Here is a 60,948-nt window from a genome sequence, read left to right on the forward strand (position 1 = left end):
AGCTTTCCCTGAAAACAGAAAAATAATGATTAACAAGAGTTAATTCTTCTATTTTATGAGCAAGAAAAAACATTCTAAAGAATTTTATTGAACAAATCTAGCGGTCTATTATATATACTATTTTCAAATATTCTGTCATTTAGTTTGTTGTTAAGTTAAACAAAGTTTTTTGCTAAATTAAAATGATAAGGGCAAAATAGACAAGACATAGGCCGTGTTCACACTAAACGCTGTGTACAGTAAACATGTTTACATTTGGTTTAATGTATTGTACACTAGTTTCACATTAAATTTGTTCACATCTATACACCTTGTTTAGCTACCTGTACATAAGATTTGTTCACACTTGTAAACTATATATATTTCATTTAAATGTTCATTACGTAGTACCGAATTCAAATTTTCGAACAACTTTTCTAGCAGTTACGGAACGACCATTTGACTTAAAAAAAGGGAGATGGATTTTTCCACAATTTGATTAAAAAAATTGGGTCATACAGATGATTAGAATGAACAAATATTCTGAATCCAAAGTTTTCCCCATACATGCCATACATTATAGTGTTGAATTGGTACCATCGAAACAAAAATTAAATATAATCTTTCGCACGAGAAAAAATTCTGACTCACACACCCCTTTTTTTGTTTAAAGTGGTTGCTGCTTTAAGAAAGTCATTTTAGATTATTTGCAGTAATTTAAAGATGTCTGGATTACGCCTTAAAAACGTAGGCTCTATCAGCCTTCTTACAGACGAAGAAAAAGACTTGCGATGTTAAGGATCACTACATAACTATCTTTTCTGTTTGTTTCAAATGGTATTTTTTCTCCAAGGAGTATTTAAAAAAGAGGGGGTAATGTTTTTTTTTTAATTTCTATTTGTATTTTAATGGATCTGAGATACTTGACAAACAATACAATCAACCTCACCTTTTTCAGTAATGTATTTATGAGTTAATTGTTGTTTGAGTAAAGACCAATGGCAAATACTTCTGCCAGTGTGTACGTCAAGTCGATTTAGGAAGACTTTGTCAAATGAATTATATGTTCGACAATGATGATGGACTAGTCTTGATAAGGGGTTAATAATGCTACGTTGAGTGTTGTTATAACAAATAATATATCAAGTTTAGACAAATACTTCTGTAAAAAACTTTATTAATAAGTGTTATAAGTATCAATTTTATATAAAAATCGTTTCTTTTTTAAATAAACATGGGAAAGTTAAAGTTCTTAATGCCTAGTTTTGTGTACACTTAACCTACACAAGGCCTACATCGACTATCGACTGCATGTAGACAAAAAATGATTTAAACTACATGCAAACATTAAGTTTTATCGAAGGGAACGTAATTATGTTTAGTTTATGACTTACAATGTATGTGTGAGTTACACTAACACAACACCGAGTTTAGGTCAATGTGAACATGGCCATAAGGCTTAAATATAAATAAATACAATAATAATATAAAATTATATATTTTGTCTAGCATTTTTTTATTTTGTTGTCATAAACTCAAGTTTATACATTGTATCTAACATGTCTATTGTTATCATTTTCAAGATTTGGACAGTTACTCAGTCTTCACGTTGAACTGCTAAATCTACAGGCCCGCAGCTCAATTTTTTAAAATTTTTAGATAAGATTCTGTGGCCTGTAGGTCTGAGTTTTACAGGCCCGAGAGCAATTTTACCAGACTGGGCTGCCTGGGCTGCCACTCGTCGTGAAGACTGGTTACTCTTCGTGTTGACAAATTTTCATATATTTGTTGTTGTCCTTTATCTGTTGTCTTTTTTCAGTTTACTTTTCAAAAATCTTCTTTTGTCATAAAAAACTAAATTTGAATACAATCAAAGTAAAATTTACTAGTTAACAGCAGTCCAACATCATGAACATGTCCAATCTGTTTAAAAAAAAAAAAATATTTCTCCAATTTTATTCCAACGACCTGATATCAGCCCAGTCTGTGAGAAAAACTTTTTCATTTTATCATCAGAAACAAAATATCAAAACTTGTCCCTGTATGACTATATAAAATTTTTAAAATGTTCCATAGTCTCTATCAATATTAAAGAGTCTGGTGCATCGGACTAGTGGCTTACGCTGCAGACTACAACCCAGCATTCTACTTTCTTTTTTACTCAGTATAGACATACCTTCAACTGTATCCTGTTTTTAACTCTGTTGGCCAGTGCATTGTTAATTGCTTTATCAAACTGTAGTAAAACTTTAAGGGCTAACTGTGGTGTGATTTGACTGCACTGTAAATAAATTAAGATCAATCATCATTTCATTGTTTGAGACATGTTAGTATTAATGAAACAAAGAAAGACCGTCATTTGCAGCTACAAAAAAGCATCAAATTGATTAAAATTTTATCAAACTAGCCATATCATGATTCGTCAGAGCTCTCAAATAATTGCTGTTACTGTTATTTCAGGTCAGGGGTTAAAAAATGTTGTAACAGCCAACTAGCCCAGGACTTTTTGGCAGCAGGATTTTACTAGCCCTGTTCGAAGAACTGCTAGCCCATAAAAACTGACCTGCTAGCCCATCTATGCCTTACAAATCAGAGTTTGCTGCATTATACAGGGTGGGTGTCATGTTTTGAAGGGGACATTATACACAGTATTAAACTAGTTCATTTTTATCTGTTGTAGTACTATGGGTCATCAGGCAGAGAAAACATGTTCATTGGTTTTATCGTGTGAAACAAGTGGTTTAATTATTATATTTGTTGTCCACACATACAAGGGAGACCTTTTATTGGCGTCAGGGATGATTCCACTATATAGCTTAGCGGCCCTAAGATCTGCCAGCGGCCCCAAAAAAATGTTTGTGAATATAAATTCCCAATTCAGAAAAAATAAAATAAAAATCGGTATTTTCGGAAAAGTTTCATAGTCATGATAGTTTGTCGTCATAACGTAGTAAAATCCGGATAAGAATGCTGACTACGATCGCATTTTATTAGACAATTTTATTATGTCAACGTGAGGGTAAACAATTTTAGCAGCCGGATTCAATTGAATAAAATTGTATGGGAGTATTTGAATTCAAAAAAGTAGATCGCTCAGCAGGTTGATCAAAAACATGCTTTTTGTCAAAATTGGTGTCAAAGCAGACCTCTTTGATATAAATAAAGGCAACAGTAGTATACCGCTGTTCAAAACTCATAAATCCATGGACAAAAAACAAAATCGGGGTAACAAACTAAAATCGAGGGAAACGCATTAAATATAAGAGGAGAACAACGACATAACACTAAAATGTAACACACACAGAAACGGACTGAGCATCAGACAAAATCCCACTAGAATAACAAATATAACATTGATGAATAAATTTTAATGGGCGCCGATCTTATAAAAGCAGATCGCTCAGCAGAGCCGGTATGTAACTAGATGAAAACATGTTTTGTAAACATGGTAAAAGAAGTTATTTTATATTTTGCTGTATTTCCTCAAAAGACAAAAGTTTGAGCGTTTTTAAAAATAATATTGATGATAGACCATTCATGAAATGAGGCCCCCTACTGAAATACGATGTCATCATTATGGAACTGTTTCAAAAGATATAAAAATGATCCAAATAATTTTAAAGCTCACTGGTGCCTGGTGCAATTGCTTTAAATATCTTATCAATTAAGTATATAACATCTTGTAATTGCTTTTCTGATTTCAACAATTGGTCAGTTCAATTTGAAATCCATTTGAATCAAGGTAAGTTTATAAAGATGATCTGTTGAAAAAATACCCAATGGATGATTTTTTCAGTGGTTAATATGGCAAGCCGTTTTGCTATTTAATTGAACTTCAAGATATCTCATAAACTTAATAAGATATCTTATATAATAGTTCATTAGATATCTTATATAGTTTGTAAGATATCTTATAAAGTTTGTAAGATATCTTATAAAGTTGATAAGATATCTTACATGAGAGTTCATGAGATATGTTATAAAATTTATGAGATATCTTTTATAGTTTATAAGATATCTCATATAGTTTTCTTATAATTGATATTAGATATCTTCTTTATTATATAAGATATCTTATAAAAGCTTATTTAAGATATCATATTAGATATATTATTAGAGACATCGTATAGAAATTATAAGATAATTCATATAATATATCTTATATAATTTTCTTAAGATGATATTCAATAAACTATATAAGATACTTCATATACTTAATGAGATATCTTATAAACATTAGAAGATATCTTATAAGTATATAAGATATGTAAGTATAGAATATATAAGATACAAATGTATCATAAAGTTTTTAAACTTTATAAGATATCTTATTAAATATATAAGATATCTCATATAATATATAAGATATCTCATATAATATAAAGATATCTCATATTATATTTAAGATAGCTTTAAAAAATTAAATTATATAAGATATCTCATATATTAAATGAGATATCTTATAAAAATCTTATATGTTATATAAGATATCTTATATATTATGAGATAATTTCAGATAATTTGAAATTCGAATAAATAGCTAAACTGCTTGCCATTATGTTAGCTGGTATACTACAGGCCTCTACATTAACATTTTTTCTAACTTGTCCCTTCGGACAAGTGGCAAGAAAATCAGCTTGTCCGAACTCTTAACTCACTTGTCCGAATTCATAATTGAAAATCTAACATATTGATGATTTATGCAATAATAACACTTGGGCTTTGATTGTACCTAATAAAAGGAGCATTTTGTAATGTTATATGAATACCGCATCAAAATACATTTCATTATTTCAGAATGAAAGTTTTTTTGCAAGACTGTGTTCTCTGACTCAATGTCATTATCATTTGTCAAGCATTAAATCATCATTTCTTCTCAAACCACTACGTTCCCCTATGGACCTATTCATTCTTTAGTAGTGGTATGGGTTAAACCAAGGATGTAAATACACCTGGCCACCTTGAACATGTATATGAGTAAACCTTTTTCATTTATTAATGATGTCAAAACAAGCTTTAACAATTTATTTTGATTTGTATATACATTGATATATGATCATGAAGTACATACACATTTCACTAAAAAATCTGCCTTTTTAGATTTTTTTTTTTTTTTTTTTTTCATCTTAAATTTTTATATCATAGATCTTATCAAATAAAACCTCTTTTAATGTATTGTTATGTATAAAAGCAAAATCAAATGAAACATACTTTAATTTGATATTTTAAAGTTTAGGTAAAACTCCATATGGAGGTGCTCCTAATTCAAGGAAGCTTATACTAAGAAGATACATTAACATTGGTTTCTTTCCCCTTACTTATATCCCCCTGGTCAATGGCTGCCAGCATGTTCAATACTTTAAATCAGAGACATATTATACAAGTTTTATATGTCTCTGGTTCAATCAATGAATAATTATTTCATTAAGTATGATCAATAAAACAATCATTCATATTTTTTTTGGGAATGTATAAGTCTTGAATTTGATCTATTTTTATCTGACCTTGATTTTTCACTTGTCCCATCGGACAAGTAGTATGGTGAATCTACTTGCCCGACACCTGTGTCCACTTGTCCCGGACAATCGGACAAACGTTAATGTCGAGCCCTGTACTATGCCTTGTTTACTAAAGTTAAGATGATAGTGCATCATGTGCAATGGTATTCATGTATTACAACTTCCCTGGTCTGAATCCAATAACTTCTTCAATCAGTGTACAGGTGAAACTTCATATACATTTTCCGTTTTTACAGGTCAGGAAAAGGATATTATTTCGTTTTAGATTGTATGCATAAAAAATTCCCAATTGGGATAAAAATTCCCAATTTGATGTTAAAAGGACCCATTTGAAAACACCTGGAATCATCCCTGGGCGTGCTCCAGAAAACACTGGCAATATTCGCAGAACATGGTCTCGGTTTTTTCATCCTGGTGCCACAGCCGACATGCCCAGAGGAATCTTTCCGCCCATGTCACTAGATATGTTCTTTTCCGCTATTCCCGATCGTATTTTACAATTTTTTTCTGGATGAATTTTCAGCCTCATTAGTACCCCCTTCATCTACCGATTTTTGCTTTGAAACTAACGAAGTTCATGGGATGCCCGTTCTCAAATATTTTGAAATATTTTGTTGTATTGTTTCGTGTTCAACAGTTGTCCGACAAGACAAATACATAATGACCGGTACTGTTAACCCTTTCACCGATTGCTGCCCAGACAGAAGCTACTCTGAGACGATGGCTTCCCTGGCTACTTTTACTCAATTGGGAGATCTTCATAATAAATGTCAATAAAAACTTGTTTGTAGTTATTTGTGTATTTATTTCATTCACTAACACCATGTTCACAGTTTTGTTTATGTTTTGATAATTTTTTCTTCATAAAATATTCAAATTTTCAAATTTTCGGCATTATATAGGTGAAATTCTCAAAATTCTGCTCTTTGACCCCAAATCGTAATTTTTTAACCCAAAACGGCAAAATTTTGAAAAATTTTATGAGGCTGTACAAATTCCTCACACTGAACGATGTCCATTCCAAGTGTTTTGTACATAAAACAACATTTTATGTCAAAAAAGTATACTAGTTTGGCTTCAATTCTTCCATATTCTTTCAAAAAAAATGTTCCCTCATTTCAAATTCTCGTTAATTCCGTAAATTTCCTCTGATTTTGACACGGTTTTCAACAAACGGAAGCGCAATGTTTACACTTTCATCCGGGTATTCATCAAAGAAAGATAACTCATGTTTGCACTGTTTTGAGCGGGAAATATAAAAGATGTATTCCGATCCCGGTAAAACGGGACTCGTCGTCAGCTGTCTGAAGCGTGAATCCCGGTAAACCGGGACTCATCGGCGAAAGGGTTAATTGAAAATCTCGACCGAAGCAATGTACAATACCCCCTGTTCTGAGAAATCGATATTGAAAGTGTAAAATATTGCGATCAATAGATGATACCTGGCCACCCTGAGTTATTTGTTCTATTTTTAAAACATGTAACTGTAGAACAGGGTTGTGTTCAATATCGTAGAGGCTACGTAGTGCTACATAAATTTTTGTCTACTGAACGAGTAGCTAGCCTAGCTACTAACAATATCTATGTAGCAGCTAGGCTAGCTACATGTTCAATAGTCATAAATATTGAACGCAACCCTTAACCTGTACAAACCAGTTCAAATGCTTTGAATCCCGGATGACGTAATTGAATCTGATTGGCTAAGATAGAATAGGGATGAAGGGGTTTTCTACTATCTATTTTGGAAACGCCAATAATTTTTTGTCACTAGTCCGTCGGGCATATTGGGTTAAAAGTTTTGATTGCCCGAGGCGTAAATGCTCTAGTCCCAGGCGTCGGGCTAGTGGATTTTTTAACCCCTGCAGGTGATTTGTCAAAATCTGTTGATTTTTTTATTTTCATAGAGAAATATAGCTGAACTCTCATGTTATCTTAAAACTATTTGCTGACAGTTCCACAGCTAAGAGGAAAAGTACATTTTATTGTCATGCATTAAAAATTACCATTAAAGTTTGACATTTTGCAAGATTTTACTACCACCTCCTTTGAATGGAAAAGGTTTGTGAACACGAAATGTATAAATGCCATAAAATGGACAGACCAAAGGCTATTATAATTTTTTTTCTTTGACGCCTTACATCGACATAGTTATGACGTGGCTATTATCTTTTTTTTTTTGAGCTAGGCCTTACATCGCAGGAACACCTCAAACCAAAAATTTATAAAAGCCTTCCAGACGTCTTAATTTTTTTGGACTCCGTATATTTTCTTTGTATTTAAGGTGTATCAACACAAATATTCAGCTTATCTGGCATTGCAAGTTATTGAACATATCTGATAAATGACAGGCTGCAAAAGAGTGGCATGGTTTGTAAAATTTGATTTTACCTTTGACCTTTTGTGATTTTTTATTGGTCATATTTACAATAAATAGGAGTTAATGTGTTGTTTCAACAGGTCGAGAACTCTAGATTTTCTGACGTCAGAATATATTTGCATAGTAATTTCCAAAACACAAGGCCAATATGGCCTTGAAAAACTGACCAATCGACTCAATGAACTACAATGCATTGTGGGCTACTACGAGTAAACTACTACTTAAAACACGTGGAATTAGTGGGAAAACAGTCAATTTATATATTGTCTGGGACTCTCATTACCAAAGTTTTTATTCTGCAAATATATTTAATGTAAAATATATAACGTAATCTTCAATTTGCATGCTCAGATTAAAAAAATATCGTTTATTGGCTTCACGATTCGACTTTCTTTTTCGCCTTTCAAAAGTAGTTGAACCGGTTTTGTGCATTGTTATAAATTGAACCTGTATTAATTTCACGACATGACACAGTGAAATATCCAATGAAGTGACCACTGTCCAGTAAGAAAATCATTTGAGCTCTTTTAAACCTGTATAATGTCATTGCAAAATCATTTCCGCCTAGAAAAACACGAAACTTTCATTGAAACACTTCTTTCTGTACTGAATGTGTTTTTTTTTATCAGGACCTGAACTAATAGTAAGAACATCATAATATTCAGTATGCTAAAAAGAAGTGTTATGAAAGCGGCAGGGGCGGGTCCAGCCATTTTAAAAAGGGGGTCCTAACCCTTGACAAAGGGGGAGGGGTTCCAACTACATGTTCTCATCCAAATGCACTGATCGTTCAAAAAAAAGGGGGTCCATCCCCCGGAACCCCCGCCCCCATGGATCCGCCACTGAGCGGGTACGGTATATAGCTCAATACATTTTTCATAGTTTAAATTCATCCATCGATAATATCCGTTTGTTGCTAATTTTATCACAAAATATACCTCAGAGGTTTTTTTATCGTTCGGCTGCTGTCCTGTTGACATACATGTATGTAAAATATCTCCAATATTAAAAGTCTCTGGATCATAGTGAGTGCCATATTACCTATTATTTTTTTTTCTAAAACGTGCTTTGTATAGAAATAAGAAGATGAGGTATGAGTGCCAAATGAAACATCTTTCCAACAAAGACATAATTTAGTAAAGTAAGCAGTCATAGGTCAATGCTGAAAAGTAAGCTATTAATGACCCAAAAATTACTTGTGTAAAACAATCCAAACAAAAAAAAAAAAAGAAAAAAAAGGCCCAATTAAATATATAAAAGGACAAGAAATCTATCCCATCAAAAAAAAAATATATTGTATAGGAGCCTGTATTTCAGTGGTTGTCGTTTGTTTATGTGTTGCATATTTTTTTTTTCGTTCATTTTTTTTTTATATAATTAAGGCCGTTAGTTTCTCGTTTGAATTGTTTTACATTGTCATATCGGGGACTTTTATAGCTGACTATGCGGTATGGGCTTTGCTCATTGTTGAAGGCCGTACGGTGATCTATAAATGTTAATTTCTGTGTCATTTTGGTCTCTTGTGGACAGCTGTCTCATTGGCAATCATACCACATCTTCTTTTTTTATTATAGATCCAACGCTGCAATTTTCACAAAACTTATCAAATTTTCCACCTTGTCGCACATACATATTGATAAAATCATTACAGCTTATTTCTTATGCATGTAGAGCAAAACTTTGGTTAGCTTGCTTGCTTGTTTGTATATTGTACAAAATATAAAATATACAAGTTAAACTATGCCAATATATATATATCGTTTAAAGATGTCAATCTTATTTTCAAAGCTTGTATAAACAACTATACAAACAAAGCAAGCAAGCCAACCAAAGTTTTACTTTGCAGGTTTAAGAAATCAGCTGTAATGATTTCATTCAGTTTGGCAAATGTCCGAGCCCGTTAAAAAACGAACAAACTGAAACTACAGTTGCTGACTTCACTACCTTCAAAAAAAAAGGGAACAGTTTGGAAGTCCAATATACTGAAATGTGACCAACAAAAATACTTATAAATTTTGTTAACACTGCCATGTATGTAAATATTTCTTCGCCTTTTTTACGAACACAAAATTCAAGGATCCCACATTTGCCTTTAATTATCTATACGAACATTGCTGTACTCTTATATATCAGCAACGGCTGTTATCGACGGCTTACTTTACACCAGTAAGTTTGTCTCATGGGTAATTGTGTTTTTTCGCTGTTCTTTCGTTGCTTCTGGTGGACAAATACATGAAATTTCTGTGCTATCATCAAACATGTTTATGGCTATATATCGGGTAATTTAAACCCTTTTTTCTTCACATAGAAACAACTCTTCGTTAATCTGAGCATGGAAGTAATACTTTATATCATGAACTATAAATGAGGATACACAAAATGAAAAACTAAGCGAAATTGTGAATCCCGCATTGCACGAAAAAATGTGTTGTATTTCAGTAAATAACACGTGTTCTTGGTTGATTGTAAACACGTAGTAGTCCATCATGCATTGTGACTCATTTAGTGGATTGGTCAAAAACCTAGGTAAAAATAAATTGCGTCACATGTAAATAAACAATTACATGTGCGAGAACATAAGTATGCTAATTTATGCATTTCCATATAAGGTAGTGGTCCCGACCTGTTCAAGTGTATTATTTCATTCAATAAACATTGTTTTGCAGAAATATAATACCCCTTTTATAGAAAAGTTACTTCTTGTGGAACTATTATTTCCCCCGTTTACAGATAATTTTGCGCCCTGTTAGTGTTACGGAGCCTGTTAAAGGCTTCCATTTTATTCATATTTGCTGGATTTTCAAAACACGGTCATTTAATCATTCTAACACGTTTCATTCAAGATATTTACGAAAATATATATTTCATACTTGAATAAGATCGTCCAAACTTTCTTGAAGAGTATGTCCCAAAGTTGTGTTTCTGTATAATTGATAACTCATTCTTCCGTAAGCAGGTGCGAGCCGTCCTTTATATATCAAATGGTATAGTGTATTGTGACGTCACAATTTTGTCCAGTCAAGCATGGTGGGCTATACATTTATCAGCATCGACTAAAAGGATATGAATAAAGGAATGACTATGGTTTCAGATCCGTAAAAAAAATATAAAAACGATATATTGTCATGTTGCAAATTAAAGCTAGGACTATTTTATTATACTAATATAACCAATAAGTAATACCAGAGACATATAATACATGTCTATATGTATTATATGTCTCTGGTAATACTGTATGTCCGAGTTCAAAGCCACGTCAGATGTCAAAATTGTTGTCAAAAATTCTCTGAGGCGGATTTAGGGGGAGGGCCCCCTTTTCTGGGAAAAATTTTGTTGATTGTATAGAGAATCACTGAAGCATGACCAGTGCGGGCCCCCCTTAGGCAGTCAGTGGGCCCCCACTTATGAAAATTTCTAGATCCGCCACTGGCTCTTGCCGTGTTTTTATACAGAGACGGCATATGTGTAAACGATATATTGGGCCGGTTTGGCAGTCATTTAAGTTTACATGATATACAAAATTTGAAGTCGGAACTCGTATTTGTTTTAGAGCTCTGCATTCTCAGTATAATGATCATTTAATATTTGTGAATTATCAAATATAATATGAACATATATCAACTTTGTAGAAATATTCATCCCGAACTCATCGGACTAATACATCAGTCCCAGCGTAACGATTGTTTGATGGGTCTACTCGTCGACTAGTTTCAGTTGACCTCCTGTATATCTTATTAAATCGCCTGTCATCTGACAGAATTTGAATATATATATGCTATTAGTGTCCTATTTTATTTGTTTATGCCTATAATAATAATAAAACTAGAGGCTCTAAAGAGTCTGTGTCGCTCACCTTGGTCTATGTGATTAAACAAAGGAGACAGATGGATTCGTGACAAAATTGTTTTTTGGTGATGGTGATGTGTTTGTAGATCTTCTTGCTGCTTACAATTATCTCTATCTATAATGAATTTGGCCTAGTAGTTACAGTGCAAAAGATTTTTGTAAAAAATTATAAATTTTATGAAATAGTTAAAAATTAACTATAAAGGGCAATAACTCCTTAGGTAGTCAATTGACCATTTTGGTCATGTTGAACTATTTTTAGGTTTTACTTTGCTGTACATTATTGCTGTTTACAGTTTATCTCTATCTGTAATAATATTCAAGATAATAACCAAAAACGGCAAAATTTCCTTAAAATTACCAATTCAAGGGCAGCAACCTAACAACGGGTTGTCCGATTCATATAAAAATTTCAGGACAGATAGATTAAAACCAAAGCATTAAGAGCAAATCTGACGTGGGTAAATTTACAGATATAAGCCAAAAATTGCATTTTACCCCTATGTTCTATTTTTCGCCAAGTTTAGTTTAATTTGGCCCAGCAGTTTCAGAGGAGAAGATTTTTGTAAAAGATTACTAAGATTTACGAAAAAAAGTAAAAAAATGACCATAAAGGGCAATAACTCCTTAAGGGGTTAACTGATAATTTTGGTCATGTTGACTTATTTGTAAATCTTACTTTGCTGAACATTATTGCTGTTTACAGTTTAATCTCTATCTATAATAATATTCAAGATAATAACCAAAAACGGCAAAATTTCCTTAAAATTACCAATTCAAGGGCAGCAACCTAACAACGGGTTGTCCGATTCATATAAAAATTTCAGGACAGATAGATTAAAACCAAAGCATTAAGAGCAAATCTGACGTGGGTAAATTTACAGATATAAGCCAAAAATTGCATTTTACCCCTATGTTCTATTTTTCGCCAAGTTTAGTTTAATTTGGCCCAGCAGTTTCAGAGGAGAAGATTTTTGTAAAAGATTACTAAGATTTACGAAAAAAAGTAAAAAAATTACCATAAAGGGCAATAACTCCTTAAGGGGTTAACTGATAATTTTGGTCATGTTGACTTATTTGTAAATCTTACTTTGCTGAACATTATTGCTGTTTACAGTTTAATCTCTATCTATAATAATATTCAAGATAATAACCAAAAACAGCAAAATTTCCTTAAAATTACCAATTCAGGGGCAGCAACCTAACAACGGATTGTCCGATACATCTGAAAATTTCAGTGCAGATAGATCTTGACCTGATTAACAATTTTCCTACATCAGATTTGCTGTAAATGCTTTGGTTTTGAGATTTAAGCCAAAAACTGCATTTTACCCCTATGTTCTATTTTTGGGCATGGCGGCCATCTTGGTTGGTTGGCCGGGTCATCGGACACATTTCTTAAACAAGATATCATACCCTAATGATGAGTGTGGCCAAGTTTGGATTAATATGGCCTAGTAGTTTCAGAGGACAAAGACCAGGTGAGCTAAAAAGATGTACGTTGTTCATTTGCTTTATAGTAAATGTGGTTAATAATATACTTCCAAAATTAATATCCATTCGCCTTTTGTTTGATCACATGTGGAGGTCTTGAAATAAAAAAAGGGTGGGCTTCAATAGATATTAAAGTATGCCTTAAAATATAATTGTGGCGGTCCTTAAATATTATAATTGTGTGTGTGTAATTCTTAGAACTGTTAAGGGAACGACCCTTTAACTTCAAGGGGGTATGCATATTTTTCTAACAACATGCATAATGTAGTAGGTCTTTGATAGCGTCGAAAAAACTTAAAATAGATTGTGGTGCTCATCTGTAGTTTATTTTCAGGTCTTTACGTTTTTGAAGTATTCTGATATTTCTTTATATATATGAAGATAACATCAAAAGCAAAATATTCTAAGCTTGAAAACGTGTTTCTTTTTAAAAGTTCATCTGAAAAGTTAGATTAAAGGCTATTTGAAATTTCCTGATGTTTTGTCAAAGGTGGACACATATTCGCCGTTTTTACACATCTATTTAAAACCAAATAACTGCAGCTTTAAACAATATTTATCAAATCAATTTTATTCTAAATGAATAGCAGACATTTCAAAGGTGCAAAGAACTTAAATTTAGGGCTATCAGTCAAAGAACTAATAAAAAAAATACTTCTTTGAAATCAGTGTTTTTCATTCAGGAAATTGGCCGACAATCGTTGTCCGTATAAATTTTAGTCCTTTGCGGTCAGTTCCGAAATTTTGTGTAAGTTTAAAAAATAATCGGCATATTTGGTATAAAAATTTAATTAACCGGCATATTTAAGCCATTCTTTGACTTTTTAAATTTACACCTCAGAATCATAAAACGGCGAAATTTTGTCACCGGCGAATATGTGCACCTTCTATTAATCCGCTTAATTTGTGTGAAAAATGTGAAATTTCCATATTAACCGAGGATAAAGGGTTAATTGCCTTTGAAAAAAAGATTTATAAGACGGTAAATCATTTTCAGTGTATGTTTCAGAATATTAACTATTCAATATTTTAACTTCACAGATAGAATTTCACGGCAATGGAAAATATATCACAGTAAATTATTTTCCTCTGGAAAAAAAAAATAACAAAAACTACAGTAACATTTTCCCCCAACAGATGATATTCACCCGGATAGAATTTTGCTTTACATATGGTTTATCCCCTACCTTTATGTACCTCATTTCGTGATTATGTGACGTCACAAATAGATTCCATTGCGTGAGACGTTTAGCATTTTATCTTGCCCTTTTTATGTTCGATTTATTTTTATCCATCCCACGTGATTACGTGTGGCCAAAATGGCGGAAGGTGGTGGTGAGGAAAAACAGTTTCTGGGGAAATTAGTGCGAAATCAAACAAAATATGGAACAAATTCACGATTAACACAGAAAAACTCAACCTATATAAAACATTCAATTGTAAAAGGAGATACTCTCCAAGGCATTTCGCTCAAATATGGAACTACGGTAAGAATATTGAGTGTCAACATGGAACTGTCAAAGTTAAAAGTACATGTATGTGAAACTAAACATACATGTATCTGCAGGTTGTACCCATTCTAGTTTCCTTTGATTTCCAGGCATTGAAGTCTAAAACTATACACTTCAAAGAATAGACAACTTTCGAGTTCGATGCATTTCCGTCAAAAACTCTGGTTTTAGTGAACATCATTCGTGCGTTTAGGGGCATTGTCACTTCCATTCCAATGTGGAGCGAGTGGTTGGAAAATTATAATACTATATTGCACGATTTATTCGGCAAACTAAATTCTCGTAATTGACAATCAGCAGTGCTATCATTAGGGAATTACAAGTGCTAAAGTACCTACGAAACAAAAATTATTTCTAGTTTATCCTGCACAATGATGATCACTTAGACGCTTGATGAACGTTGATAGTGCAGGGATACAGGCGACCCCCTCTATCTGGTCCAAACAAAATTTTGCAAAAACTCACTAGTCCGAATGTAATTTTACTAGTCTGGGCTAGAGGCTAACCGTGCAGACTGCATGCAGACAATTTTCAGCATTATATTTTGATTAAATTTGTTTGTTCAAAGATAAACTTTTGTAGCAACAGGCTTCACACTAACTTTTGTTTTAAAATTTGTATCAGATTCTTTTAAACCTTTGGCATAAACGTGGGCGTCTGCAAACATGTTAAAATACACCAATTACTGTGTCAGGAGACTGTAATTCAGTGGTTGTTGTTGTTTTTCCCTTCATAGTTTATTCAGGGATGTGGTAATGGCATGGCCAACTAGTACATTTAACTGACCAGACAAACAATTTTTTGTGTCTTTGTTTGACCAAAAAATATAATCTGTGTGTTTCCTCTTACATCTTTGAATAAAAATAGGGTAAACATGGTAAATGAAGGTACACGTACACAATTAGACAGGGATTTTTTTTATTTTCTCAATTTTTTTTTTGCATTGAGTGTATGGGAGGTACATGTACATTCTGATTTTAACCATGTTTAAAGTGCTTATTGAAAAATGAAAAAAAAACCTTTAGGGTAGGGTAATTTTTAACTTAAAAAAATAGGGAGGGTAGGGTAATACATGTAGTAAACACACATCTTTTTGTATTTGGCCATTACCATGTACAAGTAAGAAAATATTGCTTGACATTGTCAATTTTAATTATCATATAAAATCTGGTTAAAATTCATTCATAAAACTACAAAAATATAAATAAGACCAAAGCAACATTTTTTAGTAATTTCAATATCAATGATCAATTCCCAAACTACATAAAATAAGTATACAGACCCGGGTTTCATCAATATTCTGACTGATTGTAAAAATGAATTTATAAGTATAAGGAATGTTATTTTGCACTCCATAATATCTGCATATTTATCATGTTTATAGATCGGTTACAATCCCAACACAAAAGTAACGTAATGGAAATCAAGGCCCGCAGCAATACACTGGAATGCCTTCACGGTCATCCAATGTAAAAATCCATTTTGTCTTCACTCTTGCAATTGGAGACACACGACTTAATACATTTGCTAATCATGCTAATGGTTTTTTCAAAGGGTAATCTCTAAATATCCAGCTGTTAACAGTCACATTTTTTTAAATAGAAACACTCAGTTGTCTCATTGGCACATCGATCATACCACATCTTCCAATATCTAAATGTAACAGTAGTGTAAAAAAGGGATAGAAACAGTTCCATGTATATGAATCAAAACTACAATATAACATCAATGCAACAACACAAGATCTTACCCCAAAAAAATTCAAGCTTTAACCATGTTAACTAATATTAATAATAATTTTGATCATGGCAATCTTGTATATAGAAAAGATATGCCAATACCCAAATTCCCTTGAACTCGCATTTAGGCATAACAACTGCCAATTGCATATCATTGACGTTTTAAAGTGATTTAATGTATGATTTTAATATGATGTGCTTCTTTCCCTTTGTGAATGAACCCATGCTCTAAATCCAATAAAATTTGTTTGCACATGTATATTGACTACTGCAGAATAATGAATTTTATCAAATTGTCATGCATTTAATATATTTCATTAATTTAAAACACTTGTAAACTCTTAAATAAATGATGCACATGTTGAACATTACTAGTTCATTTATTATGACTGGAATGTGTTGCATTTGGAAATTGACATATATTTGACCTAGATACAACAACCGTTCATGTTGGCTGTTCAAACTCCTCCCTCTGAAAAATCACATTGCCAGTCAGTTGCTTGTTTATCTTCTTATATCTACATTTAAACAAATAAAAAGAGTTAAAAGGGGTTGCAGGGTAAACATCTCAATGAGACATCAACCCCAAATAACTAAATATGCAAAAACCATCTAGATACTTTTCATGACTTACTTAAGAAATAATTGATGCACGCTATACTTTATTGTAGTTTTAACATGGGTATGCATTATAATCGTGTTATTTTAGCCCTCACTATAGCTCAGGCATTATATCACAAATATAATGCCTACCCATGTTAAAACTACAATAACGCATAGCTTGCATGATTGCCAATGAGACAACTCTCCAACCAAGTCACAATTTGTAAGACTAAACCACTATAGGTCAAAGGTCATATACATGAATTTACAATGCAAGATTTATATAGGGAAGTTTAATTTCTTTGTCAAACCATGGAATTATTTAGTAATATTGACTTCTATTATTACTTCCATCATAGAAAAAACTTTATATTATTAAATTTATGTTAATCTGAAAAGTTTTGAGTTTTATGTCCTGTTGGGTATAAATAATTCTCTTAGAAATGTTTCCTTGACATTTTTTCCCTTCAATCAAAAATAGTGTTATGTCAGGACATACAGGTAATTATTGCCAATTAACAATTGGACAAGTGATTAAAATGATTAATCAACTGACACCTGTCTTTATTAATTAACACCATTTACCTGTTTGGTGTGATAAATAAGTTTGTTAATCAGTGTAAAGAAATTTGTAATTTTTATTCTTTTTATATATTTTTGAATAAATAAAGAATTTAATAAAATTCAAATGTCATAATTTAATCGTGTCAATTACCTATGATATTGTTAAATATGCACATGGTAAAGTTGTAAAATTGACACACGTTTATATAGTTTCCAATAGATCTACATTTGACATTGTTGTTAGTTTATATGCCCAAAGAAACAGCAAGGATGGAACTTCATGAACTTAGACCTTTTAATGTAAGTGCCCTGTCTTTTCTATTAAGTATATAGCTATCATCTTATAGTGTCTTAAAATAGGAGGTCCTTATTTTGGTATTCATTTTATTTTAAGGGCATTTTCTTTAAATTTCACAATCATGACGATAAATTTTAATCTATGGAATCCTCATTAAAATGTAATATAATTTACAATGTAACCATTGGTATCATCAAGGACGTATACCAGAGCTATACGTCCTTGGTATCATTATGCAAAAATAAATAAAACATACCTAACAGTAACATTATAATTAAGAACAGCAATAAAATTGAAAGGTCATGTAAGGATTTGGTGTTGTGATTGATATATATAGATTCCACAACTGCAACAAGTGTATTACGATATTTCTTCACTCGAGACAGTAAAATATTAAATTTTAATATTTAAAGTGCGAGGCTTGCCGAGCTTTTTAAATAATTAAAATTTAACTGTTGAGAGAGGAGAAATATGGTATTACACGAGATACAGTGGTGGAATATGTTTCTCTTATGATTTGTATCCTTCATTTTCAAAGATTTTTGGAAAGTTGTGTACTTTTGATGTGATGTTATCATACAGGCATGGTCGCCTTTTTTGTGACGTCACAATAAGAAAATGCAGAATAAAACAAGAAAATTCAACATCACAATTAAATTTCAACCAATCATTTGCCGGAACAGATTTTCTTTAGTGAGGAGAAATATTTTTCTCACACCGGTCAGGAAATGTGAAAATAGCACAAAAATTAGAAAAACCATATTCTTTCTATTTCTATTAATAAATAGGAAGAAAATAAAAACTGGACATCAGAATCAGAAAAAAATAACGTAGATATAGGATAGGAGGTTCTTGTATTGGTATTCATTAGATTTTTTTAGGGCAAAACAATAAACATGATAAATCATAATCTATAAAATTCTCACGAAAATGATTTAACCATTGGTAATCAATTTTCGATGATTACATGATTTCTTTATTCCATACATCGTTCATTTCTTTTAAATTAGTACTTGATTGTACATAATACATTGTACCTACAAATGACCTACATTTAATTCTTCTTTATTCACAGTTATTCTTTGTACATTTGCACCCTATTTTTCTCTATTACAAAAAAAAATGTCTTTTTTTCTCTATGAATAATAATATTTGGCCATTATTTTTAATTCTGTTTACCATGACTATACATGTATCCCATCTAGATCCTCATGTAGACATGGTAGATATGGGTGTTAATTTGTACTAATACTATTTTTCCATTAGTACATATAACTACTTTGTATAGGAAGTACATGTAACATGTTGTTTAGGAAGTGGCATGTAACTATTTTTTTAATTATACTTTTTTTATGTACCGGTAACACATGTTGTATGGTTCATATGTAGCTAAATATAGTATTGTTATTACCAGAAACATAGATTTTATGAAGGGCTATGATAATTTGTTTTGATTTTGAGTGTAAATGAGGTGTGGATTGGCCACTGGATTCAGTTCCATGCAGATAAAGACATTTTCATAAGGGGCACACTTACTGCCTAAGAGGGGGCCCTCTTATGTTGTGCTTCAGTGATTCCCTACATAATCAACCAAATTTTTTCCAATCTAAAAGGGAGAGCCCAGTTACACTTCCCCTCCCCCTAAATCTGCCTTTGCCATGCACTTGTGTCTTGTGACTTGTCGTATGAAATTTCATTCCGTACCTATCAAGAGTTTATTGTACATCGGTTAGTGGCTTGTTTTTGTTGTGAAATACTTGTGCATCTAACAGTCAGGTGCTACTGTCCTATAATCCACGTAATATTTAGTCATATTATCATATGATCAAGTTGAAGGTAACTACGTCTATATATTTAATGTTGAATAGTGCCTCGCTGTGACTTTCAAATGATGAATTGCAAATTGAGTGATATGCCTTTGCTATATCTGCTTTAACAGTTGTTTGTAGGGATTTTCTTGTCAAAAGATTCTTATAGTATTAAATATCTCATCACTTCTTTTGAAGATTAATAAAAATTTAAGTTGACAAAAATGTTGTTCGCAATTGATTCTTTTGTATTACATGTACAAACATGCTCTTGTGTCTTGTCGTATAAAATTTCATTCCAGTATCTATCAAGAGTTTATTGTACATAGGTTAGTGACTCGTTTTTGTTGTGAAATACTTGTGTATCTAGCATCAAGTGCTGCTGTCCTATAATCTATGTAATATTTAGTCATATTATCATATGATGAAGTTGAAGGTTATGTTTATATTTGTATGCAGATAAAATGTTTACCGTAAGTTTATATAGAAGCCATATCATGATGTCACATGGAGAAAGTGTCATTGTGTGTAAAGTGCACACTTTAGATGATCAAATATTTGTTTCAATACATGTATGTCGTAAAGGATGGTTTAAGAGTCTTTCATTTTTGTAGTTTTCAATTTAAGCCATTTTTAAGCTGCATTTTTCAGCATTTTTTTTTAATTTTTTTGCCCATTATTCTACATTCTTTATTTCAGCACCTAATCATTCTGTGTTCTTTGTGCAATTGGTCTCTTTTTATTTGCAAAAAAATTCTCTATAGTTTGTTATCTGTCCTTTGTTCTCCACTTTGTGTTATCTGTCCTTTATTCTCTACTTTGTGTTATCTGTCCTTTATTCTCCACTTTGTGTTATCTGTCCTTTATTCTCCACTTTGTGTTATCTGTCCTTTATTCTCTACTTTGTGTTATCTGTCCTTTATTCTCCACTTTGTGTTATCTGTCCTTTATTCTCCACTTTGTGTTATCTGTCATTTATTCTCCACTTTGTGTTATCTGTCCTTTATTCTCCACTTTGTGTTATCTGTCCTTTATTCTCCACTTTGTGTTATCTGTCATGTCTGTCCTTTATTCTCCACTTTGTGTTCATCATGATTATCTTTTTAGCTCACCTGACCTGAAAGGTCAAGTGAGCTTTTCTCAACACTTGGCGTCCGTCGTCCGTCGTCTGTCGTCCGTCGTCCGTCGTCCGTAAACTTTTACAAAAATCTTCTCCTCTGAAACTACTGGGCCAAATTCTACCAAACTTGGCCACAATCATCCTTGGCATATCTAGTTTAAAAAATGTGTGGCGTGACCCGTCAAACCAACCAAGATGGCCGCCATGGCTAAAAATAGAACATAGGGGTAAAATGCAGTTTTTGGCTTATAACTCAAAAACCAAAGCATTTAGAGCAAATCTGACAAGGTGTAAAATTGTTAATCAGGTGAAGATCTATCTGCCCTGAAATTTTCAGACGAATCGGACAACCTGTTGTTGGGTTGCTGCCCTTGAAATGGTTATTTTAAGGAAATTTTGCAGTTTTTGGTTATTATCTTGAATACTATTATAGATAGAGATAAACTGTAAACAGCAATAATGTTCAGCAGAGTAAGACCTACAAATAAGTCAACATGACCAAAATTGCCAGTCGACCCCTTAAGGAGTTATTGCCCTTTATAGTCAATTTTTAACAACTTTTCATCATTTTTTGTAACTTTTCTAAAAATTTTCTTCTCTAAAACTACTTTGCCAAATTTAATCACACATTTATCATTGTGGTTTATAGTTTAAAAAATGTGTCCGATGACCCAGCCTACCAAACAAAATGGCCGACATGGCTAAAATTAGAACATAGTGGTAAAATGCAGTTTTTGCTTTATATCTTTGAAACCAAGACATTTAGGGCAATTTTTCAAGATTTTAATGTCCATCAGAATAAGATATATCCCCTCACAAATTTTCAGTTGAATCGGACAACCTGTTGTTGGGTTGCTGCCCTTAAATTGGTTATTTTAAGAAAATTTTGCAGTTTTTGGTTATTATCTTGAATACTATTATAGATAGAGATAAACTGTAAACAGCAATAATGTTCAGCAAAGTAAGATCTACAAATAAGTCAGCATGATCAAAATTGTGAGAGGACCCCCTAAGGAGTAATTGCCCTTTAGAGTCAATATTAAATAACTTTTCCTCATTTTTGTAACTTGTATAAAAATCTTTTCTAAAACTACTTGGCCAAATTAAACAAACTTGGCCACAATCATAATACTAGGGTATCTATTTTTAAAAAGAGTGTCTAATGACCCCGCCTACTAACAAAGATGGCCGACATCAGTAAACACATTAACAGGTGAGCGACACAGGCTCTTGAGAGCCTCTAGTTTATAAACCTCACCCAGACTCTCATATCTGCATATATAGAGTGAATCTATGTAAGCATTGCTCATTATTGAAGACCATACAGTGACACATAAGTGTTAATTTCTATTTGGTATCTTACGAAGACTAGAAGTGTTGTCTCATTGGCAATCATACCACATCTTCTTTTTTTATATGAAACCAATGATCTTATTTAAGAATGTGCAACAGTGGCGGATCCAAGGGGGGGGGGGGGGTTCCAGGGGTTGGAACCCCCCCTTTTTTTTGGCAGATCAATGCATTTGAATGGGAGCATATAGTTGGAACCACCACCACCCCCCCCCCCCCCCCCCTTTACTCTGGGTTGGGAACCCCCCCTTTTTAAAATGGCTGGATCCGCCACTGTGCAATCTGATATATCTGATACATGTTTTCCTGAAATCGCAATAATTAATCTCATATTTTTGTCCATTATTAGAAAATCGCAATAATTATGTGATAATAAAAGCTCACAATAATTTCTGAATTTACAGTATATATTCATGTATTGGCTAACAGAAACTGAAACTTCTGAAGGACTTGGGGATTTCATATATTGATATATTGAATTACTCAAGTATTACAATGCTAGAGAGGAAATATAAATTTTAAAAGCTGCTTTTTCAAGTTGCTAATACATGCACATGATGCGTACAATTATAAACAGGAAAATATATTTGTAATTTGAATTAGTTTTCATTTCTAACTTAAATTTAAAGTTTTTTGATATGATAATTATCTTATTTCCTTATCAAGTTTGAAGATGATTTCATAATACTAATGTGTATGTGTTATATATATGTCCTGTTTGAAAGCTAAGGGGGTCTTTCATTTCTTGTTTCATTATTTTTTTGGGTCATTATTCTCTATTTCCTTTTATATATTAGTACCCCATTATTTTCTTATATTCTTTAATTTTTTTTGCCTGTTTTCATGTTTATGTTATGCTCTTTATTTTTCCTCTTTTTTATGTGTCCATTATTCTCTATTCTGTAAACCCCATCCAGACCCTCAGATACTGTGAGACAGCCTTAAATGAAAATGAAACGAGCAGATTCATGGGTTAATTTTTCCAAACATGTGGAAAAAAGAAGCAAAACCCAGTTGTCAATATTCATATGTGCAGAGAGGCACAGGTTTCAGATAAGGTTTTTTTTTCATAATTTTTTTTTTAATTTTGATAGCTGAATTGTTTCATATTTTTCAAGTTAGGGCCTTATGCGTGTAAAGCTGACAATACATTTTGGGTTTTTATTTCTCATGGTTGATGCATGGTTGCATATAGTTGCTAACATCACATTTATTTGAACTTTGGTGGATGAGTTGTCTCATCGGCAATCATACTATAACATTTATAAACTACATCTTTTTATTTATATAGCTATCATTGAAACTAGACCTGAGCTCAGTTGTATTTTAAGAAGTGTGTACATAATCTTGGATCCTGACTTGTATAGAAAACAGTTACTTTGTGGCAGGATTACTTGTAACATCCTGTTTTACAATGGTTTATATCTCATATACTACATCATGTACATGTATTAAAGATTTTCATGTTCTTTCAGTTTAAGTCACAGTAAACATTGTCCCTTTGTTATACAATGAAATCTATATGAGTAATAGTTGTAGATCTGTTTTGTTACTGTTAGCAATCTCATTGTGAAATAAAAACATATACATGATATAAAAAAGAAGATGTGGTATGATTGCCAATGAGACAACTCTCCACAAGAGACCAAAATGACACAGAAATTAACAACTTTAGGTCACTGTACGGCCTTCAACAATGAGCAAAGCCCATACCGCATAGTCAGCTTTAAATTAAAAGGCTGCATACAAATATGTATACACATGAATTGCAGAAAGGATGAAGGGGCCGTTTTACAACTGACATTTGTGATAACCTCAATCTTAAAATAGAATCTATAGTGTGTTCATCAGTATACCAATGTTTTCCAAAAAAATATTTTGGTCACACTTTTCTCAAAAACTCTTAAACAGAATGACTTTATATTTGGTTACAGCACCTTGACAATTGTGAGTGGGTCTAAATGTGTATGTGCTTCTCAGATCTATAAGACATTTAAGTAACCTAAAATCTTGAGGTTAGGTACTGTGAGCAAGACAACCGAACGCATACATTATTGTTTCATTTTCAATCATGTTTCTTTTTTAAAATGTTTGCAGTTTTAGATGGAACAAATAAAAAAGAGAAAAACCAACTATGGACGAATGAAAGGTTTTTTTATACAATAACATTTATAATTTGTTCTTTTTTCAGGTGGAACAAATAAAAAGAGAAAACCAACTTTGGACAAATGATAGTTTATTTTTACGGGAGCATTTATTAATTCCGGTGCAAAACGAGGATGTATCCTCTATACCTGACGGTTACGAAACAGTCGTGATAGACCCAGTGTCACGGACAAGATCCGCTAGTCAAAAATCAAACACAAGTGCTAAAAGTAATGAAAGTGAAAAAAACGTGCCAAAAGATTCATCATCATCGTCATCTTCATCTCAAAAAGCTGCAGCAAATGGCGAATCGGGAATGGACTTTTTATCAAAATATGACACGTCTATTGCACAATTAAAATCTAACGTTAACCAGATGGAAAAAAATGCAAGGTAATTAAGAATTGAATCACAAAAAAGTATGATTACTGGAGGGTCAGGCATTTTGAACAAACAATTTCATGGTATCATGTCTATATTAACACAAGGAAATACATGACCCATACTTTATTCTTGACATGTCTTATGTGTACAATACCAAATTCCAAACCACATATGAAGAAAATGAAAATTACTTGGCAGATTAAATGAAACTCTGTATGCATCTACAAGAAAGTAAAAAATACTAACATTATAAGTCGAAATCACCCGATTATTTGAACATCCTATATTTCACACTTCACCAAGCAGTAAATTAATTTAGTACTAGTGCATGTATGATTATTTAAGTGCATTTGCATGCATTTTTATTTTTTTAGTAAGAACAAATCTATGTAATTTTTTAACAAATGTAAATCTGAAATTATATGCATGTTCAAATTATTTTATTGCAATTTTATTTCTACAAGCGAAAATTAGGTGAGATTTACATGTAAAAATAAATGTACTATCATATATTGATTCTCTTGACCAGTGGCCAATATCTCAAAACAGAGGGATAATTGAACTTACTGAATTTGATGAGACTGTCAACAAAGTGTGAGGTTTAGCGCTATAAAACCAGGTTTAATCCACCGTTTTCTACATTTGAAAGTGCCTGTACCAAGTCAGGAATATGACACTTCTTGTCCATTTGTTTTTGATGTGTTTTGTCATTTGATTTTGCCATGTGACTATTGACTTTCCGATTGGATTTTCCTCTGAGTTCAGTATTTTTGTGATTTTACTTTTTTTTCTACACTATTCGCAATATTTAGAATAAATAGTATTATCAAGGTTCATGTTTATACGAGTGAAAACATATTATCGTCATACCATTCATACTAAGGCAAAATAAAAAAGTATGTGTGGTTCCAGTTACATCTCAAAAAAAGTTAGGGTAGGTAGGTAGGGATTTTTTTTTATTTTATGTTTTTTTTTTACATTGAGTCTATGGAAGCAACATTCTGTCTTTAGCAGTGCTTAAAGTAAAATGACAATAAAATCTTTAGGGTAGGCTATTTTTAAGCCGAAAAAGTAGGGACGGTAGGGTTACTGGAACCACACATATATTTTTATTTGGCCTAAATTCAGAACTTAAGTTTAGCTTACTTAATCCTCTGTTCTACTTTGTGTTTTAAAGACCTTTCTGGGTTATTTATATAATTTAAGTCTTTGGTACTGATATGCACCCCTACAGAGTAATTTGTATCTCTAGACAAGAGAGGCAAATTTTATTTATTGATTCAAAACTTTCATGTTCTAATTGAGGGGAAATTTTTTTTTCAAAAAATGTTATTTATGGAGGATGAACATGCATTAATCTTATAAATACAGTAATAATTTACAGTCAAACCTGCTAAAGAGACCACCTTGCATTAAGCAAAAACCTGTGTTAAAAGACCACCAATTGTAGATCCCTCTGTAGTACATTTCATATAAATTGAACCTGTATTAAAAGACCACCTGTCTTAAGAGACCACTTGTTTGCTCTCCCTTAAGTGCATGGTCTCTTAAAACAGGTTTGACTGTATATGGATTCATTTATTTTCATGGCTTGACCAAAGTCTGTTTAAAAGCTTTTTAGAAAACGTGTATGTTGCTCATGATCATTTAAATTTGTGGTTTACTTATATCCAAAATTTGGCAAAAAATAAAAATTCATCCACAGTAAGTAAATATATAACAGTATGTGTAGCAGATAATGAAATAAAGTTAACCTGTTGAGATCTATGTATGTTTAAAATTTTGCATGCTTTGCTATTTTTCATCTACATTTAAGCTCACATTGAACTTGTCTTAATTAACCTCCACATACTTCTTGAAAGTTAATTATGGTGTCAATTACAGAATTGGCAAATAGATTTTTTTTTTTGGAAAATAAGTTTTAATTTTCAGGAGGCAAAAGTGGGCTGCCCACAATAAGCACATGGAAATGACAAAATCAGTGTGAGCAGAAGTGTATATGTTCCCAACGAAATGTCTAATTTACTCATATGTCATATTTTTCAGTTCTGCATCTAACAAAAATATTCCCGATTCTGACGCTCATCAAATCTCCTCCCCTTATAGTTTAACTCTCCCTGACAGTGAATGTTAATTTTGGGTATGGTTTAGTTTTATTTAAAAGGTAAATAATCATATTTGTTTTACACACCTAGTTCAAATATCACATGGAAATTGTAAATACATATATATACCAAGATATTGCCTTTATTTCAATGTTTTGTATACAAAAATATTATATATGAGACAACCCCTCACTTAAGACCAAGTGACATAAATTAGCTAACAACTGGGTCACACAACGGGCCGGCTTTCAACAATGATCAAAATCCATACTGCAAAGCAACCTATAAAAGCTGCAACATGACAAATTTAAAAAAAGAAACATATGACCAAATAATGTAATGTGAACTTGATAGGACAAGGGAGATAACTTAGATTTAATTTCAATCTTCTAAGATTATATTTCCATGGGATATTTGAACTATGTATAAATAGATGCATGTTGTGCAAAAATAGAGAAGGAATTGTTTTCAGAACTGTAATATCTTCCATAATTTCAATAGCTGACAAAAAAGTATGTTTATGATATTCATGATATTCATCATAAATTGAGGTTTGCTAGCAATGATATTTGTATTAGCTTTAATTTATTAACTTACAACAAATGATTTTAAATTATGTCTGGAATCAAAAGTCTGTTTATATCTTTTCACAAACCAAAAAAAAGGGAAAGGAAATTTACTGGAGATTCAATAGTTTCATTTCACAAATTTTAGAAAATTCAATTTTTCATGGTTTCAAAATTGTTGTTAAAATCAGAATAATATATTGAATTGTATATTTATACACTGTTTGTTTATTTAATGCAAAGTTTACTCTGTTTGAATTTAAAAAAAAAATAGTACATTGTACATTTGTACAGTAACAAAAATGCAGGAGAAACAACAAGTTATTCAAGGATTTTATTTATTACCAAAGGGAGATAAATTACTAAGGAGAAGACAATTCCTTCTTGGCTTGTCTGTCCTATAAGGGGAGGTTATCCTATTTTCCTTTGCACGATATTAGATGCATGTTCTTTTTATGTATGTAAAGTTTGCTTGCTTTTGTATAAACAGCTGACTTGTTATTATTTGAAAATTGTAAGAGCTATTTATTATGCTCTCTGCAAATTTTTCAAGCCATGATAATATTTCAGTACTAATGCTAAGAAGTTTTGTTTTGAAATCCTTAAATTTTTGTTTATCCATGTACATGTGTTAGAGTCTTGATGAGTTTATAGAATAGAGAATAATGTGCAAATTAATACTACATAAAATTGGACAAAAATATCAGAATTCAGAACAATTGATAAAAAAGAATAAAGTCAAGTGGGAAATTTTCCGCATACCACATTTACCAGTACCTATCATTATACTTGTTCATTGGATGGAAAGAGAACTGGTTTATTTGATAAAACAATGTTCAATAGGACAAAGGGGGGAATTATACCAAATTAAATTTAGAATGGTAAAAACTTTTAACTTTAAATGGGATGAAACTGTCCATACAAGTTTGCATGAATCTATGAATAATTTAGAATTAGTCTGAAAAAAAAAAAATGAAAAAGCTCAGCTTTTCTTTCAGTTCACCTCAAAATTAACACATTTCTCAGTTTTTGTGTCAGACTAAAAGATTAAAGAGAAATTCTTTGAAAGTAACCAAATCTCTTTCAATCGCTAAACTTGATTTGATCTACCCATTTGACTGCTTTCACCATATGTTGTGTACATATATATCTTTGAATTCAGAAATTATTGAGATCTTTAATGCTAATGCAAAAAAGGGACAGTATCATCTTTGCAAAAATAAAACCTACATTTATCATACCTTCATTATTTTCCTTCAAAAAATACTTCAGATTACTGTGGATTTAGGAGATAACTGTATTGTATTTCAAGCTCCGACGGCATCAATTGGGGATTTGATGGTCGCAAATTAAGTTTACTGGCGACGCGTTAGCCAAAACAGTAAACGGGTATTTGCGACCATCAAATCCACAATTGATGCCATCGGAGCTTGAAATACAATATTGTTATCTCCATTCTAATGAAACTGACAGAAATACAAAGTTCAAACATGTATTAAAAATCTGTCATATACCGTCTGCACTTGCGCGTACGTCCCATAGCATCAATTGTCAATTGATGCCATGCAAATAAGTGACGTTATCCAATCAAAATGAACGTTACAACCGTTGTTGCTTTAGAATTATTATTATTCATTTGAAACCAATTTTCGTGGGTACAGGGGAAACATGAATTTCAATGTTCAACAAACCTGAATAATTCAGTCCCTCATGTAATAGATCTCTTCTACTTGTGTTAATGTAGTTATCGTAGATCAGCGGAATATAACAACTGAATTATTCAGGTAAATGTTCAACGAACTACAAATTTTCTATAGGTGTGTATGCAGACTTTACAAAACTACCGAAATTTATTTAATATTCAAGAAATGAAAGTTTCCGCAATCCCACAAAAATTGATACCCACGAAAATAATGCTGAGTTTACACGTAATTCAAATTCGATTCGCATTAACTAAGTTTAATTCGCATTTGAAACGTTTTACGTCCTAACATCAATTCTCATTCGAATTACAATGAGCGTCAAATTGGCTTTACTGTCCAAACGACGTTAACTTTTAATTCGTACTAACAAAAACGTATTTCTAATGTGAATTGGCTAATTCGAATTCAAAAGAGAAGAGTAACTGTGTGTGAATGCGATAAGTGAATTCGATGCGCATTCAATTCGAATTGAATGTCCGAGTGAACGAGGCATAAATGAATCCACAGTAATTAGAATTGACATTTTGCCAGTGGTCAAAGATTCTCAATAATAAATCCTTGCATTAATTTCTGAATTTAAAATAACCATGTTCAAATAATAATCAGGGCAGTGAAATTGAAAATGCAGTGAAGTTATTTTTGATATTTCAGAAGATAATGATCAAAGGTAAACATTTGCATTAGTCTCAGCTTGGCTTGACTATATAATTTTGATTAATTCTTAATTAATTTGAGTTTGTACAAAATAGTAACTTTAACACCTCATTACCTCCCCTGAACAATAAATACTAGTAGTATATAAATATCATAATCTTGTAATTGATTTTATATTATTTTTAATTTTGGTATCAAGAATGGTTTAGGATATACAATCCCTCTTTTAAGGTGGTACTTCACTACAGGGAGATAACTCTGTAAAGTCAGCTGAACGTTTTAATTACATTGTGTTGTAAAGGGAATATTAAGCTTCTCAATGATCGAAATTGGTGTTTGTCAAACTGTTATACATTGTACAAGCAGTGTAATTTTTCTGACAAAACAGTTGGTTCAAAATTTTTAAAATTTTTATATTTTTGTTTAAAGGTTAAAGTAAATACATTGTCAAAATTTTATGAAAATTAAACGAGCCAAATCAATTTTAGTGAAAGTGTTGGGTACCACCTTAAATTCCTTTCCTCCGTTCTTTACAAAAACACTACCAGTATGTCATATATGTCTGTAAATGCTTCTCTTAGCTGCCTTGGTGAATTTTGTCCTAGATGAATTGGATTTGATTAGGGTAGTCAAGCAAGAAATAAAAGAAAGATATTATTAGTTATCTTGGTGTAATTAGGGGTGTACAGAATTTTACACCGTTGTTGAAAATTCATACACCCTGAGGCGCAGCCAAATGGGTGTATGAATTTTCAACAACGGTGTAAAATTCCGTACACCCCTGATTACACCAAGATAACAAATTTATTTCTTATGAACAATTCTATTACTCATTTTTAAACCAGGATGTAATAATTGAAAAATGGTAATGAAAAATTTCCAGTTTAATAATTTTTCAATGGCGAACTTGCTGTGCATTGGAAACTACTTTTTTTCTTTATTTTACGGAAAATTCCGAAAATTTTTTGTGTTCTTTTGAATTGTTGGGGGGAAAATATTTTTACTTTTTTTTATTTGGCAAAATTTTTTTTTGTTTTTTTGATTTTTTTGGCAAAATTTTAATATTTAAAATTTTTGGCAAGATTTTATTTGTAAAATTTTTTTGGAAAAATTTTATTTATCCCCGGGTGAACAAGGGTGGGGTGTTATTTACACCGGGGTAATTAACCAATCAGATTGCAGTATTTCTTCATTTTTAAAGGGCATTATTCTTTAATCATTTAACCCCATCCAAACCCTTGTAAATGCTTGTCTCTTAGCTGCCTTGGTGAATTTTGTCCTAGATGAATTGGATTTGATTAGAGTAGTCAAGCAAGAAATAAAAGAAAGATATTGGATTTTACATTCCTCCATGTTTTGTCTTGACGTTAATTGTTGAGGGCATTCAAATTATGACTTGGATGGAGAGTTGTCTCATTGGCACTCATTCCACATCTTCTTATATCTATCATGTCTATATAATCACTTCTATTAATTTTCAGTGTATACTAAATAACAATAAGAATTAATGAATTCTGCTTTACACATTTACAAATGTAATAATTAATTTCACTCATATTTAACAGTTTTTCACTTTTGTATTTTATTATGTTGATGATTGCTTCACCGTTTTTCGCGTGGCTATGAACTAACTACACAAGGATTGAAATGTTATACAATTATTAGCTTTGTTTGAAGAGGAAAAAGCAGGGTCCACCAAGCTATATATATGAATGTTGTAATGTTAGATGATAGTTATATGTCTGTTTCTTTCTATCTGCATTCTGCTTGGTGAGGTGTGAAGTAGATTTAACAGTTTGTTTAAAAAAAAAAAAACAAAAAAAAAACAACATAAAAAACGTCTGTCATTTCTCATTTTTTTTTTTTTTTTAGGTTTGTTTTCTTTATTTTTGCCAAATTACTCTAAATCTCTTCTCTAATCATGTAAAGTCCCTCCAGAATCTCATAATAAAGTATTATAAAGTTGTTAAATCACACACAGATAAAAACATGTCAATATGTCTAGAAAACGGTAGATATACTAGACACAAAAGGCTTGAAAAGCTTTTATTCAAAGTTGTTTTAGCTGTAGCTCAACCTAACATTTGCCAATTTAGAATCTTAGGCATTCTGGGTAATAATTGTAAAGTTTATTATAAAACAATTTTGATGTTATAAACAATGGCTATTCTAACATGTCTAAGACCATTGAAGACAATGTAGTAATTTCATTGTCAGTTTTGTGCATGTAAATACAATGTATATATGTCAAAGAAGTGTAAATTCAGAAATAATTGTGAGGTTTTATTTGAAAAATGGGACTAAGGGTTATTTTCGCAATAATAAGAACTTGCATTCTGTTAGATGTACAGATATATGTATGCAGATTTTTCTGAAATTGCAATTTTTAGTCTCTCATTTTTGTGCTATCTTCAAAAATCACATTAATGCATGCAATGATTTTGGAATTTTTAGTAGACACATTTGAAATGTGATTCGAAGATTCAGCTTAACCCCTTACAGTTAAAATCTTGTAGGCCTCATCAATGAAACCATAAAATAATGTTCATTTAGCCTATGGCTAGCAGAATGAAGATTCAGCCAAATTCTTTGAATTGTTTGACCTTGAATGGCAACAAGGTCATTTTTGAAAATAATCATCATGAACATGCAATGAAATCTAAATTTAATTTTCTTTTTCAGGAGCCTTCCCAACAGTGTTATTGACAATGATTTTACATATCGACGGAAATCATCATCTCAGCGATCTGCAAACAGCATAAATTCTAATATACGGAAGAGTTCTTTTGATAGCAATGGTCAACTCCCGTCTTTTTATGATAACGATGGGTATAGCGGCAGTGACAAGGACTTGACCAGTTCGCCTGTTCTTGTGATTAAGTCAAAAAGTTCTACGAGACGAGTCAAGACCTCATTGGACCGAATTGCAAGACAGAATGATGAAATTTTTGAGTTGTGATATATGTTTAATTTAGTTAATTATCAGCAAGTATTGTCAGGCGAATTTATTTTGGATAGAATGAGTATTTTTACGGGCAAATCTGAAACATTTTTACTAATTTTGATGCAAACTGAATTATATGTATTCTTAATTCTGTATTTATAAGTCTTGTTATCTCAAACTTTTTTATTTCTTATTCCTGTTATCACAAACTCTTATCTTTTAAATTTCTGTTATCTCAAACTCTTATATTTCGAATTTCTATTATCTCAAACACTTAATTACATTTCAAATTTCTGTTATCTCAAACTCTTGTATTCTAAAATTCTGTTAATTCAAACTCTCATATTTCAAATTTCTGTTATCTCAAACTCTTATACTCCTTATCCCTGTTATCTCAAACTCTTATATTTCAAAATCCTGTTCTATCAAATTTGAATGTCTGCCCCAATTTATAAATTGACATTATAATTAATTTCTTCTGATTTTCTAAATCCTGTTCTCTCAAACTAAATTTCTGCATCTATTTATAATATTGAAGAATTAACCATTATATTTACTCCAAATTCCTGTAGTCTCAAATTATTTTTGTGAGTTGATGAAATGTACTTAAAATATGAATTGTACTTAATCTAGGGTTACTGTTTAGGAGGTTGAAAAAAAAACAACGTTTGAAATGTGTTTAGGTCCAGATAACATTTTTAATCTAGTCCCTCTTATTTATACTTGGGGGTTCTGTTTTGACAAGGAATTCGTTATCTTGAAAAAAATGACAAAATGAAACTTTTAGAATAACAGGGTAAAGGGTTATTTTCTTTTAAAGTGCTTGCAATTTTCATTTAACTTGTTTTCATGCTTGTAGCTTGTTATTCACTGTGTTTCATGCTAATTGATGGAAAAACAAGGTGCTAGCTATTTTCTATTTTTTTTTGTTCATTGTTGAAAAGATCTTTTTATTTCTACTTAATGCATGCACATATCCCCCTTTCCATTCCCTTTAAAAGATAAAAATCCATTGTTTTCCTATTTTTTCCCCTATTTTATTTATTTTTTTTTGGTTAAATAGTAATCTGGCAATTTCACAATTGTTCCTGCTTTTAGCAATTCATTTTGTATTAGTTGTTACCATTATATAAGGGTATAAATTTTCATTGCAAACGAAAAGCGAGAGGAAAGAAAAATTTATCTGTCTGTAATCTGTTTTCAAATCTTTTTTATATTTAACCTTTATAAAACTTCATGTTTTTATATTACAATAGTAATTTTTCATTAAATATTGATACGTTGGTACCATAAACCTAGACTAAGATAAATTTGGCTTATTTAAATTTCATAAAATGTTGACAAGATATTTACCCCTTTGACAAAAATTTGAAAATTTAAAAAAAACAATTGAATCACACTTTATCGGAAAAATTTCATTCACTAATAATGATCATTGAGAAGCTTAATATTTCCTTAACAAAAGAATGTGCTTAAAACATTCATTTTATTTTTACGGAGTTATCTCCCTGTAATGTCATTTACCACCAAAAACATCTACAAGTATACATGTTACTATATATATATATCACTTTTAAAAAATCCTGTTTTGCATGATTAGAAAATATATCACTGTTAAATAATCATGATTTGCATGATCAGCATCATTTGTGGTTTGGTATACAATAGAATCGTAGTAACCATAGTTACCATACTATGATAGGCCAAGGGGGAATAACTTATGTTAAAAATATGTAATAACAGAATCAAATGAGAAATTGGCCAAAAAGACTATTTATCTAAAGATAATACTTGCTGATTAAATTCTATCGGGGAACAGTGTATAATTGTATTTCATGCTGTTGAAAAATTTCCAAATCAAAAACTGTACTCTCTTATTTGGGATTTGATTAAACATTTTAAATGTCTGAAATGTTCTTAATTATTAGCAGTAATGTGATGTAAAAAAGATCCTTATGGATCTGCTAATGAATTCGTTTGAAACATTGCATATTGTTTTGTTTCTGTATACTTATAATTTCAGATTTTTAGCTCACCTGGCCGGAAGGGCCAAGTGAGCTTTTCCCATCACTTGGCGTCCGTCGTCCGTCGTCCGTCGTCCGTCGTCCGTCGTCGTCGTCGTCGTCGTCCGTCGTCGTTAACTTTTACAAAAATCTTCTCCTCTGAAACTACTGGGCCAAATTAATCCAAACTTGGCCACAATCATCATTGGGGTATCTAGTTTAAAAAATGTGTGGCGTGACCCGGCCAACCAACCAAGATGGCCACCATGGCTAAAAATAGAACATAGGGGTAAAATGCAGTTTTTAGCTTATAACTCAAAAACCAAAGCATTTAGAGCAAATCTGACATGGGGTAAAATTGTTTATCAGGTCAAGATCTTTCTGCCCTCAAATTTTCAGATGAATCCGACAACCCATTGTTGGGTTGCTGCCCCTGAATTGGTAATTTTAGGGAATTTTTGCTGTTTTTGGTTATTATCTTGAATATTATTATAGATAGAGATAAACTGTAAACAGCAATAATGTTCAGCAAAGTTAGATTTACAAATAAGTCAACATGACCAAAATGGTCAATTGACCCCTTTAGAAGTTATTGACCTTTATAGTCAATTTTTAACCATTTTTCGTAAATCTTAGAAATCTTTTACAAAAATCTTCTCCTCTGAAACTACTGTGCCAAATTAATCCAAACTTGGCCACAGTCATCTTTGGGGTATCTAGTTTAAAAAATGTGTGGCGTGACCCGGCCAACCAACCAAGATGGCCGCCATGGCTAAAAATAGAACATAGGGGTAAAATGCAGTTTTTGGCTTATAACTCAAAAATCAAAGCATTTAGAGCAAATCTGACGGGTTAAAAGTGTTTATCAGGTCAAGATCTATCTGTCCTGAAATTTTCAGATGAATCGGACAACCTGTTGTTGGGTTGCTGCCCCTGAATTGGTATTTTTAAGGAAATTTTGCTGTTTTTGGTTATTATGTTGAATATTATTATAGATAGAGATAAACTGTAAACAGCAATAATGTTCAGCAAAGTAAGATTTACAAATACCTCAATGCAAAGGAAATGGTCAGCTGACCTCTTTAGGAGTAATTGCCCTTTATAGTCAAATTTTAACCATTTTTTCGTAAATCTTAGTAATCTTTTACAAAAATCTTCTCCTCTGAAACTACTGGGCCAAATTAAACCAAACTTGGCCACAATTGTCATTGGGGTATCTAGTTTAAAAAATGTGTGGCGTGACCCGGCCAACCAACCAAGATGGCCGCCATGGCTAAAAATAGAATATAGGGGTAAAATGCAGTTTTTGGCTTATAACTCAAAAACCAAAGCACTTAGAGCAAATCTGACATGGGGTAAAATTGTTTATCAGGTCAAGATCTTTCTGCCCTCAAATTTTCAGATGAATCCGACAACCCGTTGTTTGGTTACTGCCCCTGAATTGGTATCTTGAATATTATTATAGAGATAAACTGTAAACAGCAATAATGTTCAGCAAAGTTTGATTTACAAATAAGTCAACATGACCAAAATAGTCAATTGACTCCTTAAGGAGTTATTGCCGTTTATAGTTAATTTTTAGCATTTTTCATAAATTTTTGTAAATTTTTAGAAAATATTTTCCACTGTAATTACTGGGCCAAGTTCATTATAGATAAAGATAATTGTAGCAACAAGAATGTTCAGTAAAGTAAGATCTACAAACACATCACCATCACCAAAACACAATTATATCATGAATTTATCTGTGTCCATTGTTTAATATGCACATAGACCAAGGTGAGCGACACAGGCTCTTGAGAGCCTCTAGTTTAATTCCCCATAAAAAAAACCGTCAAAAATATTTCAATTGTCGAATTCTTAGGGAGAGATCAGTGAAAGTCAATCCCCTTTCTTTTAGATATGGTTCCTCCTCATATGGACATTTTTGGTTTTTTCCCATATTAATTTTGACTATAGACAAGGGAGACAATGCAGATTTTGATTTGAAGATTTTTTATTTCATTATTCATATGTATGAATTGTTTGAGCTGTGATATGTAAGCATAATTATAAATATATATATATAAGTAATGCAAATTTTTATCATTGAATGTATATAAAACATGAATTCATTGTATAATATATAGATTCGGTTTTATGACTGTCCATAGTTTAGCTCACCATGCCTACAGGGCCAAGTGAGCTTTTCTCAGTACTTTGTATCTATCATCAATGAAATTGCTGTTGGTTTATTTTTTACAAAAAACTATAAGGCCTATTTTAACCAAACTTGGTCACTATCATCACTGGGTTAATAAGTTTACCAAATTAAGAAATGTGTCCAATGACCTGCCTGCCAACCAATATGGCAAACATGAATTAAAATTACATAGGTGTAAAAATCCAATTTTTAGTCTATTATCCAATAAATTATTATGGATAGATAAAATCTGACAGTTTTGATGTAAAAGGCTAGTATCTAATTGTTCTGAACATTTTTAACCATGTCAGATTTTCTCTAATTTTCTAACTTTTTTTTTTTTATGTATTATTTTGAAAATACAATAGATAGGAAGAATCTTTTTTAAAAAGGGCAACAAAGAGCAGCAAGACAAGATTTAAAAATAAGTCAGCATAGCTTAGTCAGTCTCTATCTTATTGGAGTTATTGCACTTAATTACCAATTTACATTTTTCCTTAGTATCTTAAAAACTATGATATATATGGATTTTTTTTTTAAAAGTACAAAAAGATCTACAAGTTAGTCTTAATAGTCAGTTGACACCTCCTTCAGATTTAAATGATTATTCTTACAAATTGCTGGTGTGTTTGTTCATTTCAGATAATACACATGAACCTAGGTGAGAGACACATGTTCTTTAGAGCCTCTAGTTTGTTAGTGAGCTACTTTAGTTGCAATACCAAGCAGGGTTGATTCATCATTTTGTCCTTCATTTTTCGGCATGTATTTTAGTAGACAAATATTTTTGCCACAACAAGACAGATGTTGGAATTTCCAAATACAACTACTATGCAAAAATCTGCTTGTCTGGATAAATTATGACTATTATATTGGTTGTACTTTTTCATTAATTACTTGTCTGTAACAAGCAGTCGGGATAATATAGAAATCAACCTGTAGTGAATTTTGGAACATGTAAATACGAAATGAAAGATAAATAAAAATTTATTCTGTAGGGTTCTTAAATCAAATAAATTTTCAAATAGTTAAAGACTTCACATAGAGAGTTTGTCAATTGTCAACTCTAAATAAGTTAACATATACATGTATAGATATTATTTGCATGAGGTCTATTTCTATCCGTCACAGCTCATATACTTACTTGTCAGGGGCAGATCCAGCCATTTTAAAAAGAGGGGGGGGGGGGGGGTTCCCAACCCAAAGTAAAGGGGGTTCCAACTATATGCTCCTATTCAAATGCACTGATCGGCCAAAAAAAAGGGGGGTTCCAACCCCCGAAACCGACCCCCCCCCCCCTGGATCCGCCAATGCTTGTCTGGGAAACTGTTGACTTCGGCAAGTCAGACACTGTATTTACATATCTCTGATGAGCTATGTAGATTTTTTTGAAATTTTAGATTTTAATACCAAATCTAGCCTGGTACAAGCTACATAAAAAAAAATCTACAAAAACCTAATTTAGTATAATTTCCCCTTTATCAGGGATCATAAAAAAGAAGGGATGTATGTACTGTATAGGCGTATTTACACACGTGTGGAAAGTTATTAATGAATATAAATATACCTACTGTTATGTGAGTAGAGTATGGCTTTCAGTCCTTAGTAAACAAACCACTGTAACAGAATAACTTGTAGAAAATGCCATTTGATAAAAAATTTGTTATTTGATAGAAATAACCAGAAAATTGTGTAGTTGCTGTAAATAGACAAAAGATAATAAAGAAGAAATGTGAAATTTATAATGGTGTTCTTGTGTACAATATGATTGCTACAAGCAGTATAAATATATCATTGAAAGGTCACATCAAATAAAAGATTAGAAATAATAACACTTTTTTTTTTTTTCTGCCGTCCTTTGTATGTGTCTCTTGGCTGTTGTATGCCTCTGTTTCTGTAAACCTTTTAACCTCCCTCCCCCCCCCAGGATGTAGCCGAGGGGGCATTAAGTTTTACCCTTGTCCCTGTGTACATACGTACAGACTACATGACTACATGCATACTGATATATGTCCGTACATCCCAAAGTTGGTTTCTGTTCTCTAACTTTAGTTTGCCTCAATCAAATGTTATGAAACTTATACAACATGCTTATTACCACAAAACACAGATCAAGTTTGAATTTTGGTCATGTCACTTTTACTGTTATAGAGTTATGCCCCTTTACAAATGGAAAACTTGCTGAATTTTTCATTTCCGTTCTCTAACTTAAGTTTGGCTCAACCAAATGTTTGGAAATTTAAACACAATACTTATTACCACAAAACTTCGATAAAGTACAAATTTGGGTATCGTCACTTTTACCATTCTTCAGTTATGTCCCTTTATAACTTTATTTGATATGCAAGCAGGGGCATCATCTGTGTCTCATGGACACATTCCCCATTTATTTTAAGCTCACCTTACCTGAAAGGTCAAGTGAGCTTTTCTCATCACTTGGCGTCCGTCGTCCGTAAACTTTTACAAAAATCTTCTCCTCTGAAACTACTGGGCCAAATTTAACCAAACTTTGCAACAATCATCCTTGGTGTATCTAGTTTAAAAAATGTGTCCCATGACCTGGCCATCAAACCAAGATGGCCGCCATGGCTGAAAATAGAATACAGGGGTAAAATGTATATTTTGGCTTATATCTTTAAAACCAAAGCATTTAGAGCAAATCTGACATGTGGGTAAAATTGTTGATCAGGTCAAGATCTATCTGCCCTGAAATTTTCAGACGAATCGGACAACCTGTTGTTGGGTTGCCAGGGGCGGATCCAGCCATTTTAAAAAGGGGGGTTCCTAACCCAGGACAAATGGGGGGTTCCAACTACATGTCCCCATTCAAATACATTGATCGTCCAAAAAAAAGGGGGGGTTCCAACCCCCGGAACCCCCCCTCTGGATCCGCGCCTGGTTGCTGCCCTAAAATTGGTAATTTTAAGGAAATTTTGCAGTTTTTATACGACCGCAAAAATTTTAATTTTTTGGTCGTATATTGCTATCACGTTGGCGTCGTCGTCCTGCCTCGTCGTCGTACGAATACTTTTAGTTTTCGCACTCTAACTTTAGTAAAAGTGAATAGAAATCAATGAAATTTTAACACAAGGTTTATGACCACAAAAGGAAGGTTGGGATTGATTTTGGGAGTTTTGGTCACAACATTTTAGGAATTAGGGGCCAAAAAGGGCCCAAATAAGCATTTTCTTGGTTTTCGCACTATAACTTTAGTTTAAGTGAATAGAAATCTATGAAATTTTGACACAAGGTTTATGACCACAAAAGGAAGGTTGGGATTGATTTTGGGAGTTTTGGTTACAACAGTTTAGGAATTAAGGGCCAAAAAAGGGCCCAAATAAGCATTATTCTTGGTTTTCGCACAATAACTTTAGTATAAGTAAATAGAAATCAATGAAATTTTAACACAAGGTTTATGACCACAAAAGGAAGGTTGGGATTGATTTTTGGAGTTGAGGTCACAACAGTTTATGAATTAGCGGCCAAAAAGGGGCCCAAATAAGCATTATTTTTGGTTTTTGCACCATAACTTTAGTATAAGTAAATAGAAATCTATGAAATTTAAACACAAGGTTTATGACCATAAAAGGAAGGTTGGGTTTGATTTTGGGAGTTTTGGTCCTAACAGTTTAGGAATAAGGCGCCCAAAGGGTCCAAAATTGAACTTTGTGTGATTTCATCAAAAATTGAATAATTGGGGTTCTTTGATATGCCGAATCTAACTATGTATGTAGATTCTTAATTTTTGGTCCCGTTTTCAAATTGGTCTACATTAAGGTCCAAAGGGTCCAAAATTAAACTTAGTTTGATTTTAACAAAAATTGAATCCTTGGGGTTCTTTGATATGCTGAATGTAAAAATGTACTTAGATTTTTAATTATTGGCCTAGTTTTCAAGTTGGTCCAAATGGGGGTCCAAAATTAAACTTTGTTTGATTTCATCAAAAATTGAATAAATGGGTTCTTTGATATGCCAAATCTAACTGTGTATGTAGATTCTTAATTTTTGGTCCAGTTTTCAAATTGGTCTACATTAAGGTCCAAAGGGTCCAAAATTAAACTACGTTTGATTTTAACAAAAATTAAATTCTTGGGCTTATTTGATATGCTTTATCTAAATATGTACTTTGATTTTTGATTATGGGCCCAGTTTTCAAGTTGGTCCAAATCAGGATTCCATATCAAGTATTGTGCAATAGCAAGAAATTTTCAATTGCACAGTATTGCACAATAGCAAGAAATATCTAATTGCACAATATTGTGCAATAGCAATTAATTTTCAATTGGAGTTATCTTTCTTTGTATAGAATAGTAGTTGATAATATATGTTGGAAATTTGCCAGACATGACTATGATGTCATTTTCTATTTTTATTTGCCAATAACTTTATGTAAATAACTTCATTGGAAATTTGCCAATATAAAATGTTGCTGATGAAGCTTTTTTTCCTTATCTTATCTAAAATGTTTTTAGATAATGTATGTTGGACATTTGCCAGACATGACTATGATGTCATTTTCTATTTTTATTTGCCAATAACTTTATGTAAATAACTTCATTGGAAATTTGCCAATATAAAATGTTGCTGATGAAGTTTTTTTTATTGTTTTATACAATAAACAATGTATATTCACTTTTACTACCAACCAATCTTTACCATTCAGTGATAACAAGCACTTTATTTTACATTTTAATATTTTATGATGTATTTAAAAGAGTAGTTATTGTTGCAAACTCCATTAGAAATTTGAATTGATATCAGTTTTGGAAAAAGGGAAACGGGGATGTGAAAAAAAAGGGGGGGGGGTTTAAATTTTTCTCATTTCAGATTTCATAAATAAAAAGAAAATTTCTTCAAACATTTTTTTGAGAGGATTAATATTCAACAGCATAGTGAATTGCTCAAAGGCAAAAAAAAACTTTTAAGTTCATTAGACCACATTCATTCTGTGTCAGAAACCTATACTGTGTCAACTATTTAATTTTAGATCTAAAAAGTTTGAAGAAGAAATCTTTAATTGATTTGTAAAATCTTGACATTTGTTTTGTGTAAAAAAAACCCATGTAATGTCAAAAATTCAATCACAATCCAAATTCAGAGCTGTATCACGCTTGAATGTTTTGTCCATACTTGCCCCAACTGTTCAGGGTTCGACCTCTGCGGTCGTATAAAGCTGTGCCCTGCGGAGCACCTGGTTGGTTATTATCTTGAATACTATTATAGATAGAGATAAACTGTAACAGCAATAATGTTCAGCAAAGTAAGATCTACAAATAAGTCAAACATGTCCAAAATTGTCAGTCAACCCCTTAAGGAGTTATTGCCCTTTATAGTCAATATTGAACAACTTTTCGACATTTTTGTAACTTGTACAAAAATCTTCTTTTCTAAAACTATGGGCCAAATTTAATCAAACTTGGCCACAATCATTTCTAGGGTATCTATTAAAAAAAAGTGTCTAATGACCCCGCCTACCAACCAAGATGGCCGACATCAGTAAATACAGTAACAGGTGAGCGACACAGGCTCTTGAGAGCCTCTAGTTAAGTCTTCTTCTCTGAAACTACTAATATATTGTAACCAAAGTTGTTATAATTCATCTATAGGATGTCGTATATGGAATGAACATATTTTGCCCTGGTCTATCAACCAACTTGGTCATTGTGTCTAAAATTAGAAAATAGGACTCCAACTGAAATTTTGGCCAATATTATAAAAGTTATAGCATTTAGGTTTGTTGTATTTCATCTGTTGTCAGCAGGTTTTGGTAGTTTGTCATCTATTGACAGCAGGTTGGTAGTTTATCATCTGTTGTCAGCAGGTTTTGGTAGTTTGTCATCTATTGACAGCAGGTTGGTAGTTTGTCATCTGTTGTCAGCAGGTTGGTAGTTTGTCATCAGTTGTCAGTAGGTTGGTAGTTTGTCATCTATTGACAGCAGGTTTTGGTAGTTTGTCATCTTTTGTCAGCAGGTTGGTAGTTTGTCATCTGTTGTCAGCAGGTTGGTAGTTTATCATCTGTTGTCAGCAGGTTGGTAGTTTGTCATCTGTTGTCAGCAGGTTGGTAGTTTATCATCTGTTGTCAGCAGGTTGGTAGTTTGTCATCTGTTGTCAGCAGATTGTTTGTTTGCCATCTGTTGTCAGCAGGTTGGTAGTTTGTTCTCTGTTGTCAGCAGGTTGGTAGTTTGTCATCTTTTGACAGCAGGTTGGTAGTTTATCATCTGTTGTCAGCAGGTTGATAGTTTGTCATCAATTGACAGCAGGTAGGTAGTTTATCATCTGTTGTCAGCAGGTTGGTAGTTTGTCATCTGTTGTCAGCAGATTGTTTGTTTGCCATCTGTTGTCAGCAGGTTGGTAGTTTGTTCTCTGTTGTCAGCAGGTTTTGGTAGTTTGTCATCTATTGACAGCAGGTTGGTAGTTTATCATCTGTTGTCAGCAGGTTGGTAGTTTGTCATCTGTTGTCAGCAGGTTGGTAGTTTATCATCTGTTGTCAGCAGGTTGGTAGTTTGTCATCAGTTGTTGATAGTTTGTCATCTGTTGTCAGTAGGTTGGTATTTTGTTATCTGTTGTCAGCAGGTTGGTAGTTTGTCATCTGTTGTCAGCAGGTTTTGGTAGTTTGTCATCTATTGACAGCAGGTTGGTAGTTTATCATCTGTTGTCAGCAGGTTGGTAGTTTGTCATCTGTTGTCAGCAGGTTGGTAGTTTGTCATCAGTTGTCAGAAGTTTGTAGTTTGTCATCTGTAGTCACCAGGTTGGTAGTTAGTCATTTGTTGTCAGTAGGTTGGTAGTTTGTCATCTGTTGTCAGCAGGTTGGTAGTTTGTTATCTGTTATCAGAAGGTTGGTAGTTTGTCATCTGTTGTCAGTAGGTTGGTAGTTTGTCATCTGTTGTCAGCAGGTTGGTAGTTTGTCATCTGTTGTCAGCAGGTTGGTAGTTTGTCATCTGTTGTCAGCAGGTTGGTAGTTTGTCATCAGTTGTCAGTAGGTTGGTAGTTTGTCATCTGTTGTCAGCAGGTTTTGGTAGTTTGTCATCTATTGACAGCAGGTTGGTAGTTTATCATCTGTTGTCAGCAGGTTGGTAGTTTGTCATCTGTTGTCAGTTTGTTGGTAGTTTGTCAACAGGTTGGTAGTTTGTCATCTGTTGTCAGCAGGTTTTGGTAGTTTGTCATCTATTAACAGCAGGTTGGTAGTTTATCATCTGTTGTCAGCAGGTTGGTAGTTTGTCATCTGTTGTCAGTAAGTTGGTAGTTTGTCATCTGAAGTCAGTAAGTTGGTAGTTTGTCATCTGTTGTCAGCAGGTTGGTAGTTTGTTATTTGTTATCAGTAGGTTGGTAGTTTGCCATCAGTTATCAGTAGGTTGATAGTTTGTCATCTGTTGTCAGTAGGTTGGTAGTTTGTTATCTATTGTCAGAAGGTTGGTTGTTTGCCATCTGTTGTCAGCAGGTTGGTAGTTTGTTCTCTGTTATCAGAAGGTTGGTAGTTTGTCATCTGTTGTTGGCAGGTTGGTAGCTTGTAATCAGTTGTCAGTAGGTTGGTAGGTTGTCATCTATTGACAGCAGGTTGGTAGTTTGTCATCTGTTGTCAGTAGGTTGGTAGTTTGTCATTTGTTGTCAGTAGGTTGGTAGTTTGTCATCTGTTGTCAGTAGGTTGGTAGTTTGTTATCTGTTGTCAACAGGTTGGTAGTTTGTCATCTGTTGTCAGTAGGTTGGTAGTTTGTTATCTGTTGTCAGCATGTTGGTTGTTTATCATCTGTTGTCAGCAGGTTGGTTGTTTGTTATCTGTTGTCAGCAGGTTGGTAGTTTGTCATCAGTTGTCAGAAGTTTGTAGTTTGTCATCTGTAGTCAGCAGGTTGGTAGTTAGTCATTTGTTGTCAGTAGGTTGGTAGTTTGTCATCTGTTGTCAGGAGGTTGGTAGTTTGTTATCTGTTATCAGAAGGTTGGTAGTTTGTCATCTGTTGTCAGCAGGTATGTAGTTTGTTATCTGTTGAAAGCAGGTTGGTAGTTTGTCATCTGTTGTCAGCAGGTTTTGGTAGTTTGTCATCTATTGACAGCAGGTTGATAGTTTATCATCTGTTGTCAGCAGGTTGGTAGTTTGTCATCTGTTGTCAGTAAGTTGGTAGTTTGTCATCTGTAGTCAGCAGGTTTTGGTAGTTTGTCATCTATTGACAGCAGGTTGGTAGTTTGTCATCTGTTGTCAGCAGGTTGGTAGTTTGTCATCTGTTGTCAGCAGGTTGGTAGTTTGTCATCAGTTGTCAGTAGGTTGGTAGTTTGTCATCTGTTGTCAGCAGGTTTTGGTAGTTTGTCATCTATTGACAGCAGGTTGGTAGTTTATCATCTGTTGTCAGCAGGTTGGTAGTTTGTCATCTGTTGTCAGTTTGTTGGTAGTTTGTTATCAGTAGGTTGGTAGTTTGCCATCAGTTATCAGTAGGTTGATAGTTTGTCATCTGTTGTCAGTAGGTTGGTAGTTTGTCATCTGTTGTCAGAAGGTTGGTTGTTTGTCATCTGTTGTCAGAAGGTTGGTAGTTTGTCATCTGTTGTCAGCAGGTATGTAGTTTGTCATCTGTTGTCAGTAGGTTTGTAGTTTGTCATTTGTTGTCAGCAGGTTGGTAGTTTGCCATCAGTTATCAGTAGGTTGATAGTTTGTCATCTGTTGTCAGTAGGTTGGTAGTTTGTCATCTATTGTCAGAAGGTTGGTAGTTTGTCATCCGTTGTCAGAAGGTTGGTAGTTTGTCATCTGTTGTCAGCAGGTATGTAGTTTGTCATCTGTTGTCAGTAGGTTTGTAGTTTGTCATTTGTTGTCAGCAGGTTGATCGTTCGTCATAAGTGTCTATGATGACAGGGGAGTTAAAGGTATGTCAGCTTTTGCCAATACTTGCCTTCAATGTCTGTCATTTTAAAACACTTTCAAGATTTACTTCAACACCAAATTCTACAAATTACAAACATCAAGATACGACGTTGTAGGAGAACAATTACTGTCGAGAATCTGGGCTTTTTATAGTTCATGTTACAATGTACATTGTTTTTTTTGTTTGATGAATCGAAAATGTAAACCTAATCACTGAAGCAAATCGTGAATATAAGAGGAAAAGCCTTGGAATTTGCACATGAATTATTCTTACAGCATACAGACATTTTTTTTCAATTAAATTATATCATTTAAAATTTTGAACCCATCCACATTCCATTTTCATCATCTCAAACATAAGGCTGAATAAGAGTAATGTATGAACTGCCGATAAATGTTATTCTTCAAAAACACTGCAACAGTCAAACGGCTTTCTATGAAACTTAATTAAAAAGACTACATAAAATTGAGAAAGAAAATGGGGAATGTGTCAAAGCGACAACAACCCGACCATAGAGCAGACAACAGCCGAAGGCCACCAATGGGTCTTCAATGTAGCAAAAATTCCCGCACCCGTAGGTGTCCTTCAGCTGGCCCCTAAAAATATGTATACTAGTACAGTGATAATGGACGTCATACTAAACTCCGAATTATACACAAGAAACTAAAATTAAAAATCATACAAGACGAACAAAGGCCAGAGGCTCCTGACTTGGAACAGGCGCAAAATTGCGGCGGGATTAAACATGTTTATGAGATCTCAACCCTCCCCTATACCTCTAGCCAATGTAGAAAAGTAATATATACAAACTCAATCTCCAATGTCAATGAGACAGCAGCACATCGACACAAACAACCGAACGACATCTAAATGTAAAAGTGAGCAATAGACATGCGTTTATTCATTATGTCAGGCTGAGTCGAGTAGCAACATGAAATACTATAAATAAACTCATCATATATATATATATATATATATATATACCAACATTGAGAAATTTTGTATTTTCGCAAGACGTACGTTTCGTCTACAAATGACTCTTTACTGACGCTTGGATCAAAAACATGATAAGGAAGCCAAATAACCGTTTCCCTATAGTTTAATCATGAGTTAAACAGCAGCATATTACATCTAAAGAAAATGACACACATTGATATTCAACCGTAAGAAAATTAACATTTCTCATCATTCTCTAATTTTTTCAGGGCTGTTCAAATCAAACATGAAATACTATTTATTCATCAGTTATTACAAATCCATCTGGTACGTGTCTGGTTGAATTCAAGGCCGGTACGCGTCCTTTGGGAAGTTTGCCGTGCTTCTACAATTGCAAAGCCAGAACTTGGTGTATACTTTCCGCCTTCTTCGTTGACAACACCGAATATTTCATTTATTTTAGAAAAATTTACATCATCAAAGGGAAATTTCAGTTTACTTATCATCTAAATGTTCATCTTAACATAAAAAAAACACGTACATTCACAATATCTACGTGTTGTCTAAATTTCGGTACCACGATTTCCCGAGAAATACAAGAAAAACATTATATCCCCCCCAAAAAAAAGATATATCCCGAGAAAAAGACTTTTTATGGTGTTATGCTACTTTTTATAGTGTTATACTACATTTAACAATATTAAAGAATATTAATTAAAGATATTACTCGTTTTTATTCAATAAAAGTGCAATTTCATTTCAAAAATTCGATTAGTATGATTTGTTACGTATGCAAATTCCTTGTTAATACAAAATACTAAATTTTCCCAAATTTTGTTCATCAAAGAAATACGAAGACAATGCATGGCTTGGTATTATTTTAGTAACACTTGCAAATAAAAAAGTAATTTACGATTTTGGTGCTTGTTCTTCCAAAAAAATGATTTCTGCAAAAAAAGTTGACCGGACGGAATCTTGTATTTCTCGGGAAATCGTGGTACCCTCTAAATTTGGGGGTTAAATTTGACGCTATTTTTCAGAGCCTGTTCAATTATTAAGACTTCTTGTCACGCTCAAAAATGAAATTAGAATAGCTGTTACTGTGGATCTTCTGAAGATTAGTATTAAAGCGAATTGGCCACTATTGCATCTGTGACAAGGTTTGTATTAATGTCCCATATACGGGTAGTATTAAGCCATAAGGCAACCACCATTTGATTTTTGGAAGAGAAAATGGGGGGGGGGGGGGGTAATGGATTTTTTTTGGAAAAAAGTTTGTTTCCAGTTATTGGAGAAAAATGTTTGTTTCACCCCAAGGATTTGTAAAGTGAGACTATACAAATCCTTGTTCACTCTCAACTGCCACTATATATGTAATGCTAAAATTGAAAGAAAAAAATTGTTTTCGACTCGTCGCCAAAAAAATAAATAGTTTGTCCGGGGGAAAAATCCATAGTCCCCCCCCCCCCCCCCTGAGAATCAAATCAAATGTTTTCTAGTCATTCGGCAATCCTCGGTAGAATCCGCTACTCTCCTTCTGAGGGTACGGAATCGGCCGAGTTGAGACGAATGGTTTTCTAGTCTGTTGCCGTCCGTCAGTCGTTCGATCCGTCCTATAATATCTATAGGGTCATGTTGTTTGTTAGGGTAGCCTATATTAAATTACAATCACGTCAACTTTGAAACTATATAGGCTACACATTCATTTTGACTTGTTGTATTTTGGTTTTGTTGTTGTTGGTGGTTTTTTTAATTTTTTTAATATATACATGTATATGGGAAAAAGCTGACAAAAAATCTTTGGACTCTTTTTTTAATTCAGTAATGAAGATAGTTGATATACGTATTCAACATTTTAAAGAACATTTTACTATAAACAATAACAACAATAAACCTATTTCTCGTATCAAACATAAACTAAAAGAACTAGCCAAGGAATTTGTTTTTGTCCCGGCAGATAAAGCTGCTAATAATATTATTATTGTTTGACGTAATTTTTTACATTGAGGTTCTGAAAAAGGAAATCACCAATTCACCAACATTCCAACTTACTCCATTTTCAGAAAACGAAATCTGTAACAAACATAAACTTTTAGGCACCGCTTTACAAGCAGAGCCAAATACAATGAAAGTCCCAACTATGTATTGGCTTCCGAAGCTACACAAAACCCCTTACAAATATAGACTTATTTCGTCTTCAAGCCATTGTTCAACTACTAAATTGTCTATTCTTCTTACCAGCACACTTGGTACAATTAAAAACCTGATAATAAATTGTTCAAATAAGGCCTTCGAAAATAGTGGAATAAATTACTTTTGGAGTGTCAAGAACTCGTTGGAAGTACTTGATAAATTGCATGCTTATATTGGTGATTTTGAATCTGTTCAGAGTTTTGATTTTTCTACCCTGTATACCACATTGCCTCACATTCTCATTAAGAAAAAATTCACACACCTAATTAAATGGGCATTCAAAAAATCAGAATGTGAATATATATGTTCAAACTCTTTTAGGTCATTTTTTAGTAGCAATAAACAAAAAAACTATGTTAATTGGACATGCTTTGATACTATATATGCCCTTGAATTTTTACTAGATAACATTTTTGTTCGCTTTGGGGATTCCGTATATCGTCAGATTATCGGAATTCCAATGGGGACTAACTGTGCACCACTTATTGCGGACCTGTTTTTGTATTGTTATGAGTTACAATTTATGACAAAAATAAGCAAAGACCCATCGAAACAACATCTGATAAACAAATTTAATAATACTTTTAGATATTTGGATGATATTTTGGCTCTCAATAATGACGACTTCAGTATGTATATTAATGAAATTTATCCTGTTGAACTTACTTTAAATAAAGCTAATACTAACAATGACCACTGCCCTTTTCTCGATCTTGATATCTATATCACTAATGGAAAGCTGAATACTAAAATTTATGATAAAAGGGATGATTTTTCATTTCCTATCGTTAATTATCCGTTTTTAGATGGTGACGTTCCCTTGTCACCATCTTACGGTGTTTATATATCTCAACTTGTACGATTCGCTCGTGTATGTAACAATGTTTTAGATTTTAACGAGAGAAATTTATGTATTACTGAAAAATTATTACACCAGGGTTTTCGATATCACAAACTAGTAAAAACATTTACTAAATTTTATCATCGGTATAAAGACATCATTCGTAAATATAGCTCAACATGCAGACTTCTAATACGTTCAGGTATTTCACATCCAATTTTTTATGGTAATATTCTTTATAAAGCACAAAGGTGTCAGTATTCACCTCAGAAACTTACAAAACCTTTGAATAGACTTATTAAGAAGGGATATAATTACGATACTGTTGTCAAGTCATTAAAGATTGCATATTTTGGCGTTAATATTGAGTCACTGATAAGGTCTTTGCATCGGAACTAAACACATTTATTCTAAAAACAGTTGTTGGCATGACACGGGTTATGTTCTTCTCATATATGTTATGATGGTATGATACTAAACCCCTAACGGGAAGGATTGTGCCTGATGTTCATATGATGAAATCATAATCTTTCAGTCAGTTTAGTTGAAGTCTGGAGCTGGCATGTCAGTTATAACTGCTAGTAGTCTGTTGTTATTTATGTATTATTGTCATTTTGTTTATTTTCTTTGGTTACATCTTCTGACATCAGACTCGGATTTCTCTTGAACTGAATTTTAATGTGCGTATTGTTATGCGTTTACTTTACTACATTGGTTAGAGGTATAGGGGGAGGGTTGAGATTTCACAAACATGTTTAACCCCGCCGCATTTTTGCGCCTGTCCCAAGTCAGGAGCCTCTGGCCTTTGTTAGTCTTGTATTATTTTAATTTTAGTTTCTTGTGTACAATTTGGAAATTAGTATGGCGTTCATTATCACTGGACTAGTATATATTTGTTTAGGGGCCAGCTGAAGGGCGCCTCCGGGTGCGGGAATTTCTCGCTACATTGAAGACCTGTTGGTGACCCTCTGCTGTTGTTTTTTATTTGGGCGGGTTGTTGTCTCTTTGACACATTCCCCATTTCCATTCTCAATTCTATATATATATGAGGGGGAGGACAGGGGGTACCCTTCTCCCTTCTCCCATCCCTCTTCTCCTTTCTCCTACCCCGTTCTCCTTTCTCCCATTAGAATAAAACATCTCCTTTTGAGATATTTTTTCTTGAAATATTAGAAATTTTTTTAAAAGGAGAGATATTTTATTTTTTCTCCTTTCTCCAACTTTTTCTCCCTTCTCCCAGCCTTCCTCTCCTTTCTCCTATCCCCTTTCTCCCTGTCTCCCTTACTCCTGTCCTCCCCCTCATATATGCCAAATTTAATAGGCATTTGAAACATAACTTATATAGTTTGCGTTTCAAATGAATACTACAATGTGATATTTTAAGCGAGTCATACTGTCCTATGGATATATTCTTGTTTTTATTCGATTTTTTTTTTCTATCCAAGAATAGTTTTATAACAAGCTAGAATATTAAATGAAATATAAAGTCTTAAAGAAATGAAAAAACCCAACAATTTGGAACAACACTTTCAAACCTAACAAATAGGTTAACATTACATTCTCGAAGTATTTTTGAACAGATATACACATCCTGTTATTTTGGGTTTCTTTGTTTATATTACCTTTTCCTCTTTCGTTTAAAAAATTAATTCCAGAATAGTCGAAATAGTGAGTCGGAAATTCGTTTGTGTTTATTTATAGAATTGTGACTAAAAATAGATGACACATTTCCAGGGTGTATCCCGTACGTCATTCCTTTATGCCTCCTTTTGGAAGAGGAATCGGCCAATAGAGTAATTCAATTCGCGTCACGTGATAACAATAATAAGAGGGTGACACATTGAGGATAAAAGTCTACACGTAACAGAGAGAACATCTTAAAAAATTCAAGTAAAACAGATACCTCCAGGTTTGAAAATTAATGTGTGTAGTATTGATATATTAATCTCTGAATTGAGTATAACAAACATAATGTTTTTCACCATTATTAACCGCAATCAATGAAAAAAGGCCACAATGTAATAACAAGGTCGCCATTTTGATATCAGAAATACCAAACAAACAATGAAAAGGGTGGGTCGATGAAGAGATTCCCTGAACCAGCAGACAAAATAAGCAGAAGAAGGAACACAATTATCAATTTTGAGGATTTACAGGAGGTAAACTGAACGTTTTCGTATAAGGAAAGGACATAATTGTCCCGGAAATGGTCGTCAAACGTTCAATATTGCTTTATCATGAAGCATCGCATAATCTGATCATTCATTCCAGGAGTGAAAATTTCCATCAATCAAATTATTGAATAATGTTCATGTTCTAAAAATAAATGGTTACTTTATATCAATCTTGTTTACTCCATATTTGTTATAAATTAAACTGTAAACAGGTGATGTAATCTTTAAAAATTTAACAAGACAAAAACAGCTGATCAACAGGAACAAAGATGTTGTTGTAAATACATGTATTTATGTTATATCTGCATCTATTGGTTGTATACATACTCTATAAACACTTGAGTGACTTAACTGTAGCCATTTACCAATCATATTTTAGTCTATTCCCAACTTGTTTATATAAAAAAAAAATTGGGGGGGGGGGGGGTAATCAACAAGAGTGTAGACAATGATGGTGTAAGTATTTGAGTACTTGTATGTGTAAAGTTCACGAAAAAGTCATGAAAAAATACTTCCATTCTACAACTAGATTATTCCTGTCCATTTTAAGTTGTTCCCTTTGTGTTTATTTTTGCATGAACAAAATAGACTTATGAATTACGATCGTCATAATAATGATAGGTGAACAGATTGATAATTACACCACAACAATCTTTGCAAAAAATATTATTCTGCAAATGAATGGGATAAAATTTTGCAGTATATATATGAAAACAGATAAAAGTTTCCAAATTCAGGCTTTATCTATTTATAAGTAGCACAGACAAGTAAAAATACTGGTTACCTCTTCTGATGAATTATCTGTCCTGTACCAGTATTTAATGTGGATTGACTGATAATAGCAGGGCTTCCAAAACGGTCATATATATTCTGGTCATTTGTATAATATCCGGTAAAAGTCTGACTGGGCAAAGCATGAAACGGTCATCTACTTTTTAGTATTCAAGGCTTTTTCAGTCATTTTAATATAATTCACTATCTTTTTGACCCAACCTTTTGCCTTTATATATAATTAACATCCACACATTTCCGGTCATAAAAGTGACATGATAATTAATTACTATCAAAACAACCCCTACTTCAATACTTTCTAATTTTAATCAAGCCTAATTAGTTGTTGGACAGCTGAAATCTACCTGTTCAAGTGGCAGGTAAACTACTTTCAGTACCGGACATCGTATAAATTGATCGGTCTATTGATTTAGTCCAATAGATTAAGATTCTAAGAAATTAGTTTATCAACATGATTTGTTGAAAAATTTAAAAAGGTTTCAAATGAAAAATCTTCAGAACTACTATCATGGATTCGTATGAACTAGAACATGTGTGCGCATGTGCACAGGTGGGAAATTTAATTATGCATCCTACATTTCTTCAAAAATGCTAAAATTATCATTGATACCTGTATCTAACGTTAATTTCAAGTATTTTGTTGAAGATATAACGTGGAAAGAGCTTCTTCACTCAGTCGTGCTTTGTAAACGTACACAGATTTTACGTATCCGTTTATGGTCCATGTTTTACCATTGTCAAGTCAATATCTGGTTTTAAGAAAATATGAGTTTAAAAATGAAAGTAAAATTTTGACAATGTCATTTTGCACAAATAAAGAGTCTAAGGCAGATATGAACATGCTGATGTGCACACTTTGAATGATGCACTGCCAATTTAACAGTTTACACCCGAACATCAAATTCATATCAAAGTAAAGTTTAAAATCTTTTTTTTTTTTAATCTAATGTCAATCATTGGAATGGCCATCTATTGACCATAATTGCCTTTTGTGACTACTTAAGTCTTAAGGGATTAAAATCAGATATAAAATGTCCGGCTGGCTCAAATATTTTTTGGAAGCCCTGGATAATAGCGATAGCAAGGTTATCCATACAGCATATACAAATGTACAGTATCGGTTGTTGATATTCTATGATTTCTATGATTGATTGCTGTTTTGCACCACGTTCTTTATTCAATGATTGGTGATGTTAACGCCACTTTTATTTTGCAGGAGGATCTTGTTGAGTCATGTCGTCTATGGAACAGAATGGTAATCAAAATCTTCCATCAGTCGTATTGTGCAAAGCTGGCTGTGGTTTTTATGGTAACGATGCATTTGACGGAATGTGTTCAAAGTGTTATAAAGATGTCCTAAATCGGAAACAAAATTCATCACCAGTGAGTGGACGTATGAGTCCCCCGTCGATGTCAGGTGAGACAGAGACAACTGTAACCAGTGTGACTTCATCGCTGTCACAAACTTCTATAGGTAATACACCTTGCACTCCTCTCTTCGCTCTGGAATTAATGAAACAAGTATTTTCTCTAGCTCTTCAAGCTCATTACTTGGACATGTATACCTGCCGACTTTCATGATTTAGACATGAATTATAATTTGACCCCTTGTCCTCATTCCCTCACGATTGTAAAAAAAAATAAAAAAAAACAACATCAAATTTCTAACCTTTTTGCTCATAACAGGGACATGGGTAAAAGTCCTCTGTCGATGTCAGATGAGACAGAGACAAGTGTAACCAGTGTGACTTCATCGCTGTCACAAACTTCTATAGGTAATACACCTTGCACTCCTCTTTCTATTCGCTAATTTGGCTTTGGAATGAAATGAGCAATTTCTCTAGCTCTTCAAGCTCATTACTTGGACATGTATACCAGCCAACTTTCATGATTTAGGCATGAATTATATAATTTGACCCCTTGTCCTGATTCCACGCTCGCGATTGTTAAAAAAATATTCTAAATATGGAATCAGTATTTTCTCCCCCATTTTTGTCGAGCCTTCGACTTTAGTCGAAAAAGCGAGACTAAGCGATCCTACATTCCGTCGTCGTCGGCATCGGCGGCGTCAACAAATATTCACTCTGTGGTTAAAGTTTTTGAAATTTTAATAACTTTCTTAAACTATACTGGATTTCTACCAAACTTTGACAGAAGCTTGTTTATGATCATAAGGTAGTATCCAAAAGTAAATTTTGTAAAAATAAAATTCCATTTTTTCCGTATTTTACTATAAATGGACTTAGTTTTTTCTGCGAGGAAACAAAACATTCACTCTGTAGTTAAAGTTTTTAGAATTTTAATAACTTTCTCAAACTATCCTGGGTTTGTACTAAACTTGCACAGAAGCTTGTTTATGATCATAAGATAATATCCAGAAGTAAATTTTGAAAAAATAAAATTCCATTTTTTCCATATTTTACTTATAAATGGACTTAGTTTTTTCTGCGGAGAAACATTACATTCACTCTGTGGTTAAAGTTTTTAGAACTTTCTTAAACTATCCTGGGTTTGTACCAAATTTGGACAGAAGCTTGTTTATGATCATAAGATAGTATCCAGAAGTAAATTTTGTAAATAAATAAATCCATTTTTTCCATATTTTACTTTTAAATGGACTTAGTTTTTCTCCAGGGAACCATTACATTCACTCTGTGGTTAAAGTTTTAAAAATTTTAATAACTTTCTTAAACTATCCTGGGTTTGTACCAAACTTGGACAGAAGCTTATTTATGATCATAATATTGTATCCAGAAGTAAAATTTGTAAAAAGATTACTCAGTTTTTTCTGTAATTTACTTTTAAATGGACTTAGATTTTCTTGCAATCATAAAATAGTACATGTAACAAGAGGAATATTTTTATTGATTTTTTCCCTCATTGTTGTTGAGTCTGCAATTTACAGCAAAAATAGGCGAGACACTGGGTTCCGCGGAACCCTTACAAATTTTTCTCATAACTGGGACCCTGGGGAAAAGTCCTCCGTCGATGTCAGGTGAGACAAAGACAACTGTAACTTCATCGCTTTCACAAACTTCTATAGGTAATACACCTTGCACTCCTCTCTCTTCGCTAATTTGGCTTTGGAATGAAATGAGCAATTTCTCTAGCTCTTCGAGCTCATTACTTGGACATGTATACCTGCCGACTTTCATGATTTAGGCATGAATTATATGATTCGACCCCTTGTCCTGATTCCACGCTCACGATTGTTAAAAAATATTCAAAAAAAGGAATCAGTAATTTCTCCCCCATTTTGCTCCTAACTGGGACACTGGGGAAAAGTCCTCCGTCAATGTCAGGTGAGACAAAGACAACTGTAACAAACTTCTATAGGTTATACTCCTCTCTCTTTGTTTATTTTGCTTTGGAATGAAACGAGTGGTTTCTCTAGCTCTGAGCTCATTAATTTAGTACTATAACATTCTAACCTACCAACTTTTGTGATTGTAGGCATGAATTACATGAATTTGAACCTTTTGTCCTGATTCCACCCTCACGAAAGTAAAAAATATTAAAAAAAAATGGAACTGCAATTTCTTAGCCATATAACTCATAACTGGGTCATGCAAAAAAAGTCTGTCGATGTCAGGTGAGAGAGACAACTATATTTAAAACAAACTTCTGTATGTAATGCACCTTGCTTTGTCTGTCTTCCCTAATTTGGCTTTGAAATGAAACAAGAAATTTCTCTAGCTCTGAGGGCACTACTCGGTCATATACAGCTTTTTTTAACTTCAAGAATGAAATATGAGATCTGTTTGAAGATATAATCATGATAATATCAGACAATTAAAGCATCATTGATAATAATTTAATTTTGGATGTTACATGTCTTCTGATTGGCTGACGTTATTTTGTTATCAGCCCATAGACATAATTTAGTCATGTGAACGTGACCTCATAAACTTTTTATCATGGTTTTCAACGGTTTAAAATGGAATTTAGAATTAAATTATAAGAAATGACTGTAAGATTTTTTCTGTCTATTCAAAATAACATAAAAAATATGGTGCACACTGTTAAATAGCCCGCTACACGCGTTATTCAGTGTGCACCAAATTTTTTATGTAATTTCTTCATAGACAGAAAAAATATTACAGTCATTCCTTAAATAATAAATTATTTTAAAAGATAGTCCTGTGAGATAAATAATTGGACACAGAGGGTCTTAACAGACCTGTTCAGGTATGGGGAATTCAACAATCTTTAAGCATGTCCCAAGAAACATCAGAACAAAGGAATTATCACAATTTATAAATTTTATAGCAAAATTCTATCAGATACAACATTTTTTACCAGACTGTGAAAATGTCTATAGAATATTTTTATGTTTTTTTATAGGATCACAGGAAACACTAAAAGATAGTGTTTTAATGACATCAATGTCTTCTCCCAGTGTAGAAACAGCCACACCAACTGTTTCCCTGCCAAGTACGAGTCAAACCAAGGAGGAAGATAAAGAAGAGGAAGGGGCAACAGGTAACAAAACAATACAGTACAAACATATTTCAGGGTCCTCACTGAAGGATATTTGAACTCCAGTCCAAGTACTAGCAAATTTTGACCATGGCCAGACAATCACTGATTGAAACAGTGAATAGATGAAATTTTATTGCAAGTAATTTAGGATTTCAGCATCTGTGACAAAAAATGACTAGAAAATGAAATCAAATTTAGATAATAGACATATTATTAAGCTCAAAGCTCAAACATAAATTACCTTATTATCGATTATATGAACTTTTTTAGGTGGAGATGACCCAGCAGAAAGCTCTTTACCATCAGATGATAAGAAAACACCAAAGAAAAATAGATGTCATACTTGTAAAAAGAAGGTTGGACTTACAGGTAAATGATGAATTGTGCTTATTGAGAATATATTGACTTGCATGAGCTAGATTTCTATCCAACGACACTCATTTTACACATGTTAAAAAAATGTTTCAGATATCTGGAAACCTTTAGCCTTTTTAACAACAGCAGTTTAAAAACAAAGTCAAGAAAACATAGGCTAAAAGTTTTATGGATATATATATATATATCTGAAACATTATAGGTCAAAGTACAATGTACAGTCTTGAAAACTAAGCCTTGGCTCACATTAAACAGCAAGCCATACAGGGCACCGAAAATGTCTGGAGTTAAATCATTAAAACAGGAAAACCAATATTTTAATCTAAACAAAAAAAGAGAAACAAATATGAACCACATCAACAAAAGACAACCACTGAACATCAGGTTCCTGACTTGGAACAGGTGCAAACAAATGTGGCGGGTTAAAAGGTTTAATAGGTACCAACCTTCACCCTTACCTAAAACAATAGTGTAACATCACAAAGTACATGTATCTAAAACAATAACTAAACCAAGTGAAGGTACATTGCACAAATAGAATTGATCTATAACCAACTAATAAACTAAAAGGTGATATGTTAATATCAGAAAGACAACCAAAACCTTTCACAAAATGCCACCAAATAAAATAACGTAAACAGGTAAATTTATATTTTTTGTTGTCTGTCATAAACATTAATTCCTAACTTAGAACAGGTTGAAACAACTGCAGTAGGTTTAAATGTTATGATAGTCTTCAACCTTCACCCTAACCTAAAACAAAAGTGTTACATCAGAAACGCTATAATATATATATGTTTTTTTTCATTTTTCTCAGGTTTTCCCTGTAGATGTGGAGGACTATATTGCAGTACCCACAGATATTCAGATAAGCATGATTGTAACTTTAACTATAAAGAGATGGCACAGGAACATATAAGGAAACAAAACCCTGTCGTTGTCGCTTCCAAAATTCAGAAGATTTAAAGACTTTGTGATAAAATTATACGTGTTTTCATCATGTCAGGAGTAAATTACAGTCAGTTCAAACGAACCTTGCAAATTTTATATTTTTTGTCGATTATGTGTGATAAAATTATATACGATGTCTTGCTAAGTATTTACTATTGTATTAAATAGACGATTTATTCAGTGCTTTTAATTATATTTGCGTTTTTTTTCTAATAATGTTTAAAATTTGAAAATGTAGACCTTATTTGCAATGTGTGTTTGAAGTGGGTGTAATCAACAATGCAAAAAGTGAATATATATTTATCGACAACCATTACAGAATTACGAAGTCAAGATGTGGTTTTTTTTTTGTTATTTATTTACCCTTGTTAATTAAATAAACACACAATATATGCAGTCAGAGCTCTGACATAAACAAGTCAGAATAAAATGACTTTTTCAAGTCAGAAAATGTTTTGACATTCTGACCTGTACAGGTCAATTTTTGTTTTGCGTAGTTTTCCATCGAGTCCGTCAAACCAGAAGATATTTTGAATTTGCCGCCGATCTAAGACACATACGATCACGTGGTTTTTTGCGAGAGATCACGTGTTTGAGAGTCGTTGTTTTGGGAGTTTCTCGAACGAGAAGTTATTGAAAATATAGTGATTATTTACGTTTTTTTATTGAAAATCTAGGTCAATGTGGTCATTTTCAGAAGGTAATACATATTACCTCCGTATTTTCATGGCCATTTTAATATTTTTTGCGTGTGAAGAAGGTCTTTGCAAGTGATTTTGTTGCTGTTTCATGAAGGCGCGTGACCTGTAAATACGGACGCGTGGCCTTTGAGATGACCTGGTGTCTGACAATTCTGACTTGTTCAGGTCAGAAAATGTTGTTATGATAATGAACTGTTATTTTCGGGAGACAACTCGTGTTGTCTTAAACAGTATTAACATTAATAACCAGTCAGTGCAATTTTAAAAGTGAAATTATTGCTTCGAGCTGATCCTCATCACGTGATTTTTCTATTTTTAAACTCAATCATGAATTGACTTTTTAACCTTTCCGAGTTTGCGGCTTATAAATATATTTGTTTTTTCGTTTCTCCCAATGAGAAAAACGATCTTTTGAATATTGATATTAATGAGAATGAAATTAAATCGGAATAATTTTAATAAAGGAAAAGGGAAGGGAGGGTTTAACTAAAAGAACCGAAATATTTTTTTATTTTTATTTTAAAAATGATTTTAACTTGAGAACATTATAAAGAGATTCACAAAACGGGTTTTTCAATTATGAACATGGAATATGATATTAAAAACAAATCAAATGAAATGTAGGGTAAGGCTCCAGTGATCACCCTACCCCTGTCATTTGACAATGTTGAACAGTCGAGATCCCTGCCCCCTTAACTCAATTTTTTCTCTCTGTAAAGTATAATGAAATATACCAAGCTAGTCTCTATGGGTCGCCCCACCCCTTGTCATTTGAGAATGATCTTATATCTTGAAAATTGTCGAGATCCCCACCTGTAAATCAACCTGTTGATTTGAATGAAATATACCGGGCTAGTCTCTGGGTTTACCCCCTCCCCTGCCATTTGCGAATGTTCTTATATTTTGTAAACGGTCGAGATCCCCACCCCTAAACTATATATATTCTTGTCTTGTATGGGAAAATAAAACAAACCCAATGTAATATAGGGGAAGTCCCTTGGGGGGGGGGGGGTTGTTCACCCCTACAGTGTGAAAACATGTAAATGGTCAAGATCCCCACCCCTGAACCATATATATTAGTGTAAGGGACAACAAGACAAATCAAATGAAATAAAGATAAAGTTCCTTGGGGTCACCCCACCCCCTCATGTTTGAAAACATGTAAACGGTTGAGATCCCCACCCCTTAAGCCTATATATTATTATATGGGACAATACAACAAATCAAATGAAATAAAGGGAAAGTCCATGGGGGTCATCCCCATCCCCCTTTTTGAAATGGTCTGGATCACCACCCCTAAACCATATAATATTCCTGTTCGTCATTTCAAGAAGATTTGAATGACATACATGTACAGGGTCAATCCCCAATTATATGGCATATATGTTTTCCTATGAAGTTACACATCTATAATTCTTACCCCAGATGCTTAGCCACATAAAGCATTAACCTTTTATTTGAAATATAGATAGTCTTTGTTTCTACAGAAGTGAGAAGAACATTGGAAGTCAGTATGTTCTGACTTATAAAAGTCTGAATGTTCTGACTTATAAAAGTCTGAATGTTCTGACTTATGAAATACTGAATGTTCTGACTTATGAAAGTCTGAATGTTCTGACTTTAATTTAATAAGGCCAGAAAGACTCAGAATGATCTGAAGATAATGACTTGTTTTTAATGTTTAGAGTATTTAAGAATATGAATGCTCTTGTCATGCTAGTACCATAAGAAACCCTGACAAGATTTTGTTCCCAAAAAAATATATA

The 60,948-nt window shown here is 32.8% G+C and overlaps 3 protein-coding genes across 13 annotated transcripts in view; 2 read left to right on the top strand and 1 right to left on the bottom strand.

The window, feature by feature from the left end:
* LOC143051766 (transcription initiation factor IIA subunit 2-like) overlaps positions 1 to 10,904 on the bottom strand; it is a 15,619-nt gene extending 4,715 nt beyond the window's left edge. The window contains exons 1-3 of the mRNA XM_076224675.1: positions 10,746 to 10,904; positions 2,156 to 2,260; positions 1 to 8 (exon numbers count right to left, since the gene is read on the bottom strand). The exon at positions 1 to 8 is cut by the window's left edge and continues 119 nt beyond it. Of these exons, the coding sequence (XP_076080790.1) occupies positions 1 to 8; positions 2,156 to 2,260; positions 10,746 to 10,817 (185 nt within the window). The 5' untranslated portion in view covers positions 10,818 to 10,904. The remainder of the gene's footprint in view (positions 9 to 2,155; positions 2,261 to 10,745) is intronic.
* Positions 10,905 to 14,504: 3,600 nt separating this feature from the next.
* Positions 14,505 to 38,639, top strand: LOC143051767 (uncharacterized). 6 transcript variants are annotated; one of them, XM_076224679.1, is made up of 5 exons: positions 14,505 to 14,702; positions 24,400 to 24,746; positions 26,784 to 26,901; positions 29,763 to 29,778; positions 32,448 to 32,555. In XM_076224679.1, the coding sequence occupies exons 1-3, from the start codon at positions 14,535 to 14,537 to the stop codon at positions 26,869 to 26,871; spliced, it is 603 nt and encodes a 200-aa protein (XP_076080794.1). In that variant the 5' UTR covers positions 14,505 to 14,534; the 3' UTR covers positions 26,872 to 26,901; positions 29,763 to 29,778; positions 32,448 to 32,555. The 6 variants fall into 6 exon arrangements, with proteins under 6 accessions (XP_076080794.1, XP_076080793.1, XP_076080795.1 ...); XM_076224678.1 differs by lacking the exon at positions 29,763 to 29,778 and having other exon boundaries at positions 32,448 to 32,583; XM_076224680.1 differs by lacking the exon at positions 26,784 to 26,901 and having other exon boundaries at positions 32,448 to 32,567.
* Positions 38,640 to 51,471: 12,832 nt separating this feature from the next.
* LOC143051769 (AN1-type zinc finger protein 6-like) lies at positions 51,472 to 58,714 on the top strand. Of its 6 annotated transcripts, none has more exons than XM_076224682.1 (5): positions 51,472 to 51,616; positions 53,890 to 54,147; positions 57,018 to 57,155; positions 57,426 to 57,524; positions 58,348 to 58,714. In XM_076224682.1, the coding sequence occupies exons 2-5, from the start codon at positions 53,907 to 53,909 to the stop codon at positions 58,494 to 58,496; spliced, it is 627 nt and encodes a 208-aa protein (XP_076080797.1). In that variant the 5' UTR covers positions 51,472 to 51,616; positions 53,890 to 53,906; the 3' UTR covers positions 58,497 to 58,714. The 6 variants fall into 6 exon arrangements, with proteins under 6 accessions (XP_076080797.1, XP_076080802.1, XP_076080798.1 ...); XM_076224687.1 differs by having other exon boundaries at positions 53,890 to 54,090; XM_076224683.1 differs by having other exon boundaries at positions 51,511 to 51,630.
* The last annotated feature ends 2,234 nt before the right edge of the window (positions 58,715 to 60,948 follow it).

This window comes from Mytilus galloprovincialis, chromosome 11 (genome assembly GCF_965363235.1).
Source record: "Mytilus galloprovincialis chromosome 11, xbMytGall1.hap1.1, whole genome shotgun sequence".
Taxonomy (NCBI): domain Eukaryota; kingdom Metazoa; phylum Mollusca; class Bivalvia; order Mytilida; family Mytilidae; genus Mytilus; species Mytilus galloprovincialis.

Bases quoted from the DNA above. Each gene is read 5' to 3' on its own strand.
- LOC143051769 (XM_076224682.1), top strand. From the start codon at position 53,907: ATGTCGTCTATGGAACAGAATGGTAATCAAAATCTTCCATCAGTCGTA. The intron at 57,156-57,425 runs GTAACAAAACAA...GAACTTTTTTAG, and splicing joins AGAAGAGGAAGGGGCAACAG to GTGGAGATGACCCAGCAGAA. The intron at 57,525-58,347 runs GTAAATGATGAA...CATTTTTCTCAG, and splicing joins AAAGAAGGTTGGACTTACAG to GTTTTCCCTGTAGATGTGGA.
- LOC143051767 (XM_076224676.1), top strand. From the start codon at position 14,535: ATGGCGGAAGGTGGTGGTGAGGAAAAACAGTTTCTGGGGAAATTAGTG. The intron at 14,703-24,399 runs GTAAGAATATTG...TTCTTTTTTCAG, and splicing joins CGCTCAAATATGGAACTACG to GTGGAACAAATAAAAAGAGA. The intron at 24,747-32,447 runs GTAATTAAGAAT...TTTCTTTTTCAG, and splicing joins CAGATGGAAAAAAATGCAAG to GAGCCTTCCCAACAGTGTTA.